General features: G+C 37.5%; 3 protein-coding genes across 4 annotated transcripts in view; 2 read left to right on the top strand and 1 right to left on the bottom strand.

Moving 5' to 3' along the window:
- fkbp5 (FKBP prolyl isomerase 5) overlaps positions 1–17,198 on the top strand; it is an 18,371-nt gene extending 1,173 nt beyond the window's left edge. Inside the window, exons 2-11 of one of the 2 annotated variants that reach the window (XM_084349802.1) lie at positions 4,224–4,356; positions 4,552–4,696; positions 6,303–6,445; positions 8,898–9,012; positions 9,102–9,258; positions 12,160–12,250; positions 12,663–12,746; positions 12,836–13,021; positions 13,132–13,371; positions 14,381–17,198. In XM_084349802.1, coding sequence (XP_084205928.1) covers positions 4,252–4,356; positions 4,552–4,696; positions 6,303–6,445; positions 8,898–9,012; positions 9,102–9,258; positions 12,160–12,250; positions 12,663–12,746; positions 12,836–13,021; positions 13,132–13,371; positions 14,381–14,482 — 1,368 coding nt within the window. In that variant the 5' untranslated portion in view covers positions 4,224–4,251 and the 3' untranslated portion in view covers positions 14,483–17,198. Of the gene's footprint in view, positions 1–4,223; positions 4,357–4,510; positions 4,697–6,302; positions 6,446–8,897; positions 9,013–9,101; positions 9,259–12,159; positions 12,251–12,662; positions 12,747–12,835; positions 13,022–13,131; positions 13,372–14,380 lie in introns of those variants that run through there. The other variant, XM_084349803.1, reaches the window with a different exon arrangement.
- A 1,890-nt stretch (positions 17,199–19,088) lies between these two features.
- LOC311255377 (sodium- and chloride-dependent GABA transporter 2-like) lies at positions 19,089–34,309 on the bottom strand. Its single transcript, XM_084349799.1, has 15 exons — positions 34,138–34,309; positions 28,602–28,792; positions 27,891–28,025; positions 25,895–26,035; positions 25,236–25,320; positions 25,019–25,151; positions 23,414–23,548; positions 23,133–23,236; positions 21,968–22,092; positions 21,580–21,692; positions 21,310–21,447; positions 21,099–21,201; positions 20,911–21,011; positions 20,633–20,803; positions 19,089–20,541 (listed from the first exon to the last, which is right to left on the bottom strand). The coding sequence occupies exons 2-15, from the start codon at positions 28,786–28,788 to the stop codon at positions 20,431–20,433; spliced, it is 1,782 nt and encodes a 593-aa protein (XP_084205925.1). The 5' UTR covers positions 28,789–28,792; positions 34,138–34,309; the 3' UTR covers positions 19,089–20,430.
- Positions 34,310–45,712: 11,403 nt separating this feature from the next.
- LOC311254670 (sodium- and chloride-dependent GABA transporter 2-like) lies at positions 45,713–53,055 on the top strand. Its single transcript, XM_084348550.1, has 15 exons — positions 45,713–45,728; positions 46,582–46,783; positions 47,100–47,234; positions 48,294–48,434; positions 48,533–48,617; positions 48,694–48,826; positions 49,269–49,403; positions 49,549–49,652; positions 49,767–49,891; positions 49,984–50,096; positions 50,199–50,336; positions 50,644–50,746; positions 50,986–51,086; positions 52,005–52,175; positions 52,848–53,055. The coding sequence occupies exons 2-15, from the start codon at positions 46,588–46,590 to the stop codon at positions 53,007–53,009; spliced, it is 1,842 nt and encodes a 613-aa protein (XP_084204676.1). The 5' UTR covers positions 45,713–45,728; positions 46,582–46,587; the 3' UTR covers positions 53,010–53,055.
- The last annotated feature ends 16,404 nt before the right edge of the window (positions 53,056–69,459 follow it).

The raw sequence follows: 69,459 nt of genomic DNA, 5'->3' as shown, positions 1-69,459 counted from the left end.
CTCAAGCAGCAAAGTGAGCACAAGCTTAATTTTCAACTCTTTGTCATGTATGTGTGAGGTATATAAAAAAAAGGGGCATATCAGACAAAGCCCTGCTTCAGGATGTCACCCTATGGGTCGGTCATGCACACTGAGTGCTCTCATGTTCATATATGAAGCAGCAGCAGCCGCAGCAGCAGCAGCAGCAGAGTACGGATGTGAGACAGAATGTACAGATACACCGTGTACGTCTGTGGATGTGGTCTTTGCCTCATTGTGTTCTGCTCCTGCATTCCTCCGCAGGGTATCTGAGTTTATGTACATGTAGCTCACATGCCATTTTATCAGTGTCCCAACTATCTGTAGTTCCCTGCTCAGAGTTTTCATCAAAAAACAACATTTTTCATACGAGAAAAGGACAAAGTGAAATGACAAAATTGAGGGAATGAATAACTTTTGATTATGTGAATGTGCTGATGATCACAACACGGTCACCATTAATTGGAAATTTAAATCTCGTTTGTTCAAATTTCAGATTCAAGGTACGCTCAATTTGAATAATTGAATCTGCTCATTTTTATTAAAAAAATGAAGCTGGCTTGTACGTGAGGGGGTATCAGATTGGTGAACACCATCAGGCTTTGCCAGCGGGGAACTGTGAATAGAAGGAACATTGTGTTCAGACACACACACACACACAAATGCACGCACACACACGCATGCACACACTCACGCGCGTACAACAAGTTACATCTAAAATGATATCCATGAAATGTTAAAAGACACAGGTGCTGCTCCTTGAAAAACAGACATTTTGTGTTCAACAAACGAACACTTGAGAGCGACACCAAACTGAAGAAGCAGAATAAATGGTGCGGATATCAGCGAGACACGTCTTTATGGTTTTTCACCCTGTGGGTTGAGGCACACAGCTGGTGCTCTAACTGGTCCTAAGATCTTTCTCACACACAGAAAATCAGAATTGGGATCTTGATCAATACCCAATCCAGTGAGCTTACTGCCAAGTCCTCTCCAGGGCCGAGCTCTGTTGCTTCATTTTTGTACAGGATCTCTAAGAACTTAGTCACCATAGCAGGATATCTAAATATTTGCACATGCTCATCAACAGCAACTGAAGAACAGGACAACTGGTGGAAAAATCTAGAGAGCTGATGCAGGGAAAACCCAGAGTTTGTAGCCGTGAAGCTGTGGAAATATCAAGTGGCCGCAAGAGTCCCGTCTGATCAGCAAACTGCAAAACCTATCACTCATAATAGTGTCTTGAGGCTTTGCAGTCAATCTGAACTTGACCTTAGCAGACTGATGAGTTACATCTAATTTATTGCCCTAACTCGTCCTAATGTTACATGACGGGGGAGCTCAGATGATGGGTGACAGTTGCAATAAGGTGTGATGTGATAAATACTTTCAGGCGAGAGTTTTGACTGCGACATTTCCTCTAATCGTTATTTATATAGTAACACAGACAACAAGAAACCACAACACAAGCCTTAATATAAACCAGCATACAGCTCACAGTTTAAGAAACAACTGACATCATTTGTCCTTGTGATATATTATTTTGAAATGGCAAGTACCTTGTTGTTAGTTTGCACACGTACACCTCATTTTGTCTAGGTGCAGAAATTCCAAATTTGTGCAATGATTTCTGTTTCCTAACACCTCACAACATTTAGAAGAAGTACAACATCTTCTATCTCAAATTGCCTTTATTCTTCTGATCGAGAGACAATTTGGGCTTGAAACTTTGTGCTTCATAATATAATAAAATGAAATGTTTTAACGGGAGTATTCAACAGTGTTGTAAGTCTTGCGATAAATGTCTATTTGATCTATTTTGTCATCGTAGATATAGAGCTGCAACAATTCATCGATTAGTTATCAACTATCAAATTAATCTCCCAACTATTTTGATAATCGATACATTGGTTTCTGTAATTTCTATAGCTTCTTAACTGTGAATATGTTCTGGTTTCTTTACTCCTCTTTGAACGTAAACTGAATATGTTTGGTTTGTGGACAAAACCCTCACACCCCTGGCCAGAAAGTCCTGACATTACTAACATCCCAAAGTCCCAGAACAGCTGTGAGCTGATGCTATTCCAGCAAGTGTTAACGTCTCAGCTGCCGCATGTGATGATAAGCGCCAGATAGTGTTTGCCAACATGCTTGACATAGCTAACTAACTTTTTCATTGTCTTCAAACAATGTCAAGACTATTCTGCTGGGGCAGACTGAAAAAATGCGGCCGTGTGTATTCATTGAGGTAGTGAAAATGCTTGCTGACAACGACAATCGCTGCTGTGATGAGAGAGGCAACACTTAGTAGCTGTAACACCAACAGGTCGTTACAGTTTTATTGCTCTGGCAAAGCTGCAGTTTTTTTCTATCTATCTATCTATCTATCTATCTATCTATCTATCTATCTATCTATCTAAATACAGCAGTGTTTAAAAGGATAAGTTTGCCCCAAAAAATGAAAATACAGTCATTTTCTACTCACCCTTGGGTCAATGGAAAGTCAGGTGAAGTTACGTAGTCCACAAAACATTTCTGGAACTTCACAGCAAAACAGTGTTGCATCATTCTCCTAAACAACTGAAGTAGATGGGGACTTGTTTTAAAGCATAAAAAGCACTCGAAAAGAGCGCCATAAAATGGCCCCTGGATCGGAAAATTGAGTTAAAAAGATGTCATTTACGCCCCTTTTAAAGTTGAAATCTTCACTGTAGCTGCTAAGCTAAAAGTGTGAGCGTGCACCCCATCTGAAGTGGGTGCACGAGCTCGACTGCATGTTGAGGGTGTAAATAACATCTTTTCAAATCAATTTGAGATCTCAGGGCTTCTGGAGAACTGGAATATGCCAGACGAGCTGTATGGAGCCATTGTTAGGATTATTTGCAGTCCCCATCTACTTTAGTTGTTTAGGAGAATGCTGCAACACTGTTTTGCTGTGAATGTCTCTTTTGTGGGCTACAAAACTTCACCTGACTTTCCCTCGACACAGGGGTGAGTAGGTGACTGAATTTTCATTTTTGGGTGAACTTATCCTTTAAGGTTGTTATATTATTTTGTTGTTTTGAAGGACCAGAAAAAAGAAAATATTTTCTTCTGATTAGTTGTATTATATTTATGTGAGAAAGCTAATTTGTTGCTAAAAAAAAGTGCAAGAAAACACTTTTGTGACAGAATACAGTGATATTGATATCATTATGCTGTATATGGGGTGAGAACTGGTGGTATCAAAATATGTGGATATGATGGCTGTGCAGGTAGTGGTCAAATACTGTTCAAAAAAATATATTTTAATGGTAATGCAGACTGAAAGACCTAAAAGGGACAGCATTTATATCACAACATCACCTGTCAAAACCAGACGATATGTAGCCTCAAATTCTGATAAAATATTATATCAGTGTGTCACCTATCCAACTCAAGATTTCTACCTGCCTCATCACAAACACTGACAGAGATTACATGACTGTATTTGTGATGGCGCAGCTTTACCAGCACAGAGTCTGCGAGCACAGTCGAGCCCACACTTTTCATGTGCATATGAGGAAGAAGACTGAAGCACTCATTACAAAATCAACAGTGAAAAACCCTGAATGAGGTTATGTGGTGCTGCAGATTTAATTCTGGTGTCCGTAAGATGTGTCACTGTTATTTATAGATTGACAAAGAGCACAAAGGGCCATAAACTAATAGCAGGGAACGTACTGTACTTTGGTGAGTACAGCGTGTGTTTCAAAATAAAATGACCGAAGTAGGCAACGCGGTGCTGCCTTTCACATATTTATAGTCGTGTTATTACTGTGGGGAATCAGACAAGGTGCCGTACAGTTGAGTGATATCTCAACTGTAGTGCAAAGTAATGTTCCTCACACAGCTGGGATCGATGTTAATGTGGCTTTTGCAGTAAAACTATAAAGATGTCTCCAGTACAGTACATGGAATTGGAACGTGTGTCCTTAAATAGCTGCAAGTTATATAATGTGGAGGAAAAAAGTCAAGTTTTACTGGGTGGATTATGGAGATCGTGTATTGATATTTTTGTCAGAGATCAGAATTTTCCAGTCCGGCTCCGCAAATTGGATTTATTTTCCGGTGCCATTTTCCTTGCTGCAAGTTTGTCCCAAAGTGAAAAGATGAGACACAAGGACATGTTATTTATGGTGCTCAGATTGCTAACACGTAGGCTTGTGTGTTCCTCGTTTCTACAGTGTTACTGTGTAATGCCCACACGCAGAAATGACCACTGATCAGGATCTGCCAATGGATGGCCATTCAGCCACAGCCGTGTTTGCTGCAAAGGGCATTGATGTAACACCTGACAAAGACCACGGAGTTATCAAGGTATTCATCATCAATGCTTTAAATTTGAACATTGCATTGTAGGCGTTCAGGCACGTTGAGGACTCATTGCTCCACCATACGGCACAGTCTCGATATTTGTCTGTTCTCTCTGGATCTCACACCTTCTGTCTTTTCTATATTCTCTGTTAAAAAGGTTTCTCAGTTGAACTGGAAACTTGTCTTTACCATCTGCAGGTTGTGAAGCATCAGGGCCAAGATGGAGACCGGCCAATGATAGGGGACAGAGTGACTGTCCACTACACGGGGAAGTTGCTAAACGGGAAGAAGTTTGACTGCAGTCGAGATCGCAAAGAACCTTTTTGCTTCAATGTGGGCAAGGGTAGGTGACTTATGTATTACTGTTGAAACCTGATGGTGCCTGACACCGACTAACATCTGTGTTATTGTCTTCAGTGGCAAAATTATACAATCAGCATTCATTCCCGGGTCAAATGACTCTGCAGTGGTCACAGGCTCCGTTATCGGCTCCAGCTTTAGTTAATACAATACTAAAGCTGACAAGTTTGCCTTTCTGTTTTTTTTCTTTGTGTGTCACAAATGTGTAAGAAAACCAGGAAACACTAAAAAGTATACTACAGAATATACCTCATCAGACTATATCCAGAACATGTTAAAACATGTTTTAAAAAGTCTTAATAGATAGCACTCTGAATCAGACACATTGTTTTCTCAGGAGCTGAGAATGGCCGTTGCTAAGGAATGACACATCACACTTCTTTTGTCATCTCTGTTTATTGTTGCACATGTCCAGTCCCGATCAGGCAGCTGACTCAGCTAGGACCGCTGGTTACTTTTTTCATATCTTTAATTTCAGTTTCTCTTTCAAACCAAGCACTGACTGAAAAATGTTGAAGTGCAGCTTGACAGTGATGGATGGAAAAGTATTATCAAGTCAGTGATCCTAACTTCAGCACGGGCCAGAGCATCGAGGCCAGTCACAAAAAACAGCCGGGTGTTGTGTTTCCATCACAGCCGTGAATCTATATCGGCACTGAGTTCGAAAGAGAGCCTGAATTAAAAGATATAAAAAAGTAACGGCCTTCATGCTTCTTTCTACTGATGCCTGTTTTCTGGCACATTCGTGATGTCAAATGTGACACACCAGAAATAAAAAACAGGCAAACTCGTCTACTATCAATGGGAAAGAAGTCCGTCGCCTATTTTTAGCGGGTGTACAACATAATGTGAATAAAACTTTAATAAGTTATCATCTGCCAGATCAGTTTAACAACAAAGACAGCAACTCCCATGATCCATGGTCTTTGTTTTGATTGCGAGACAATAGTTGGTACATACTGTGCATTTAAAGCAACAGAATTATGCTTAATTGTTTATTTACTGAGAGTTAGATGAGCCATCCTCTTTCATGTCAGTTAGATATGAAGTTACAGTCAGGCGACGGTTAGTTCAGCTGGGAATACGGGAAAAAAAAGCTAGCTTGGCTGTGTCCAACGACAACAAAACCCATTTACTCGCTCCTATAAAGCTCCCTAATTAACACATTATATCTTCATATATAAAACAAAGTGTAAAAACAACAAGTTGTGGTTTTACAGGGCGATTATGTAGTTATGTGCCCGACCATTTCTTGGCTGGGTGCAATAACTTCTGGAGTATCTGCTTGTTGCTCAAAACCTCTGGTATATAAGCTATCGCCCTTGTGAAACCACAGCTAGTCATTCTTGCATCTTTGCTTTAAATAAATAGATGTAAAGTGTTGATAAATGAGCTTTGGAGGTGCTGGTTGGCTGTTTTCTTCAATCTTTGGATGGAGCCAGACTAGCTCTTTCTCTCTGTCACTGTCTTCTCCTCTAACTCTGGAGAAGACAAAAACAGAAAGGTGTCAAATTTAACTTTAAATGATTGCATGATCTTTGAGGCTGTTTTACAAACCAGCAGCATCTCTTCTCATTCCCCTCTCACAGGACAAGTCCTCAAGGCTTGGGATATTGGTGTGTTGTCCATGCAGAGAGGCGAGGTGTGCACATTACTCTGTAAACCAGAGTACGCTTATGGACCTGCTGGTAATCCCGACAAAATACCTCCCAATACTTCAGTAGTGTTTGAGGTAGGTGTGCCGTGTCAGTGCTGCCTTTTGTGCTTTGCATTAACTGCATCACACCGAGGGACCCTGATAATTCAGGAGCATGTGTCAGCCTCTGCAGACGGCGCTCCATGCTCATAAAATTAACTGGTTTGTCTATTTTAATCCCTCTCAGTAACACTCAGAGCAGTTCAGATGTCTGTTCTGAGCTCAGTGGGGACACAGTTCAGGCTTTCTCTGTCCTCTATAATCAATGATAATTATAAGTCAGGTCTGGGAAGAATCAAAAGACATTTAGCCAAATGATCTGCTTCACAAGTCACCCCCTGTGGACACTTAAAAGTCATAAAAAATATCATTGACCACCCATCAATTGCTTTTTGTCTGTGTTCCCCCTGCATCGCAGCTAACAAAAAAGTAACTGTGTCAGATGCCACCAAGCATCATATCATCAGGCGTTCATAGTTATTTTCTCGTGTGATGGCTCAGTTTGTGCTGATACATTCAGATCGTTTATTTTTGTTTGGGTAATACTTAGCTTCAACTCTCCCCCATTTTAGTGTTTAGCATTTGAATGTAACTAAGTACATATACACAAGTACTGTACTTAAGAAACATTATGTAGAAATTGGCCTGTTGTGTGATTTGGCGCCCCCCACAGTTTCTGAGTGCAACACCACTGTCGTGAATACAAATCGCAGGTCTGTAACAATTTGTCAGACATAATGTACGTGCTGACTACAAACAAAACTCATTACATCATAAAAATGTTGTGTTGAAAACTTGTATGTTGAAGTAAACATGTATATAACGCTGTGATCCGACCCTCTCGCTGAAGTTACATAGAGCAGAAACAAGTGACAGAGACACCATTAACCCTGTTACAAGACACTGTACCATCAACATGATTTTGAAGCTGTTATTTTAAGGTCAAAAAGCTACATAATGTTGCCTTAAGTACAAATTTGAGGCACTTGTATTTTACTTGATTATTTCTATTTTCTGCCACTACATTCTAAAATAGTTTTATCAGGAATTAGATAAAAAGAAAAACTGATTCCAATAGTCACAAAAATGCAGAATATCCCATCTGAGAATCGGCCAGACTGATAATTGGTCGACCAATAGTATACGGTAAATACATATATGTAAATAAATGCAGAAAATTACTTTTCAGTACTTTCATTGTCAGAAAATTACTTGACATAAATAGATTTAATAGCAGATACTTTTGACTTTGACTTTTACTCAAGTACTATTTACAATTTATTTTATTTGTATGGGTGACTTTAATACGATATCTTTACTTTTTCATGCAAGTACAACCTTTTGGTACTTTTTACAACACTGGTGTTTATTAAAGTGGCAACAGACAACTTTCCCCGCTGGTGTTTCCAAGTGGTTTTATTGTTGGCGCCTCTGTGGCAAAGACAACTGGATTGTTTCCATTTTCTTCAGAGTCACAAATAACAACACAGCACAAAACACGAGCTTATTCAAATCATTTGGTCTGTAATAGAAATGGATCAAAAGTTCTATATCAACTACATTGTGCAATCAACATTTACTTCATAATGATATGCTGAAACAGAAAACTTGTCTATTGTCAGTTTGATGTATTTGTCAGCATTAACAACTCGTCCTGTGGGCACCCAAAGGTTCAGGCTGCTATTTAAATTGATAATGATGGAAAATATAATGACACACAGCTATAACATCAAATATATCTTCATAGGAGAAATTCTTAAGGTTGTCATATATTTTACCTTATTAAACGCTTAAAAATGTCTTCATATCGGTGTTACAGTGTGTTATACCCTGTTTATTGAATGTTTTTTATGCTGCTTATAAACGCCTTAAAGTAAACTAAATTTATAAATTCATTCTTTCAGTCATTACAAACTCGTGCTTTGCAGCTAAATGTTGTTCAAATGTTGTTATTTTAAATTAGAAGAGATCCTGAAGTTTTCAATTGTAGTAAATATATTGGGGGAAATGTGTGTAAAATAATGTGGAATTATAAAAATATTGCCGTTTAATTGAATTGTGCAGCCATGAAAAAAAAGAAGGTCTTGAGTTGTGCTATTTTACTCGACTTAAACATCAAAAAGTTTCAACAAAGGGTTGCAACAAACAGACACATAATAAGACAATCTTTCAAGTCTGAAGCTACCTCAGTGGGAGATGGATGTTAAAGTGATTTATGTAGCTTACAGGGATGCATTTATCTTAGCTGGCTGTTTGTATTTGTCTTAAAGTGATCCCATAGTTTACCTGCACTGTGTCTCTGATAGTCATTATTTCTCTTTCTTGTTTTATATGCCTGACTTATGTGTTCACTCCTACTTGTTTTTCGTTACGTATTCGTTTCTCCTCCCACACCTACACAGAGTTAAGCTGAGCTGTAATTTTGTGTTCTGCTGTATATCACTGTTTGTGTGGCGCAATGACTAAATAAACGTTTTCAACAAAACAGATGGAGCTGCTCAAGTTCGAAGGAGAGACGCTCACGGACGACGGCGGCATCTTAAGGAGAATAAAGGTCAAAGGGGACGGTTACAGTAATCCCAACGATGGAGCAACAGTTGACGGTAAAACCCCCATTTTTTTTCTTCACGGATATTTCTTTATTAAGCAATCGCATCTGAGGTTAAACTCTGGCATGATTAATGTCCCACAGTGCACCTGGAGGGAAGCTGTGGTGGCAGATTGTTTGACTGCAGGGACATCAGCTTCATTGTTGGCGAGGCTGAAGATAAAGGCGTCCCTTTCGGAGTCGACCGAGCCATGGACAAGATGCAGAAGGGAGAGTGCTGCGTACTTTACTTAAAGCCAAAGTAAGTTACTGAAACTTCAAGCTCAAAATGTGATCCTTGTCACTTCTTTTCCTCTCTCATTGCAATTACAGTGAGCCAGTATTTATGTGGGATTATGTCTGCTTTGGTCCTTCATTACGCCCGTTATGCCAAAATACAATTAAGATCACCAGGAACCTTTTATTTCATGGCACCAGATGCTGATTATATTCATTTTGCTATTTCGCAGTACAGCCTTTTTCAGTGTTTGTCTGATATGGACTTTTGAAGACCAAGACCATAGTCAGAAAAATCCCTCAATTTACAAACAGTCAGTATTTCAGCAGAATCAGCTTTATGGCCGAGGTATGTGTACAAATACAAGGAATTTGACTCCAGTCTCAAGTTGCTCTGTGTTACACACAGTTTTTCAGTTCAGTTTAGTTTTGTTAAGTTTCCAATGTTTGTTTGCTCATTCAGTTTTGTTTTTATTATTAGTTTTAGTTAGTTTGTAAATATGTTTGGGGTATTTGTCAGGGATGAGAGATTTAAGAAGTTCATAAAAGTTGTTAACATACACAGTTGTTAACTACACATCACTCAAAATCACATCCCAGTCTGAGTGCCTCCTCATGCTTGTGTTGAAATATTTGACAAAGACTAAAACCACAGACATTTTCTGTATATTTCTACATTATTTTAGTTTTTAGTTTACTTATTTGAATTTTGTGCAATATAACATAGCTTCAACACAAAGCATGAAACATGTGTACCACACAGAGTTTACAGCTATTGGTAATTCTCAGCTTTTGCCCATGGTGGGCTTTAACACGTAGACTGCATTTAAAAATATACAGCTTTCAGTGGTCAGTATCATGAAACAATCGTAGATAGTACGATAGTTATGGAAATACAATGAAATACACATATCACAGCACACATACCACAATACATCAATACAAAGTACAGTACAGTTAGCTAAATACGTGTACAGCTCTTATTTTCTTTTAGCCAGCACTTAACCTTTGTTCTGAATGACTTTATAGTTTAGTTTTAGTTAACTCTAATAACCATGATACATACAAGTAAGTGAAAAAATAGGTGTATATATAAATATGTATAAGAAGCAACAATAACTAACAACATACAAAGTTTACAAATCAGTAAATTGTAAAAAAACAAAACTACTACTATAAACAAATAAACTTCAAATGGGTAAAATAATAGATTGCTGCATATTGGTTATGTTCAGTATGTGCATAACACTCTGTTCTTGCATCAGTATTGTTACTGCTTCTATTTATAGTGTACAGTTTGTACTTAATGATTGGAGTCACAAGTCCTGCAGTCCTCAACAATTGAGTGAGTTCTCAGCAGTGGAAAACAATCACTGACAGTAATCTGCTGCTAACAAAAGGCTTACAATCGCCTGATATAATGTGAATATGGTACTGATATTGGTTTAGCAATGTACTATATTGTTTAAAAAAAACTTTTATGGACAGGACTTTTAAAGTCGTAACTGTCAGGATCGTGATTCATAGAGATTGAGGCGTAACGTGGGTTATTTTGATCTTCAGGACGTGACTGAGTTGTCAGTCATCCAAAAAACAAAAAGAACATTCTGATTATTATTAGAGTTGCTAGCTGTTAGCTGATTTATTAAAAATATTTTTGGATAATCAATTAAGAATTTTTATCATTTTTCTTTAAAAGCTTCTTTCCAGCTTCCTAAATATAAGAATTTGCTACTTTTTGTTGTAATGGTAAATGAAGATACTTTAGATCCTGTGAAATTTAGATGAGCATTTTTCAAATTTTTTGACATTTGATAAAGTACATGATTGCAACTATTGCAAATAGTATTTGACATACACTCATTTGATCATACAAAAGGCAGATTCCTGTTCCTGTGTTTTTTGTGAACCCCAGTTTTCTCTTTTCATAAACAACACAGACAAAAAACTTAGTAAAAACACACAAACACACAACACTGTACACTGTACAGCCCAAACCAAAACTTATCATTCCTCTAATTTTAAAAGAAATGCAACATAAATAAGGAGGAATTACAAAAATATATAGAAGACACTGTGCTCTCAATACCACATCATATCATTGCCTTAACCCTGCCCACACCAACCCTCCCCATGATCCCCTCAGGCAAAGGCAATACAAAGTGCTGGTGTTAAGTACCAGGAATTTATGACACACTAACATTCGAGAGTTCATGCCAGCAAGCAATCAACTAACACAGAAACAAATGTGAAGCAAGAGAGTGAAGACAAACAAACAAACAAACAAACAAACAAACAAAAAAGATAATACTGTATATACACAATTCTTCACAAAAAAATCCACCTTTTTTTGTACAAGAAAGGAACCATCTTACAATTTATTATGCTACATTACTCTTCTGAGGAATCTTTTCATTTCTGCTCATATGAGTCCGTTATCCGGTTAAGAGCTTGTAAAATGCACACTCTGTTTTATATTAAAATCTACAGGGTATGGATTCATAATGAATAGGTCGTAAAAGGGAGGTGTATTGAGACCAACTGTTGTAATGTATGTTGTGCTTCTTCCCTCACAGTCCTCACCAACATTTTCACAAGCCGTTTATAAGTTTTTCCTTTACATCATTGCATTTTGAGCAAGTTTCTGGAATATTGCAATAAAATAGAAAATACAAGTGTAACATCCAGGGATTTCTTTTTACCAGTGTCGGGTTTTGAATTTTATAACAGATGGTATTTCCCACGCTGCAGTTTAAATGTCAAATGGCTTGAGTTGACAGTTAATACTGTCATTGTACCCAGTTTGGCAGTTTGTCACATAGAAGTGGGTTGTTTCAGAATGAAGGTTTAACAGTTTGTTTATTGTTCTTCTGAACTGCATTATCATCAGGCTCATGCTCTGTCATGTCTTTCCTTGTTTTCACAGGTATGGCTTTGGAAGCGAAGGTAAACCAGAGTACAAAATTGGACCAGACAATGACATCATATACGAAGTTACCCTCAAAGACTTTCAAAGGGTGAGCCCTGCTTTCTACTTTTTAAATCCAAAGATATAACGTGGTTGTGAGCGTGGTTTGGGTTTGAACAAATTCAAACACACTTTTAAATCTCACCCCACCTGAACTCAAAATACACACCTCTTTTTCACATTAATATTGTTATCATATGATTTTTGAGTACATCTAGAAACTCATGTAAGGGGGGTTAAAGACTTGATCTCTAAACCCCTCACATAATCATTTAATCTGGGACGAACAATGGTACCACCCGACATCCCAGACCAGATTTCTCCTCCAATTAAAAGAATTAGGATTCAACTCGCCTTCAGCTCCTGTTCAGGTTATTCCTGATACAGTTATGTAGATACTTTCAGAAACGTAAAAAAACAGTGTTTACTCACTTTCTCTGACCTGACTATGTTTCCACAAGGCTAAAGAATCCTGGGAAATGGACTTGAAGCAAAAGCTGGATTTGGCTTCTGGAGTTAAGCATAAAGGGAATCAATATTTTAAGGTATTTTCCCCATGCTGATCTTTTATCTTCACAAATTCACATTCCTATTCTGCATATTGTCATAAAATGGTATTATCTTCCTGTCATAGGCAGGGCGGCACCACCAGGCAGTCATCCAGTACCAGCGCATCGTTTCCTGGCTAGAAATGGAGTGTGGTACTGGGATCGAGCAGCAGAAGAGGATACAGGACTTTATTTTGACGTCTCACCTCAATTTAGCGCTGTGTTTCCTGCGGTTAAAGGAGTACTCACAAGTAGTGGAGAACTGCAACAAGGTGAGCTGAAGTCCAAATTTACGACAATGTTTCTTTGCCGCCAAATGTTTTTGGATACATTATTTGGTAATTACTCTGTGTGTAATTGTGTGTGTGTGTGTGTGGATTAGGTGATAGAGCTTGATGAGAGCAATGAGAAGGCCTTGTATCGTCGTGGGGAAGCTCGTCTCCTTCGCAACGAGTTCAGCCTGGCCATGGCAGACTTTCAGCAAGTGCTTCAAGTCAACCCCTCGAATCGAGCAGCTCGTGCTCAGATTTCCATCTGCCAGAGCAAGATTAAGGAACATCATGAGCAGGACAAGAAGACTTATGCCAACATGTTCCAGAAATTTGCAGAACGGGATGCCAAGGTCTGTAAACTCACTGTTCTTGGCTAAATGTAGACAAACAGTCAGCCTGGCTCATTTGTGTTTTTCTTTTTCTTTTCTTTTCTTTTCTTTTCTTTTCTTTTCTTTTCTTTTCTTTTCTTTTCTTTTCTTTTCACTTTAAAAAAAATATTTTTCTTTTCTTTTTTTCTTTTCTTTTCTTTTCTTTTCAGCTAAATTAATTCAATATAAACAATTATTTGAAGTTTCAAGAAATAGGTCTAAAAACTGTATAATTTGTACTAACACTAGGCTCTCAACAAACACACACCATGGAATTATTTTCACCAGTTTTATGGCCTACCAAAGTATTTTTTTGTTGTTGTACAGGTAGAATTTAAACAACAAAGAGTTGAAGGGCTAGACTTCACAATTGTTGAATTTCAGCTCTGTAAATTACATTGGAGACATTAGACTCCCATACAACCTTACAAATTAATTTACTTGGTTGGGAGACTTTGTTATAATGTGATGGTAGGCCATTTTGTGTGTCATGGTGAGAAATATTGATACAATTGATGGACATTCATCCCAACAATACCAGCCAAGTGGCCTGTAAAATGTTTTAATGCTGATGGCAGGACCCCTTTATTAAAATATATATATATATATAATTCATATGGGTAATTCATTATTTGTCTAAAGGTTTCGGTAAGATTTTAATAGAAAATCATCCTCCTGTGTGTTATTGTTTCTTCTTCTGTCTTATGCTGCCCTCTAGTGTTCATTCAGGAATTTGTACATTTTCTCAGCTATTGATGTGGATTCTCTTCTTTGCTAAAAACATAAAAATGTTTTCTTCATATTAACAAAAAATACAAATGTGTATGTATTTTTAATTGTCAGTTGTTCACTAAGGAGGTGCATTCTCACAAAATGCTCAATTTAAAGGGACATGCAGAGATTATTTTCATCAGTCTAATGACTAATGCCTAATACAAAATAGTTTATTTTAGACTGTTGTAGTCACTTGTGCTCCATCTCTCCTCGACAGACTGGGAAGACGAAGAGGAGGCGGGACGAGAGCACGAGGAGCAGCATGAACGGTGAAGTGGGCATGAAACGACGGCGGAGGAGTCAGGACTGTCCATCGTAATACTGACATTTGAAAGGGAGAAAAAGAAAGACATGCCTCTCTTTGCTTTCCAAGCCGTGGGAGCAGAGGCAGGAACAAAGTCGTTTAAAGGCCTCTAATCCAAACCTCTTTATCCCAAAATCCAACGTTACCATTCCTGCATATAAAGCAGAGTGTTAACAGGGATGTTTGCAAGCCAAACAGCATTTCCCCTGTTGCACGGACTGTGCAACTGCCAGGACGCAGCTTCCAGTGGACTGCAGAATCAGTGAGTTCAGACTGGTGAATACTTTTAGCCCCCACTATATTTTGATAAAAATATAATTTATTTCTTCAAAAGCAGAGGAATTCCATGTTATTTGTCATTAGGCGACTATGTAGAGTTGAGATGTGCCTCCACAGTGTGTTTCTAAAAACTGTCCCCTGACCTGTATTTGGTATTAAGCCTTTTCTTGGGCAGCTGCATGCATGTATCATGAGGTGTTTGGGATTCAGACTTGAAACCTTGCTATTTTTTTAATGTGCAATATGTACTTTGAATAAGAAGTGTAACAAGCCCCGTTAGCGCAGTGGTATTTGAAACAAAAACAATGATTATTTCTACTTCTCTGTTCAAAGTGTCCCACTCTGCCTCTCTGTCCCTCCCTCCTCCAACCACTGCCACTCCCTTCCTGTCCGCATGATGCTCTCGGCCCTCTCCCCATCACCTCACACATTTCTTTTCACACATTGAGTCACATTGTTCATCCAATCATAGCGAACAAACATCGGTCACATCAAACCATAGACGATTCTGGTGCGTTTCAGACAACTAGGAACCCCTCCTAGAAAAAGTGGAATGGAACGACACTGAAAGTCAGAATTCCTACTTGTAAACTCGGGGCAAATCCATTTACCCCTAAATTAGACCAAAACATGAGTTCTGGCATTCTGGCAAATGCACTATGCACTGTATTTGGCTGCCAGTAACAGCTGAATTAATGTGATACTACCTATAAAGCCAATTTTTTTCTAAATGTCCAGACCAGAACCTAAACTGTGGTATAGAGATGTTGATGAAGGTCCTCAGTCGTCCAGGTCATGGTAATTGTAAGCGCTGACAACTGGACTTGTTTCAGTTTCTTGAAGACGACCCCTTGCGACTCTGAAACTCAGAGCCCACACGTGTCCTTAACAACTCTGTAAGGACACTCCCACACAGGGTTTAAAATCCTCCAACGATACAGCACCTAAGATGTTGTGTAGAGAGATTATTTCCAGAAATACAATTCAAGATTAGACATTTGCTTTACGCAAAGTTGAAGAATTGTTTTGCGGCCATGCACTAAAATAATTTATTCATGAGTACATGCATGATAAGTCATTACTTATTTGTTGAAATCTTGTCTTTCGTTCATTAAAGCCAGGGTAGTATAGTGAGTTGATCAAACTCATGATAGGCGTCTGTGGGTATGATAACAGACGGTAATAACATTTTTATAAACTGCTACCAATTTTATTGGATCAAAGCTTCAAAAGCTTCAGTTTAAAAAAGCAAAAGTTAAAACGTATATTAAATGAAATGTTTCTGTGTCTGAGTTTGACTCGAAGTTTCTCTGTTGCACTCATTGTGCGTTTGTCAATCAGCTTACTGCATTTAAGCAACATGGCACAATCTTCAACGCAGCATTACATCTGATGACTGTCAGAAATGACTGCCACAAAAGGAGGCATTTGATCATAAAATCAGCCCTTTCTCGCCTTCGTATTCGACAGAGCTGATGCACTCGTGTTGACTCGTGTTGAGAGGCAATCTGCAATGAAGCTTTAAAATCGTCAGAACAGTTTTTTTTTTTCACTCTTTCACAAATTTCATTAATTTTTCAACTCTGGTAACGTGCTCAGCTACATAATTTTATACCTGTATAGTTCTTTTTGCCTCAGTCCGGAAACAGTTGTCTTTTTATTTCACTGCATCTATTTTTCTTTTGTTATTCTTAAATGTGTGAATGTTAGTAGATAGTGGACAATGATGCACTTTGGTGACTGTCAAGCCAACACTGTTATCTTTTCATGGAGCGTTAAAATCTTGACAATAATTGTGATGTTTTATAAACATTGGCTGGTTCAGAATGAAAACCTTAGCTGTCTTAAATATTTTGTGTAAAAAAAGAAAAAAAAATCAACAGTATGTTTGTGTGTGCGTGTGTGTGAGTGTGTTTGTATGAGTGTGTGTAAATATATATTGTTGTATGTTAGCAAGGTTTTTAAACAGCTTATTGCTTAATGTTTTCAAGTACCGCTGGCTCTTAACATTCAAACATTTTGTACAGTGGAAACGAGCATGAAGTACTTTTTCTAGCAGTTATAAATTGTGTTTAACAATATACTGAATATTTATCCCCCATTGTCAATTACAAAAATATTTCGAGTGCTACATTTGTCATTGATAACCGCAAATTACTGGAGTAATTTGGACAATTATGACATAAACAAAAAGGATAAAATGCAGATTAAACTGCGGCATGGTTGACGTGTGATACGTCATGCAAAAATGTTTACATGTATTCAAAAGATTTTCACCTTGTAATGGAAAATGTGATCAATGTTTTCAACTGGCATTTATGCGAAAGAAATATTTTCAGACAAAAAAAAACTCTGCAAGGTACCTTTGTTCATGTCTTCTTTATATATATTTTTTATTTTTTTGCACTTTACAAGCATTAAATAAATCCAAGAGTTGCATTTAAAGAAAGACGCCATTCTTCAAGTTATAGGTCAATACTTTACAGTGTAATTATTTCTCTAATGTATGCTTTTGACATTAGCATAGCGGTATTGTCATAAAAAATGTTTGAATCTATCTTATGTAACACCGAAACAGCTGAAGGGAATTTCAACACTGTCTTTAAGGAGACACATACAGATACAGGAATAATTTGACTGTTTGTCTTTGCAGAACATGAATGTGAATCAAAGCATCTCATTTATGCCGATAGATATTGTTCACACTCAGGTTAAGCCAGGTAATTCACTACTAACAGATCTAATGTCATGGCAGCTATACATTTTAAACCTGCAGCAGGAACAAGCCGTGAGCACAACATTGACATATCATTACCTCCTAAGTTCATATGGTGGATATTATGATCAGGGGTGGAAGTAGCTAATTACAGCTACTCAAATTACTGTAATTAAGTTATTTTTTGGGGGGTACACATACTTTTCTTTTTTACCTTTCATTTGCATTATTGTAGCCAATGAGACTATCTGATCACAAACACGGGCCAATGATAACCCTGACATACAGACAAAGAAGACAAAACTCTGCAGCCTGGTGACCACGACCACTGAGCAGAACAGCGCAGGAGATAGGAGTAATTTAGACTGAAGATTTGGACGAAAAGCAACCCCTTTGATTAAATGCCTGCTATTGATAATGCATTAAACATCACCACTGATTATTATCAATCATTTCACTCATGTTTGTGTCCACATGATGAATCTTAGTCCAATATTCACTCTTTTTGCTCCACAGTGTTCACTAGCTAGTCTAGTCAAGTCAGTTTTTAGAGTTTTTTTTTTTCCTGAAAACAGCTGCCAGCTGCATCCAAAAACAAGAGTGGTGAGAGTGAGCCAGAACAGCAATAAAGCTGTGGTTTGTACAGTTAATTGAACACTGAGCTCCTCTCATGTTGTCATTTGATACAGTGTTATTATAAAAACATCAATTACAGCCACTTTAATATTTATACCCTATCCAGCTAAGATTCAAAGTTAAGTCCTGATCTTGGAAACACCAGTGAAGAAAACAATCTCACAAAATATGGTAGCTATTCTTGCTATTATTTTCAATGGCAGTTTGCTTAATTGTCACAGAATTGTAGATATTTTTTTTTCCAGAACATTTTTTGTCAAGATTATCTTAAAATCTAAGAAAGGAGATCAAGTGATGTGACTGAGCTCTGAACAGCTGCTAAATTTTCTCAACTGCTGTGCCCAAGATCAGGAATTGAATTTGAACCAGAGCTTTGAAGATGGTCCTTTTCAAGGTATATTTCTATGGCAACCACACAAAGTCCATCTACTGAGGAAAATTTGAATCAAAAGCGCCTGAATTACTAAATGCATTTTGTTTTCTGAACTAAGTTACTGACGTGTGGTATTGCAGCTTTGTCACTCCAAACATTCTTGTGTTGGTGCATTCAAGGACACAACAATTTATGCTTCATGACTCCTTTAATGGGCTGTAGCGTTCAAGTGTTCAGAAAACAAATAATATTTCAATTATTTACAAACTACTATTAGCATTTGATAAACAATTTTATTTTTTTGAAATCGTTGACTTTCATGGTTTTCATGGTCTTTAAAAATACAAATTATCATGAACAACAACAAACTAGTAACTGATCATTACTGAAAGTTTTCAAATGATCAATAGTTTACAGTGCTGATTCTTTCTCATCATTCAAGTTAAGTAATAATAATAATCACATTAATACCTAAATTGTGTCATTCATGAAGATAACAATCAAGGTATCACAGTGTTGAACAGAATTTATATGATGAAATTGACTTATTATGAACCAGTCCTGTGATTCATTCAATCAATCACACAAACATTTTGATTTATAAAACATGAACTAACTGGTTGTTCAGGATTTATTTACTGTTGACAAAAAGGTAATATAAAATGTGACATTGTCCATTTAAACATGAATTTACACAACTTCTGCCACAGATGTCTTTTGAAAACAGACATTTAAGAAAATATAAATTTTGAATGATCCTTCCAGCATTTACACAGATCCCAATGATATATGATGTAAAAAAGGATACAAAAGCATATAAACATTAACTGGCAAAGTTGAGAAATGTCTACAAAAACTATAATTAAACAAGCTTAATATTGAGACTACAGTAAAAAAATACTGTTAGAAAAATAGCATTATCTGATTCTGACTATAACAGCCAATAGGTCTGCATGTGTTTCTCTTTTCATTGTACAGTTGGTGCTTACTTCATCACAATACAACTTAAAATGACATTAACCTTTAACACCAAACACAATCTTGTCAGTGCTGAATTATTCCCTCCCTGTGTCGGCAGAACATGCACATATTTACAGTAGCTGAGCTCAGCGTAGGTCAGAAGTGTAGGGACAACTACAGTGCACAGGACCGCATACTGCTGGATTCTTCATCTCAACATTGACAATTTGAATTTTTAAGCTATTTTATTTCACAGTGATCTAAAAGTGACTCGAGTGTTCAATCTGTATGGCTTATTTGGCAATAGTTTATCAGTGTTACTTAACTACAAATAGTTAACAACCTGGTTACAACTAAAAAGCAGAACAAACAAACAAACAAAAAACACTTATATTCTAATAACACTTTTTCCTTAGATGAATTACAATATAAAATATCAGATATGAGTTTGAATTTGGTCCTGGATGTTCATTAATGAGCTTTGACAAAGACAGCCCAGTCACCAGGATATTACTGTATGTTGGCTGTTGCAGCAGGGGGTGGAGGATAAGGTGGTTTGAGAACAATGAGATGGTTTGAGCATCTAAAGGATGTCACCTCTGGCTCTGGGAAACTTTAAGTACCACTATTTTCTGAAATTTAAAGAAATACAGTTCATCAGAAAGAAAATCAATAGATCAGTTGATGAATTAAGGACATGATGGCACATGATAACCGTGAAACCAAGGAAAAACAAATGTTTACTGTACAGTTAGTGGATCTCTGAGTTTAGATTTTCATTAGCTCTTCATATTTGATGATATTTCTGTTGAGTCAGCGACCAAACTTTGTAGTGCTGAAGGAACTACAATCATGATACATTTTAAGGCATTCCTTATGGACATTGGGACTGCCACAAGGTGTCAGAAGCGTTTGGGAAGCACTGCTTTAAAGGGAAGTTGAGAGTAAGACCGCTGGATTGAGGGAAAGCTTTTCCTGATGCCTCACGCTGTTTAGTAACTAGGACACCATGCTGTCAGGAGACGAGGTCAGGTCGTATACTTCAAGAGTTTTCTTCTCTGATTTGTTCAAAGTAATGTCGTTAGCTGGAGTACACAAGATGGCGATCCTCTGACAAAGAAGAATATAGGTTTTAATAAAAAAACAACAACAAAACATAGCTTTTTTTAGACATGTTGACCTATACATACAAAGAGCTCACCTGTCGTAGTGTACCGGGGGTGACGCTTACATTGTATAGCAAAAAGAGAGGAACAAGGAGTGTAGAGGAGAGAGTGAACCACCACCCGAGAACATAACCCCACCATGGATACTCAATTGTGTTGTTGAACTTCAGAGGAGTGTATTTGACCAAGGAGAAAACAAACGTTCCCTGAAAAAAGTCACAGAGGAAGCTGTTCAAATCTTTAGAAGTAAACTGATGTCCTAAATGACCCAAAATCAATCAAGCAGTTTACAATGATGTTATCATAAACTCACCATGCATACGACTGGAGTGACGTACTTCAAACAAAGCTTAATCAGAGGTAAAGGCTTGTATCCAATCATGTCCTCTATGTTTGCATAAAACCGGTCTGCACCTGTGAGTAGATGGAAAAGCTGTGATGAGGGAATTTACCATCACAGTAAAAAGAAAACATGGACATCCCTCTTATTTATTAACTCACCGTAAATCCATCCAATACACACAGACTGCAGAAGGGCAAAGAGAAGTAGAGTCATCCCACTGCAGGCGTAGTAGTCAAACAACTGGAAAATGTACAGTCCACCCTGTGTGTGAAACGGGACCTCAGTCAGCTGTTGTCATTATCTTTTACCACAAGAGGAAAAAAACGTTTGTTGTGAAATAAGTGACATGACATTAAAATCTGAACGTACTTCTGTAACCATCGAAAGGCCAATGAGGAAACAAATAATGCTGATGCCAAGCAGGAGAAATTTACGTCGATGGCCGACGTGGAAGAAGGAAGGATTCATGTCACAAATGGATGTTGCGATAGCCTCCAGTCCTACAAACTGAAACACAAACCTCCAAGTTACACAGTAACTCCACACATGCTGCATACATACATTCAGACTTTTATAGATCAGCATTTTATTATTTTATTTAATGTTAATTCACTGAGCTCTAAAGAAGAGCCAGCTAACCTGACTGTCCAGTCCCAGTAGGATGATCATAATGAAAAAGAATACCGCCCAGATCTGAGGAAAAGGCATCATTGCGACTGCTCGAGGGTAAGCAATGAACGCCAAGCCAGGACCTGCGGTGAGAACGAGATGGTCAAAAGAAAAGATGGACCCCTGGGTGTTTTACTACAATATATATATATATATATATATATATATATATATATATACAATTATTACTCTATGTAGTTTCAGTGAAATATTATATATATGTATATATATATATATATATATATATATATATATATATATATATATATACACTATTTCACTGAAACTACATAGAGTAATAATTGTTCATTATTTTTTGGATTTATTCTTTGATTGATATCATTTGCTTTAGTCTCACCTGACTCTGCCACTTTTGATATGTGCATGTTCTGCTCATGTGCCATGAATCCAAGTGCAGAGAAGATTGCAAAGCCAGCTACAAAACTGGTCCCACTGTTCAGTAGGCACAAGTACACACAGTCCCTACAAACAAAAAAGACAAAAATACATTTAATTAGTTAGTTAGTTTGTATTCAAATCATAAAATGTTCACATTTTTCTTTTAGTAGATGTGACTCATAAACTTGCCTGACAAGAGTCTTTTTGGCCTGATGCCTGAATCACTATATCTTTGGAGGAAACAAATACCTGATGTTATCCCTTTGTATAAACTACTCTGAAATATCTTGCCCAATATGGGTATAGACCATATTAGCAGGGCAGTCATTATCCCCTGACATCATGCTCAAGGTGGAAAGCTCAAATATTGTACTGCTGTGTGCCAGATTGCAAGTCCAATAAATGTAGGGAATCTGACAAATCATTTTTTTCACTGCGTCCTGATTGATCAGCAACTAAAAAAGGAAATCTGGAGGGACTTTAGGCCATATTTTAAGGTAAAACAACAGCAAACGTTAGCATTCAACCACTTCCAAGCGAACATCGCTGTTTGATAGTGTCGGACAGAAGGATTGGAAAGGTGTAAATGAATTTGATAACACCAATGCACATCTTAGACACATTTTAAGCCTGGACGTGAAATGCCCTGGATGTAATTAAACTACAATGTTAGCTTGGAAGTGGTTAAACGCAAACGTTAGCTAACGAGTTATTAAATATGTTGTTTTACTTTGAAATATGACCCAGTGTCTGTCCAGATTTTCGCTATCCATCATCTTTTTAGTTGCTGATCAAGCCAGAAAGCGGTGAAATGATAACTATTTGTCAGACTCATTACATTTATATGAAGTGCAACCTGGAACATAGCAGCATAACATTATCCTGGCAGTCGAGCAGCTACATTCTAATATGAGGCTCTCAGATGTATTGTAACTTCATTATGTATCATATGTAATGAAAATATTATTCATCTTTTTGTATAATTCTTGTGTTTTCACTGGCAGACTGAAGCTGCTAACATTGTAGGGAAAGTGTTCGTTCTTTATGTGTGTTTTGTGTGTATCCTATCAACAGTATCCAAACTTTTAAAAAAGCAAACATAATAGATATTATATCAGACTTACTTATAACAGTCATTGTTGTATTTATTATAACTGCCAAGTGCAATTAGACACCCAATGCAAATAGCATAGGAATAAAAGATTTGTGTGCCAGCGTCCATCCACACCTGCAAGACAAATAAAGACATGTGATCACTTGCATATGGAAGTCCTTTACCTTGTGTTGAAACTCTGTCGGGCATCGCTACAGAACCACCTCATGGATATTTGCTGATGTTTTACATAGCTATTGACTTCAGGGACATCATTTAAAACCATCTGTAAGCAGAGAAATCTGCTCATACCTGTGGGTCAGTGAGGCGGGATGGATCTGGGTAGAGGTAAAACTTGATCCCATCTATGGCCCCAGGTAACGTGAGTCCACGAACAAGCAGCACCACCAGCATCACATATGGAAATGTGGCAGTAAAGTAAACAACCTGTGGAAGAGCCATGGTGGGGTTGATTTGTGGAAAAATTGTGGACATTGATAGCTGTGTTACAAGAATGGATGTTGTGTGATCACAGTCCTACAAAGCTGCACAACTGATGTTTGAAACAGCTTTTTTTAAAGTTGCAATTTGTAAGAATTTTAGTCTGAAAAATTCAAATATTAAATTAAATTATCAAAAGAATGTGAAGAAATAACAGTTTTTTATGTTAACCAGCTCATAATACCACTTTCTACCTCAAAAGGGGATAATTTGATAGTATAGCTGAGGCCTCAGAGGTGGACTTCACAGCCAACCAAGCTAACAAGCTAACAGCAGCTACATTTAGCAGCAGTTAGTAGCAAAATTTGACTTCGGCCAACTCTTATGTATTGCACGTTTAACTTTGGCATCTTCACATTCTTAGTTTAGCATGTTAGCATGGTAATATTTGCTAATTAGCACAATTATATATACATATTTTATGTGTATGTGTATATATTTGTTTTTAGCATACTACTAGATACCATGTGTGTATTATCTGCTGAAATGATTCATCTTGGTCATATCTGTATATGTGAAAGGTGAATAGAGTGGATTTTTTAGAATTTTATTTTTGCCTCAGCCATGGAGGTTATGTCTTGACCCTTGTTCGTTTGTTTGTTGGTTGATTTGTCAGCAGGATTACACACACACACACAAAAAAAATATATATATATGGTTAAACTGTTATGGGTGGTTTAAAATCTAGAGTGATACAGGGCCATAGAGGATGATGCTGGTTTGGGCTTGAGTAAATTAAAAGGGGACTGTTGGGCCGTGGCAGAGGTATGCGCTCTACTGAGTGCCACTCTAGTTCTATTACTCTATTTTTGTCTTGTTACATTTTATCTATGACTGAGACACTTCTAATTCCCCCTGTGAGGGATCAATAGTCTTGTCTTGTCTAGCTAAGGTAGATGGGAATGTAGGTAGCATTGCATTTATTTGGTCATCAACCAAAGAATTGGACACAATTAAAATTTGGCAAGGCAACAATTTAAAGGATCAACAAGTGATCCCACTTTCTCTTCAGTGTGCACCAGTTTCTACAGAAATACAGCCAAGAGTTGCTGAGATGTTTAACTGAAACCACAAATGTGATCACCAAAGTTATTAGGATTTATCCTCTGGCTTCCACCAATTATCTGCAGATCAGACTGATAATGCCGTTCCTGGAGCCATGCATTATGTTTGTGCAATTGTAAAAATGAGCTCTCGTGCCGTGGCCTCACTTTAACATTAACTTCCAGTGATTATTCATTTCCTCTTGAACCTTGAACTTTGTGCAAAGACATCTTGTTGTATACCTGTCGAACAAGATGTTACGTAAGTTGTTGTGATAGAGGCAATGAGGAGAATGTTGTCCGCCAATGTGTTAACCTTTAACAGTTTAGGAGTTGTTTGATACTTTACACACAACATAAAACATGATCCTACCTTTCCGGTAGACTTTACTCCTTTCCAGACACAGAAGTAACAGATGATCCAGGACAACAGAAGACACAGAGCCAACTCCCATCGCACGCTGCCCATCTCGTGGATACTTCCTGTGATATTTAAAACTCGTATCCTGCAAAGAACATTCTCAGGTATAATTCACAAATGGCACTCTCAGAGCTTACTGTCGTATTTGATTTTTTTTACTCATACTTACTCCCAAAACTCTCTCACAGGTGATGTTGCGTTTGCAGGTACAGTCCAGTTCGAATCACCTCTTCGATCAAACTCCACACAGGTCTCTGTTGCAAAGGTCACAGGCATTAAGGGTGCATACACACATTATCAAATTCCTCCTTTTTTATTCTTGCCTGTAAAATTATCCTTACCTTATTTCCCCTTGGGGATTAATAAAGTTATCTGTCTATCTATCTATCTATCTATCTATCTATCTATCTATCTATCTATCTATCTATCTATCTATAAAATGTGCTAGTATTTAATTTAATGTATTCATTTTTGACATTTTCTTATATCTATGAATATGTCTATTAATGTAATTACACTAGCTTGTGGCATATGATGGAGGACAGTTTCTCTGTGACCTTAAGTCTCAGTAGAAGACGTCAAATATGTTATTGATCTTTTTTGGGGAAAAAAAGTGTCTATTCATATTCTGTATGTCACAAGATGTGTCTGGAAAGATTTTTTAAGTATGTTACATAACAAGCCAGGCAGAGCAAACCTATCACCTCAAGACTTAAATGTTTCCAGCAGCTGGACTTTGCATTCCAGATCCAAAACCAGACTTGAAAATGAGCCAAAAAACTTGTTTCCACATGTGTTTACTCAGACAGATCACATACTGGAACCTACCCGTGTTCCAGCTGTTTCTGCAACTCGCCCAGGGAAGTTCAGTTCGGAAAGAGAAGAACAGATACATGAAAGCCCAGGCCAATATGATGATGTAATAGATGCTGGAGTATAAAACGACCACCTGACTGCCGTACCCCATCCCTGAAATAAACAAACAAAAAGTCTTTAAATCACAAGCTGAATACATTGAAATAAGCAACAAATACTTCTGGATTAAATTCTTGTCAGAATCTGTGTTCAGCTTGTGATTAACTTGTGTTACTTTGAGCCAAACACTAGTTTAATTAAAGGTGCTATATGCAACTTTACTCGCCAAGCAGTAAAAACAGCTAACGGTGGCTAACTATTGTTTTGCCTCTACTACTGTCCTTTGTTGCTAAAAGTTGGTTTATTCCCCCAGAGGGGGGGGGGGTGCTACTTCTTCATCCACTCACGTTGTACTGATGGCAGACTAGACAGTACAGCAACTCATCATCACCTCTTGAGGTGCAAAGTGGTATTACGAGACACAACAGGCAGTGGCTAGCTGGTTAGCGCGCTATCTTCAGCACACATCTCTGTAACACAAGACTGACATACTTGACATGAGGTCAAAACTGTATATCTTCTAACTGTTGATAATTTTAGTACATTTTTAACTGAAATGCTTACATATAGCTCCTTTAATTATACATATATAGAAAACATGTGGAGCAGATTAAAAAAATAATAATGAAAAAGTAAATTATTGCAGTAAATACAGTGATAAAATATACAAGAACAAACAATCTTTAAAGTGGCTACATTACCTCACATTAAGATACTATATGAACAAATAAAGTGGTAGAAATAAAACGAATCAAACAATAACAATATATTATAACAAAATACTACAATAATTTGAAAATCTTTATGAAAAAGGACATATACTGTTATTAAATAATATATTTCTATATACTTTTTCAGTATATAGACATATATTATACAGGCAGCTAGGTGAAGAAAACTGTTTCTACTGTTGTTAATTTACAATAGAAATGTGTGCTTGAAGCCACGTGAACATGAGAAGGACACTACAGTAAATCATCCGGTCACATGTGATTGCTCACTGGAGGTAACATTTAACCACTGTGCGTCATGTCAGCCTGAGGAAATCAAGGTACCCTATGTACTAGATGGTATGTTACCAAAACCATCTGGAAAGGCGCCACTGAAAACTGGCAAAGTGGACGGCAATTTTAAAAAGTACTTGGCAGGTGATTGGACACACCATCTGTTGATCATGGGCTACTTTTAACCAATCACATCATCGCACCGCTTGAAGCCTGGCAAGATGAATTTGCGTGTTCGCGTGATCTCGCAAATCCATCTGCCTAAATGTCAAAAGACAGAATATCTGTTTTTAAATGAGCACACAAACTCAGAAAGACATCCTTATTTAGAAAAACTTCTATTTTTGTGACAATATATTACAGTATCAATGCTCTCATTACATAATTCATATACAGATTTGTGTACATACAAATGTTGTCACAGGTCTTGATGTGTGTGTCTGCTGTTTTGTCCTACATTCACCCCAGCAACTGTAGAAACATGTGATGTGAAGGATTTGAGGTTGTAATTGAAAAAAATGTTTTTACCAAGTTTAGGACTCATTTTTACAGTTTTCCAATAAGCCCTGATTTTTTGACCATGTCGGACATATACCGATACTCACATGTTGTGTGTCTTTGAGATTTAATTTATCTGCGTTTTCTCAACAGACAACATGTTTTATTTCTGTCTGCAAACATTACTGAACAAAACCTTCATAACATCAGAAAACTCAAATAAAATAATGAAGCTCCATTGAATCAATATAAGATTACTAGGACTTTAGTGACATAATACCATTTTGTAAATTATTGGATCACAATTTTGTAATAATTTAATGTCACACGTCTTAACCACGACATTCTTAATGTTTAATTACACAGATTTATTTGATTTCACATGGACAGTTATTTCAGATCCTTACCTTCAAAAAGGGGACAAACTTTTTTCCAGCAGGTTATACTCCCCTGTTTGGTGTACTGGCCGAGGGATGTCTCCATGAGAAACACGGGGATGCCGCAGGTAAAGAGGAAGAGCACGTATGGGATGAAAAACACACCTTGGGAAAACAGAAAAAAAACACCAGATGAGTTGTCAAATGCTATCCAACGTCCAATCTCAAATTATACTAGATATATATAGTTAGATCATTTTTCAACCATCAGTTTAGTAGTCTGGGTGTGTTTCATTTGACACTTGTGTTGTTGTGTTGTGTCTGGATATGCTTGTGTTTCTGCATTTGAAGTGTTTCTTTACGACACCTATGAAATTGGTTTCTCAGTTTGTATTTAGCTACTCGCAGTGTTTGTTTCCAAATGCAGCGTATGTGCTATCACAGCTGTAGAAATGTTTTCTTCGTTGCTCGTGTTTTGTCTGTTTGCTCGTGGTTTCTTATGTTGCACACAGCTGGGTGTGGCAGATGTTGGGTACCTCAAATGAAGGTAATATTTACATAGTAGTTCTGAATTGAGATTTTTGCTGATAACACATAGACAAACATTGTTATGATAGAAATTCTTGCTGTTGCAGCTCTCAATCTATTCTCATTGCCATCAAGTTTGAGGTTTTTCAAACATTCTGCATGTTTACTCATGAAGACAGAGGCTACTTATCACTTTCATTGAATGAAACTCACCTCCTCCATTTTTGTAGCACAGGTAAGGGAACCTCCACACATTTCCCAGGCCTATGATTTGTCCTGCGACAGCCAAGAGGAACTCCATTTTGCTCGACCACTGTCCTCTGGCCTTGGTACTGGGTGCAGGATGAGTCGTGGCATCATTCAACGTGAACTTGACATCTGGTCCGAAAGGCTTGTCCATCGCACTGTAACAAGAAAAGGGTAGGGTAGGATTTCTGATCAGTGTAGATTCATTCAGAGGTGAATACTGCAGTCCTGTGTTTCCAAAAAACATGTTTTTGATTGGGTATTAATTATAATTATTGATGTTGTTTGTGGATTTTATTTTTCAGTAGCAAATAGTGGCTCAATAACACAATATTTCCCTCTTCAGTAACAAGTAAACAGTTTAACAACATAATCACTCACCACAGCAGGAATATTTACATGATTTAATCTGTATATTAATGTTCAAAACCTGCACAATGCCAGCAGTCTTGCTGTATTAGGTCAACAGAGGGTCAGTGCTGCTTGGCATGAGGATAATTCCCCCATCAATGTTGCTTTTGTGCTGCTGCCTTGAATGAGATGTGGGAGTGAAGCAAATAGACTGGAAAATTTGTTGTTAAATATACGTCCTGAGATGCTCAAAACAACTTTCCTAAAGTGCTTTAGTGATCTTTTGGTAGATACACTGAGAGGACAAAGCAGAGGCCTGCAATTATGTGTTAAATACGTGTGGTATTTAAGAAGCACAAGTATGAGAACAAAAATAACATGAAGGGAAAAAGTACACTGTGCTCAAAGCTTATAATAAAGGTGACATGCAGCAGACAGTAAGTGTAGAGGGAGTCCATATACAAAGTTTACAGGACACGAAAAGGCTGCGTCAAATGGAAAAACTTCACAAGAGGTCAAAAATGTGTTTCTAACCCAAACATTCATGCTTTACACCTGTTTCAGGCACAGACTGAAGGGCATATTACCACTGGCGGTAAAGCTGGTCTGTCACATGTTGGAAGTCTGCCATTACTTCAGTGTTTTTAACTTTTTTTGGCAGTTGCTTAAGCAAGTCACATAAATGGAAGTCCTATTTGCCTTATCCTATAAATTCTCTGTGGGCACAGAGTATTTCCTGGTACACAGGGACTTTCATAGAGACAAATTATCTTCAGGAACGAGGTCTGCCTAGTGACCCCAAAAAGCTTGGTGTGGACGGGGCACACGAGGTGAGCGCTCCAATATACTTATGTTCTTCAGAGAATTTAAAGACATCAGTATGCTGCTTCCAAAGTGCATGTCAGATGGTTAACCAGCATTTTCACACAATTACTTAGAGGGCTACAACTAATGATTTCTACAACTGCCAAGGAGATTATGTTTCGCCCGTGTCCATTTGTTGGTTTGTCAGCAGGATCACACAAAAACTCCAGATCCAGATAAATGGACGCACTCTATCGAATGGCATTCTAGTTGTCATTATAGCGCAATCGGCTGGTTATTTTCCTGAATAATCAATTAAAGGTGTAGTTTTGTGAATCAGAAGAGAATGACTGAATAAACTGAATAATCAAACTGACCTTGAAGGACAACACAATTTCATACTGTTTTACTTTGTTTATATTTGGCCGACCCTGCCACCTTTCTAGCTTCAAACAGTGTTCTGAGACCTTATTTTCCTCTGAGTACAGCTTGTTTATTCAGTAATGAAAACAATAAATATTTCTGAGTTTGTATTATTACCTCATTAATATTGTAAATATAAATTTCTGAATTAGAATTTCTTCTCCAAAACTACACAGTGCCCCTTTAAAATAAAATTAATATAAAATATTGAAGACATTGATAGTTTAATATCATAAATGACAAAGAAAAGCAACAAATCCAACATTTAAGAAACTGGAACCAGCAAATGTTTGATGTATTTGCTTGAAAAATTACTTAAACGAAAAGTTTTTAACAAAAAGTGGCAACTTATTTTCTTTTGATTGACCTCTTCATTAATCGACTAATCATTGCAGCTCTAATCTTTGCTGTCACTTTTTGTATGAACAAGGAGCACAACGGGATTATGGAGATTAAAAAAAGAACAATTGTCTGAAAGTGTGCCCCATATTTGAACGATAATCACGTCTTTTCCTCTCTATGATGGCAAGCTTTTCACCCCACTTTTTACAGTTTGAACGTTGTGAAAACATGTCGGCTGGAAGACACTTTGTAGTTTGCTTTGATCATATCCCGACATCAACTGTGTAGTGTTTCTGCGTCTCTGTCTTTCTGATAGTCCACTGTCATAGTGAGGCGAGAGGTGGACCAGTGCCCGTAGAGTTGAAGGGGTTCAGTGTCGTCCTCAAAGACATTTCAGTGGGATTTTCCTCGACTACTGCTATCAAGGGTGGTGTCGCTCCTACTGCTCACTCGAGAAATTCCTCCCCTTGGTGTAAGGTTCAAGCCAGGGAATCAACTGAGCCACAGCTCATGGCCTTACTGTCTTGTTTTTCATCTCCTGAGTTCATATCCTATAAATGGTGTCATTGTTGTCCTGGTAGACACCACACTCCATGGGGACACAGCTGCTCAACATAGGAAGAGCACATTCACTCACAATGGGTCTTATTCATTAATCTGTGTGGAAAATGTTTTATTTTGTCCACAAATAACAAAATATAAACAGGTGACCACATTAACAATAAATAATTGTTTTACACCAGATTTAATTTGTTTTTTCACACATGATTACAACTAAACCCTCAGTCCTCGTTAAACCGGACATGTTGTGAAAGAGCACATTCCTGTTTACACAAACAGTCTACTGGAGTAATTGTAAGGACGCACAAATCTAAGCAGCATTAACTGATTAAATTGAAGTGCTGCAAAAATTTGACTTACCTAAACTTTACCCTACTTATAAATCCAGCTTTACAAACTTTATTTTGGGTTATCATAATATGATTATAGAGCCTTAATATCCGCTCCTTAAACGGGAGCTTTGCAAATTTTCAACCTGTGTTGTATCGCTACACTGCTGGTAGCTCAAACAAATGAACTGTGACAAACCTCTCTATTTTGCCTGCACCCAGCACCCCGCCACTCTTTTGCAGACATTAATCAAATGATGCAAAACGTATCATCTGGAGGACTTAAGGGCTGTTGTATCAACTACAGATCGTTGTTCTTCATTTTTGTACGCCTGCATCCCCGTACATAAAGAGTATAGTCGGATGGAGAGAGTGAGTCTAAACTAGGCAGAGCTGGTAGAAACCGAGGTTCTGTTCCTACTCTGCCTACTTCTCAAAACATTTTAGTGTACTGTTCGGCTGCAGTACCGGAAGCGGCCACAATATTGTTCCTCTGTTTTGAAAACAAATGCCAAAAAAACCTCAATATGTAAAACTGGGAACTGCCAATCAAATATAAACCGAGGTTCCTCTAAATTTTCTATTTCTCATCTAAAACGCTTTCATAGACATATTTTAGTTACTATTGTAACAATATTATTTGTTACTAACTGGCTGTTTTACTGTTTCCTGTTTCAAAACTGTATCCGAGCTGGAACCGCAGTCGCAGTTCGGTACTCATCAGTGGAAGTTTTCATTGGTCTGAGAAGGCACGGTGCATTCTAGCTGTTGTAGATTTTCTAGCTTTTGATCAAAAGCGAACACCACAGGCCTTTTTCCCTGTTTTCTCTGGTCATGTAGCACGAATTTCAAAAATATTTGCATCTTTCTACTAGGAGTCGATGGCAATTATCGGCCCTAGGCGATTGTCGATCAGATATTAAGCATTTTTCTGATTATTGATATCAGTGATTGATAGTCAGATTGCCGAAAAAATAAACTAATTTAAAAATGTACTACTTTGGCTGCGATGCAACATCCTCTTGCACAATGTCCTGCACACAACACTATCAGATTGGTAACACATCAAAAGTAATAGCCTATAAACACTGATTGATCAGAACTGCAAAGTCACTAATAACTAAATCAAATAAATGTAGTGGAGAGGAAGTATAAAGTAGCAGAAAAACAAAGTACTCGTGTAATGTTCTTGAGTAAATTGTACTTAAGTTCATTCCATCACTGGTTGTTTGAAATTTGACACAAAGAGTTTAATTTTTACTACAAATGAATATCAGTTTTCAGTCTCCCTAGTAATCGATATCAGCCCTGAAAAAATCATATTGGTCGACCCCTACAGGGACCAGTTTTATGCAGGGGCTGTCTGTCCAGGGGTTTGGGACGTCCACCAAGAGTCTGCAGCTCTGTGAGGCAGCTATGTTTTGAGCTAAATACTAACATCAGCATGGTTCACAGTGACAATGCTAACATGCTGATGTTTAGCAGATATTATGATGTTTACCATGTACACCACCGTGATTTACCATGTTAGCATAGTATTTCTAACATGTGTAACAAGGTCCGGCTTTGCTGATGGGAATGTCATTACTAAAATTGTTATGATAATTAAAAATTTTGACAACAGTCAGCAGGATTTCTGCTGGGAAACGGAAATTTCTGTACAGCATTTCATAGCAAATCAACAGTTTTCATGCTACTCTGTCTGGACCACAGCGCTGGACTGACTGATGCTGCCATCCCTACGCTCTACAGTGGCTGACAAGTAGTGTACTATTGATGAGCACCAGACAGACAACCCCAGTATTCTGTTTGGAGCAGATATGGTAAAATTAGTCACAGTGCAAAGAAAAAAAGTGCTTTACTATACCTCTCAGGTAAGTGCCATCTGAACAGATCATTAAAGCTCCTTTAGGAGAATTTGTGATGTGTGATATAAATAAATCTGACTCATCACAAACCTTGAAGAGCCTGATGGAAAGTGCGTCAAGAACTTATGGTGGTTAATCAAAAATAACTCTCAATGTGACCAAACCTTGTGAAACAGGCAGTGTTAGGCAAAGTTTCCGGTTTCTTTTTTTGGCTGTCACTGAGATTAACAGTTTAATGTATGTATCTATATAACCTAAATCTATATATAGGCCTACATAATATTCATGAACTCAATTCTGTTGTTCTGCTGTGTATTAACAGCTGCTTTGCTTTTAGGATTAAGATGCTGACAAACTTTTTTTAAATATAAATATATATATGCATGCAGTTTGTATTTTCTCAACACAACCACAGCAAGAAATTGATTTATTAACATTAATCAAACGTTGTCAAACAAGTGTTTTCTGAGGTTTTACCATTATGCAGCCTGTCCAAATATTTGCACAGGAGAACTGTATTGTTTGAAACAGTGTGAGCTTGCAGCAGTAATGATCACAGAGCAGCCTGAGGTGTTCACTAAACAAGGGAAATAGCTGCTCTCTCTGCAGCAGAGCCGGTAACCTTTGGCCTACATATTAGAGCTCCAAGCGCCAAGCAGAAGTTCAACCACAAAAGCCCAGCTGTCACTGCACTGCGAGGATACCCTTTATTTCCTGTTGGTGAAATGACACCACAAGAGTGTAAACTAATAATTCGCACAAAGGACAAAAGATAAAAACAGAAAACAAACCCGGCATGTGACCTGAAGGTAAAGAGATTGGTACCTGAGAAAAGATCGCGTCACGTCAGTAGACTTATGCTTCCATGTATCGCTTGTTGGCGGGATTCATCTGGTGCCTTTAAGGGGCAAATTAAAGTCTAGTCTTCCCCTGGACAAGTGCTCTTATCGGCTCTGACCATGAGTGAGCCCATGAGGGGAGGCTTGAGAGAGCGATGTGTGACAATGGGGGCGAGAGAAAGAGCAGGAGGGAGAGAGAGAGTGAGAGGCAGCCGGGGGGCGGGCCGGGATGAGTGTTTCTGAATGAGCAACTCAAGGCGGAGACTGTTGAACGCACCACATGGCTGCTCAGTACAGAGGGGGGGAGTTTACAGTAGCGGTAACAGCAGCAGTGTACTGTACGGCTCTGTGGGTGGTGATGAAGGCTTACACACATACGTATCTGAACAGGATAATGCAGGCTATGTTATTTATGTTGATACCTATGTCTTTTGTTTTGTACAGGGAGTAAGGAATACATGTAACTTGATTACGTAATAAGTATACTTAAAAAGTTAACTGTCAGGGCTGTTTCTAGCTTTTTGGGGGCCCTGTGCCAAAAGTTTTTTGAGGGCCCCTATTTTGTGAAACTATAGTCCAAACCCTCCAAGGCCGTGCTTCTTATACGTTTTATGCCGTGCACTGCCTCTACGTTTTATAACAGTAGTATAGTACTTTTAACATCTGTTTTGTTCATCTCAAATTTAAGTCGGACATTTCCGGTTGACCCCTGCAAATGAAACCTAGCTGACAGAAAATGACAATAAATGGGAGAAGTTGGTAATTCCCTACATCAAGAAATCCCTGAGAACCTACAGAAGAACATTTGTTAAAGAATGCAAAAATAGCGACTTAAAATACAAAATATATCTTTCCCCTCTAAGAAAACAGTACATAAAATAATTTGGGTCATCACTACAGTACACTGTGTTGGGGCCTCTGGGGGCTTCAGGGGCCACATTTAGCAAGAAACAGGCCTGGTAACTGTATTCCGGTAAAGTTACAGAAAAAACATGTAGGCTACTTAGATTACAGATACATTCAGTAAAAAAGGGGGATTACTAACGATTACAATTTTAAAATAAAGAATGATAAACTAGTCTGTAAACATGAAAGAGTCTCACACATTATCACTCTGGTCTTGAGTCAAACTGAATGCACAATACTTGTTATTAAGAGTAAATAAAAGTTATCTTATTGATATTTGGTTTCTATGGTATGTATTTGCATATGTTTGATATTAAGGTAATCCAAATGTAACAGTAAGTAATCAAGTTACATGACTTTGATATTGTGATACTTGGATTACGTGACTGACTACATTTTCTAACTAGGTAATAAGTAACTGTGTCAGAATACATTTTTAAAGTAACCCTTCAAACCCTGTTCTTGTTTTGTTACCTTGTAATTGAAGGATGATAAATAAAGCTTTGGAAAAAAATATCTGAACAAGTTTGATAATCTACAGAGGATGAAAGCATTGTTTTCTGGCCTCCTCTTTCTAGTGCAATATCTCAATAATGAATTTAAAGGTGCAATATGTAAGAATTGGCCACATGTAGAATTAATATTCAAAAGAGTGAGGAGGCTAACTTCTGCTAACTGCAGCTGCTGTTATCTAGTTAACTCAGTTAGCCATTCATCGAGCGATCTGGACTGGGAGCACAGGGCACCAGGGCAGTGTTGGTGTTTACACTGCTAGCACAGAAGCCTGGGACCAAGACAGAATGAAGCTAACTAGCATGCTAACTTCAGTAGATATAGACATCAATCATTACTTCTACTTTATTTCCTCACAGTCAGTTGAGAATTTTTCACTTTTGAATGTGTTCAACTAAACTTCTTACACATTGCACCTTTGAAGATGTGTCCAGTTCTTTGCAAAGTTAATGAGATTTTTCTTTTGCTAACTTTAAATCAACTGAAACAGGAGCAGTTAAGGTCTTGGGGGTTTCATTTTTTTAAAGGGGTGCACGATATTGGACTTTTGCAGGTGTCTGATATGCTGATATTCTCCAACTCATTTTGGCAAATGCTGATGCCGACTCTGATATATGCATAATGTTAACATATCACCAGAGCTGTCTTGAAAGATAAAAATGACAATTTGGCATTTCAGGGGGCGTTTGATGATGGAGCTACATATTTCTTGATGAACAAGAGTTTATACTGTTCTGCAGATAACTTCTGTGGAGGATTTATGGCTACAGTACAGATCACCACATTTGGGGGATTTTTTTGGACACACTGCGTCCACCAAGAATTGGTCAGCCACCAAGAATTGGTTCCAGCATGTAACTCCCCCTCATAAAACACAAATCTGGTTTGCATCTGGTTATGTTTTGGTCAAACATACTCTTTGGGGATTTTTATGAGGCAAGAAATTAATCACTTTATTTTATTGTGAGGTCAATTTATCAAAATAAAAGAGGCTTGGAAGGAAATGAAGGTGCACAACCCAGCACACAGGCCAGACAAAGTTCCTCTCCTCTTCTTGTTTGACCCACTTTTCCATGGGATGACATAATACACAAAAAAAGTTTTTCAAGGGTCTGGGAAAATTTTAAAGGTCCCCTATTATACTGTTTTTCATCAATTTCACACAGCTGTCAGAGGTCCAACAACACTGTATTCTAAATGTGTTGCCCCATACCCATCCGTGGTCCTGAATTTCAGCTGTCTAAAAGTCGCTCAAGTGAGCTCTACTGAGAGCAGCTGTTTCTGTGCCTGCACCTTTAATGCTAATGAGCTCCGTCTGTCAGCGCGTGCCTTGCCTGCTACACGCCCCTCTCAGGGAGAGGATACCGCTGATGCTAGCGGTAGCATGCGCTAATGTTTACGGTACGTTTCCAGACTTTTTCCTGTGACAACCAAGCTCCCTCGTAATATTATTAACATTAAACTCGCTTCAAATGCCGTTGCATAGCGGACCTAAGCGGAGCTAACTAGTTAGCCAATTTCAAGCTGACTTCTCCATACTCGTAGGCAACTGTAAATATTATCAAAACGTGGCGACACTTACCTGTGGCTCGGGTGCAATTACTGGGTCCCGTATGGTTGGGACTGATCCTTTTACGAGGGTCAGTGTCGAGGCAAAGCCAGCTTTGTACTGACCCTCGTTACTGAAGCAGTCCAATGTGAAGTGGTTAGCACACACAAACAAACTTACAGGAACCGTAGCCGGCACGTTGTCGTTAAAAATGAAATGCAACCACTGTCTCTTCTGTTCTTCTGTAGCTGGGACAGAGTATAGGCACTTATGTTGATGTTTAACGTGTCTAGCTCTGAGCGACGACATTGTGAAACACTGCTAGCTTACCGCTCGACACACCGAACTTCACCTCGGGGATGAACGCCCCCTCTCGGGTATCTCCGGGGAGAGGGGGGAGTGTTTTCGCGCAGAGGAGCCCGGCCTATGCAAATCACTCCTGTCGTTACGTAACGACAGGCGCTGAATCTGAACAGCCTGTAGGAGCCCCGTTTTACCAGTGGGTGGGCTGCAGAGACGATGCAGGACTCGTTTGCTTTCCTCATTCTGGGAGTTGGTAGGCTCAGGGTGGACCAGTTATATATGTAGAGACCAGAGAAAACGTGTTTTTCATAATATGGGACTCAATAGTTTAAAAAAAAAATCACAGTTTTTGAGTAAACATAGTTGTTGCTGTTCTTCTGGTGGGGGTTGGTGGAGGGTAGAGCCATGGATTTCTGTCTGCAGCAGCAGTATTTTTTTCTACCACTGTGAATTACCAAAGGCTTATAAAAATGTTCAAATCCTACACACAAGATTGTGAAGTGTTGAGTGGTGCACCTTAACAAAATAAATAAAAATAAATAAAAAATAGGCCTGCGTTGACTGCACACCAGTCTGAACAGCTGACAGCTGGGGAACTGAAGAGTTGGCACGGTCTTCGTTGTTTATGATTTTCTCTGGTTAGCTGAGGACAGAGCAAGTTATTAATAATTGAGACTTGCTGTTTTCCTTTGCTTTTATTTGCCCAAAATGTTGGAGCAAGTGATCCCGATTTCATGATAATTCATAGAGGAACATCAGATCATCTAATATGAGACTGAGTCATTAACAACGATGCTGCAAGCAACTGACAATGTGAGCCACAAAATATGGAGTGTCATGTTATAAAACCACAGTACTAGAAATGACAAAGTGAGTGACTGAAGATACAGTTTGACTCCAGCTATACACAATTATAATAAACCTGAAAGATTTGAGGAGAAGAAAACGGAAAGGTATTAGAGTCACTTAGGCTAATACTAGAGAGGGTAAACATTTCCTCACAGCGACAAAATAATCTTTCCTGACACAGCTGGTGACCCAAGATGATCCTGTCTCTCCCTCCCTCTGCGTCAGTCTCTGTCCCACACAGGCACCCTGAGGTCCAACATCCACAGTCCCCCACCATGGTATTTTGCTATTTTCAACACAGTTGATTTCACAAATGTATGTGGTTTGTGAAGACGACGCAATCTCTCTCAAAGTCTGGTGCTCTGATAAGTGCATTCAGTTTAACATAATGTTTTTGCTTACTTATTTTATTTTCTGAGAGCATTGGTATACTGTAGTAATAGCTTTATTGGTAGTAGAAACAAGTTGTGAACAGAATATTTATATATCGTCACATTATAAGCTGATTTGACAAACTAGCTAGACCTTCCCTGTCTCTCTCGGTTGCCTGTATAAACTTGTGGATGATTTGTTTAAGTATTTAACGCTGCAGGACTGTGAATTTCTTTGTGAAGGACTATTAGGCTATACTGTGCTTCTCAGAGGAGAGAGTCTACTGATGAGTTTAATTCTCTGAAATTGAGTCATTGAACATCAATGCTGCGTTCGATTGCAAGTCAGAAGTTGGTATTTCCGAGTCGGCATTCACAACTTCCAATCTAAATGCAACAAAGGGATGTTTGTATGGAAAGTCTGTGAACTTCACATGCAACGACAGCATAAAATGAACAGAGTGGAGGGGAAGATGACAGCAACAAATAGTAAACAAATAGTTTGTTTCACAAAATAAACACTATATGAAGTGAAAAATGATGAAAAGGTAAAAAGTAATTGCTCACTATGTGCACCATTGTTCTTGTGTGTTTATGTTGGTAAAGTCACGCTTGGTGGATCTTGCCTGAGTTTCCGACTCGAGATTCCGACTTGGATGACTGCTCCATTGCACTTCTGAGGTACTTTTACTTTACTTTAGTATTTTCAATTTTCTGCTGCTTTATACTTCACCTCCACAGCATTTGGAGGCAAATATTGTACTTTATACTCCAGTACATTTATTTGATAACTTTAGTTACTAGTTACTTAATTTGATCAACAATCAGATAAAAAAAAAAAGAAAGAAAATGAGTCTGATAATCAGAAAATGCTGAATATTGGATCCAATAATTGTCCAGGCCAATTATCGGTCGACCCACACAGTCTATACATACATGGAAATATATGTAAAAACTGATTTTACTTGTACTTTTGATACTTACGTACATATTCTATAGATAGATATATTTGATATTGGATACTTTACAGTACAATTTGTATGGACCTTCACTCAAAGTAATCTCAGTCTTCATCCGTGGATGGAGTTTGCCCAGTTGTCATTGTGTGTTCTTGAACTTCCATGCTCAATCGTTCAACTTGACTTGGCACTACTGTATTTATTATGTTCATACTGATAAAGCAAATTTGAGTACGAGTTTAAAAATAGCCTTGCACAGTTGTTCATTCATGCAGTATTTGAGACATAAACTTAAGTATGTAAGTTAGCTTTTTTATTGAATTTAATGAAATAAATCACAAGTGTAAGCTGTTACTTACTGATAGATAAAGGAATCATATCTTATACTCACCAGCTGTCATCACCTAGAGCAAGGTCATATCCCTGTGGATGTTTGGGTTTTTTTTCAGTGTTCTTCATCTCAAAATACTCTTCTGTAGTTCAGTGCTGATGTCTGTATGTTGATGTCTCTCTGGCAGAGGAGCTTGCAACAAGTGTGTAGGGTGTTGTAGGTACAAGATGTTGGACAAAATATTCTACTGGTGGTTAATGAATTATCTTCGGCAACATCTTCTGATGTGAGGCTGCTCGGGGGTACTGGAGTTCAAAGAAACACAGCTGTCTCCTGATTTAACAAGAGAAGTCTGACTTCTTTCCAAACTATGTCACATTTGTAATCTTTAACTTCAGACTTGTAGGGTGTTATTTTTATTATAAGCTTTGGGGTTGTTACAGTTCAACTACAAACCTAACAGTGAGGGATAATGTAGCCCCAAAATCTGAACAACTGAAGTCTGTTATCAGGGTATTTATTTTTACCTCAAAACCTCAAAAAGTTAAACTTTAAAATCAATGTTGTAAATAAAAAAAAGAACTGTATGTACATATTTGGGGCGACTGTAGCTCAGGAGAGGTTCGAATCCCGGCTCCCCCCAGCTACATGTTGAAGTGTCCTTGAGCAAGATACTGTACCCCAAATTGCTCCTGATGAGCAGTTGGCGCCTTGCATGGCATGGTATGAATGTGTGTGTGTGTGTGAATGGGTGAATGTGGCAAGTATTGTAAAGTGCTTTGAGCTGTCAGAAGACTGGAAAAGCGCTATAGAAATGCAAGACCATTTACTACATATTAACCTGTACATATTGTAACTAACTCAGCTGGCCTAGATACTGTTTCATTGTTATTCCACTCTTCAGCCCAATTCCTCAAAACTCTAATAGCAAAACTGAAACAGTTAACATTTAACCATTTTGCCAAAACTCCACACACTGTATCTCTTATATAATATACAAACTGGTGTGATGAATTTAAAACAATACCACAAAAGTACTTCTGGCTCACTGTATTTTAGATATCATTGCCTGGATGTCACAGTACTTTTTAAACTCAACAAGAAAAGAAACAGGAGCACTTATCATTGATTCAAAGGCTGAGAGAGAGAAACTGGACTCATAAATGCACTAGGACTCAACCCAAGCCAAGAAGCAAAAAATCTAGTAGTGGTTTTTGACACATTTCTCTCTCTGACTAACAAAGCGAGACTGATGCACACATTAACAAGCGCGCTAGACCACTGTGAGGCTGTCCTTTCTGGTCTACCAACGGATATAATGAATCAGCTGCAGTTAAGTCAAAAATCTGCTCTACGAGTGCCAGAAGGAGAGCACACATCACGCCTGTTTTAAAGTCTTTACACTGGTTTCCTCTTAGGTTTTGTATTGATTTTAAAGACACTACATTGCCTTGCACCAGACTACAGCTCACAAATCCTTTTGGTCTCTGAGCCAAGGAGACCCCTCAGACCCTTAGGCTCTGCTCTTTTAGCTGTTCAACTAAGCAGAACTAAAAAACATTTGGTGACGCTTTCAGCTTTTACGCTCCGAGCTACCGGAGGATCTGAGAGAAACTGGAAATATTGACACTTTTAAATGTTAACTAAAGATTTATCTATTCAGTCTTTATGTAGCGCCCTTTTTTAACACCTTTTTTTTGATAAATGATAAATGACGACAACAGGTGTGAATAAAAGAAGGACACTATGTAAAAGGTAAAACACATGATATTTGTGTGTATGTTTGTGACTGGACAAGATGAGGGTCAGTTTGAGAGAAAAGCTACTTTGCAGATCATTGTCACCCTCTAGTGTCTACAGACATGCAGTATTTGTTTGGAAATGCAGCTGGGAGTGGAGGGAATGATCACTCAGCTGCAGTATTCTGTAGCCGTTAACATTTTAATGTCTTTAACCATGCTTCACAGTATCATTTGGTACCATCATATAGAATATTTTCTATCAAACCTAGAAAGGCCACATGACACTTAGAGTTTGGTCAGATTGCTTTGAAATGTAGTCAGTTAATTAACAACTTCATCCATTGAAAGAAATAGATTTTAAAAATAACAAACAAAACATCAATTTAAAGTTTTCCTAAAACCACCTCCATTATAGCAGGGTCAACACTGCCTGACAGCTGAACATGTGACTGTCAGATACTGTTCCCGCTGTGTTCAATATGAAAGGAAGCTCACGTCTGTCAAATCTATACTGCTCTCTAAAGTCATCGCAACGGGTAACTCCTGGGATTTTCCGTCAGCTATGCCTAAATTTGTCCATTAAAGCACATATGAAAGTGCAACTTTTTCTTCCCTCTCTTCTTCTTGGTGGTCTTAACTGTTGAAAAGGAAAGCAAATTCTTCTTTGTTGTGTTCAGCTCCCCTAAAAAATATATTTTTCTGTTTCAATCTCAAAACATATTTCAGTTTTGAAAAGGAAAACTCAAAAACAGCGAACAGTACATGGATTTATTTTGTATCTTTTGTCTCTATCAGCGGTGTGTTCCCAATTTGCTTTCAAAGGTTGTCATGGTGATGCTAAGTGCTATGTGTGCTCATTGCTCAGAGAGTGGGAACAGCCTAAACTCTCATGCTCCTACTTCTACCTCAAAGGCAGTCATTTCTATCTCCTCATTTTCTGTCACACACTCACACAAAAGTAAAATTTTGAGATGGTCTGAAAAAAAGGGCATGCGATTTAAAATTGTGATTGTGTAATAAGTGTGAAATATATTGAAAAGTTGAATTGACGTGAGAAGGTCCCAATTGTTTTAGATGTGTGAATGGGTGAGAGAAGGTTTAGTTTTTTGCTCTCACTCTTCCTCTCTGTTCTCCATCCTGCTCCACCCCCAACAAACAAACAAGGTCATCTGATGCCTCTTTTATACTCTGAGAGGTGATGAAGTGTTTTACCAGTTGAGTTTGAACAGGCGAGAAGTGGATGAAACCATTTGGTAATTAGAGTGTGGCATTTTGAAGGCAGGTTTTTTTTCTCCAGATGAACAAAGTGTACTAAAAGATGAGATTTGTGTTTGGGATTTAAAAAAAATTGTGGCTTATTTTCTATTTGACTGAAAACAAACCCAAACACAGGCAAGCAACAGAATTGACAACAGGCAGATGCAAATCCATAAGATCCATAAAAACCATAAATCCAGAAGAAGTACAAACCAGATTCTCGGGGAGAGCTTCTGGTTCGGGGGCAGGGCAGGGGCAGAAAACATGAGATGCCACCAGGAACAAAACAGTTTACCTGACAGAGAGAGAGGGAAGCGGACCTTAATTCAACGGAGACTAATCAGAGACAGGTGAAACTAACTAATCACAAGGGAGAGAAAACAAGAGATAGACAGGAAGTAACATGAGGATGAACCTTACAAAATAAAACTGCAAACATTAACTAAACCAAAAACCCAAACAATGGCATGTAAAGGGTTTTCTAATTGACTTGCATTGTAACTAAGCTTCAAAGGAAGTTGAATTCTTTGGAATGTTTTAATGTGATTTGGATGTTGAAAAGGGTGATACCCAAAAATGAATTAAAGATGTAAAACATTTGAATTGAGTTTATAGCTTCCAGCAATACCACCAATAACAAAGGAACACAATCTCTGAGGAAATTGTGGAGTGAATTATGGATGTTGAGCACTGATGCTAAATGAAATTGCTGTCTTTAAAAGTTGAATACTATCAGTGGTGTATGAAAGGAAAGGAACATTTTACTGTGATTTGAGAATCTGATTCTAAACTGAGTAGCTGGCTTTAATTTACACGGGAAAGCCGGTGAAGGATAATGAAGAATTGGATAAAAGGGGGAAAGGGTCTAGTTATGAATAGGATTTAAAAGATGAATAAATGTTTGTGGCGTTTCTAGCTGAGAGTATTAATGAGAAGATTAAAGTTAGAGGAGTATGAACAGCTGGAATAGTTGGATAGGAATGAAGAATGCAAAACAGTGAAAGCTGGTAGAAGAGATGCTTTGCTTCACTAACGACTGGGAGCTAAACTGAATTGCTGTAGTGTGTCTGTATTATGGTGGTAAAATAAAGAAAAAATCTAGTACTAAATTAATTTATCCTCTATTATTTAAAATGAGGAAAAGTTTCAGTAAAATGTTAAAAACATTTCACGGAAAGTGTGAACATGTGTTGTGAATGCAGCACACACCCATGACTCCTTCTTGGCTTGAACTCTCATGGGAACAATGAGAACAAGAAAGGTGAGAAATCTAATCCTCATGACTAGATGCTTTCGTAGGGATGTGTTCACTTAAGGAGTTACTCCACCAATTAGAAAAAAGTAATATAAAGCTTTTGTGGCTCCAGAGGAAGCTGCATGTAATCTAATAAATTTCCTCCAGTGATGTCACTCAGTGGCTATGTTGCATTGTGGGTAATGTGGGTGCCAGCTAGGTTTTGGTCTCATTATGGACAGCTTAAAAGCAAAAATGAAAAATGATACAACAGAACCAAATACATCACCATTTTTTATTCCATGCACTCTTCTTTCTTTTCAAAACCTGGCGCCTACATTACCCACAATGCAACTAAGTCACTGAGTGACATCACTGGAGGAAATGTGTCAAATTACATGCAGCTTCCTCTGGAGCCACAAAAGACAAGGTACACGATAAACCTATTTATTATTTTTACAACACTGAGGGTTAAAAAAATGAAACTACGTTTGAGTCCTTTTGTGCTACATTTACAGGAAAAAAACAATCTGTTTTATAAAATGGAGTGTTGATGATGAGTTAAGGAGTCTCACGGCCTGAGGAATGAAGCTGCTCTGTAGTCTGGTGGAACGGCAGCAGATGCGCCTGTATCTTTCTCCAGATGGCAGCAGAGTGAACAGACTGTGGCTGGGGTGGGTGTCATCTTTTGGGCTCTGTGCAGACATCTCACTTTACAGATGTCACTGATGCTCTATAGATGGGTACCAGTGATGTTCTGGTTTAATCACCAGCTATAGAGCATTTCCAGTCAGGATGTTTTCTATTGCTCCTATGTAAAATGTAACCAGAATTTGGCTCTGGAATTAGCCTTCTTAAGTTTTCTCAGAAAGTACAACTGTTTCTGTGCTCTTTTGCCCAGGGTGGTGATGTGTGATGACCCTGATAGGTTCACTGTGATGGTAATTCCAAGGAACCTAACACTGCTCAGCTCCTCCACCTCAGCTCCACTTATGTAGACTAGGGGGCGTGTGTCTTTGCCTTCTTCTTGTCTAGAAGGGAAAGAAAAGATAAAAGAGGAATAATAGCCCCCAATGAATCCTAGCAATAACAGAAAGTAGCACTGCTAAGCAATTCAGTCCAAAAAGAAAACTGATATTACTGATGTAATTATGAAAAATAATGAAGCAGCTTTTTGATATGACCCAGCTCCTTCATATGTATGCATATGTATTCAAAATGCAAATATGCTGCATGTCAGTGTGTAGTCCCAAGATAAAGGAGAAGCCCACTCCCCTCTTTATTATCTGTCTTATCTTGGCAAACAGACAAAACAGACAGTGACACTGTGTGTGTGTGTGTGTGTGTGTGTGTGTGTGTGTGTGTGTGTGTGTGTGTGTGTGTGTGTGTGTGTGCCAAGTGCCCTGTGTGCCCTGTCTGGTTGGTTTCTACAGAAAAAAACTGGTTAGGTCAGTCTCAGTGGCCACTCCTCCGAGAAGCCCCATTCTCTCAACTTAATCTTGGACAGTGGCTTGTTTTTTTTCATTGAACAAGTGTCAGGAGGAAAGACCTCACCTGCTCAAGGTAATGTGTGCATCTTTTAAATCTGACTTCATGGTGTACAGCAATACGTTAAAGTTTAGCTCATTTGCATTAATGCGGATAATTGAATCGGTTATTTATGCCATGTTAAATCTGTTTTTTCGTATATTGCGTTTATATAACATTACAGGCAAAAACTATGAAAATGACTTATTAAACCCTAAATGTGTTTTTACCCCATACATTGATTAGTTTTGCTAAAAGAAATGTTTTTGATCCTGAACAATACTTGATTTTATTTTATGTTTAGCTATCTAGCTGACTCAACTTAATCACAAGATAAGATACTGTTAATAAGAAAAGTAGACTAAAGTTAGAAACAAACTCTGTTCACATTTTCTGGAGAATCTTTGTGTGAAACCTGTAAGCTTCTGTTGCTGGTCTGATATGCACAGTATGTATGTATCTATAGTTGTAAGATGTATATCTGTACAGTATCCACAGTATGTATGCATGTATCTTGTATGTACACAAGCCTTACACAAGATACAGTTACTCGGTGGGGCTTTTATTTTGAAAAAATAACTTCATCCTCAGAAAATACAATTAGTGTCTGGGGAAAGAAAAAAGAAAGAAGAGCGACGAGGATAGTCTCGAGGCTGATAGCATTGCTGACTCCTATTCTTGTTTCAAAATATTTTACTTTCTGATTTTGAAGGTGGAAAGTTGCATCGCCTGTCTTTTGCCTTGTTCAGGGCTTGTATCTAGCATGGTGTACATGTGTTATGCCATTTGGGAAATAATTCAGGCTGAGTGAAACCTGATAATAACGAAGAGTAACTGGGGAACTCATTCATACTCTCTAAGAATGCTGAATGGAATCTTTCTATTAAAGGTTGAAATGGACCAAAAACAAAACTCACAGGTGAAAATGAATCTGATGAACCTTGGGACAGCACCAGGACGTACTCAGCCCGAACCTCAGGAGAGGGAGCAGTGGGGCAGTAAGATTGAGTTCATCCTCGCTGTGGCCGGACACATTGTTGGTCTGGGAAATGTCTGGAGGTTTCCATACCTCTGCTACAAAAATGGAGGAGGTAAATCTTATCCAGACACATCATGTACAAAATGCTGTGTTGTATCGCAGGGAAAACAACCAGAAGATTGTGAGCAGTTAATAGTCGGCTTGTAGGGCAACATTTTTCTCATGCCAGTGGTGGAATAAAAACCCAGCCAACTCCAGCAGTATTGTTATAAACTGATTATGGTTTCTTAAAGTTCTTTAGCAGCTGTATAACCTTAAAAAAACAAGCTCAATACCTCCTGACATATTTTTGCAAGTCATTATTTGTGTGCACACATGTATGCAATCTAATCAACATTTTAACAAGATATTCTATTTTTATTTTAAAGGGGCTTTCTTCATACCATATGTTTTGTTTTTGTTCACCTGTGGCATCCCACTCTTCTTCCTGGAGACATCTTTGGGCCAGTACACCAGTCAGGGTGGAATAACATGTTGGAGAAAAATCTGCCCTCTTTTTGAAGGTAAATTTTTTTTCCTGTTATGATCAGCTACAAAAATAAGAAAATATGTTAAATTATTCTGTGTGATGTTAAAAAAACAAAAAATGCTGCCATACATAAGTGCTAATGAATAAGTGCTAGGAAACTGGGTTGTTATAATCAGTGTAAGACTGGATAAAGTTAATTTATTAAAAACTGCTGTGTTGGTGGTTGCTTATTTACCTCATTGTTTTGTGTACTAAAAGCTGCACTGCTTAATATTATTATATAAACAATGCCTCAACTGACTATGTGTACGTGAAAGGGGTCACCATAATCGCAAATTCACTGAGAAACTTTAGTTGCCCTCAGCTCTATGCAGTGTTTAAGCATCCTCCAATTTTTTAAGAGTAATTTTTACGTGTCACAACTTTCATGTTTTGGTTTCCAGCTGAAAAAAAGCCTTGATAGACTTGTTATACAGCACTGGCCAAGCACCAAACAGCAGATAGACAATGTTAGAGAATACTTTGTGCACAAGGTGGAGCATTTAGCTGCTAAAGAGCCAGATTTTCCCCTCAGGAGTCTGTGAATACCAAAACAAAGCCCAAAACTTTGGGTATGGTAGTAATCCATAGACAGAAGGGAAATGACAGGATCATGGAAGGAGAGTTGAAGAGAGAGAGAGAGAAAGAAAGAGAGAGATTTTGAGTGGTTATTGCGAATGCTTTGATTAAAAAATTTAATGTGACGACAGTTCAGTTGAACAGTGAACATCACAGTATAACGTTGCTGTTTAATGTGGACGTTAAAACAAGATCATTGGTCAAATATTAGCCTTCCCTATCATCAGCCTCACCTGCCACCTATGCCCAGTCAGACCTTTTTCACAGCAGTTGTTCTTACATGTCATAGCAGGAAAAGTACAGGTGTATTTCATACCCTTAAAGATGGCTGCAACCCACTTGCAGTGGAGGTTGTGGTATTGTGCACCATGGCTCACTGGAATAGCTTGATGGGACACTTAACTGAGCCATTGTTGTGTTATGTTATAAGGGTTTATTCATAGTAATACAACACGGTATCTCTATCTGTCTACAGGCTTAGGTTACGGAAGCCAAGTGGTTGTTTTGTACACTGGGGTGTACTACATTATCATACTGGCTTGGACGTTTCTCTACCTGTTTTCATCCTTCAGGTCTGAGCTTCCATGGGCAAGCTGTGGCAACAGCTGGAACACAGGTACAGGGACTTTATTTTCCAGTTTTGGCAAATACAACTGTGCAATGTGTTCACTTTGTTCATCAGTATTCACAAGCTCTCTTTCTCTTTCATGCAAGATGGCTGTTTTGAGAATGGTCCCAATCAAACATCCACTTTGCTCCTGTATGGAAACAGCACATCTTCAGTCATAGAATTTTGGGAGTAAGTAGCATGAATAACGTATCATATAAAAGCTGTTGTTTTTTGTTGTATTGTTCCTTAATAAACTTTGTTGCAGGAGGAGAATCTTGGGCCTGTCCAGTGGGATTGAGAGAATTGGTAATATTCGTTGGGACCTGGCCCTTTGTCTACTTCTTGCCTGGACGTTGTGCTACTTCTGTGTCTGGAATGGAGTCAAGACAACAGGAAAGGTACGGTACAATCTTAATGTTAAAGGGGCTCTGTGTAACAATTTGTAGCATGTCACGTGTATTAATCACTTTTTTATTGGCCATATGTGAGCGGATTGTAACATGACCTGAAAAATGAGACCTTCCCCCTCTCTCTCGGGTGCCTATACAAGCCTGGATGATTTGTTTTTGTTTAACACTGCTTGACTGTGGATTTCTTTGTGAAAGGATAAGGCTTTATGCACGTTCTCGCCTCAGTGCCTCTCTGCTCCGCTAACAGGAGCAACAGCAGCTAACGTTACTTTAGAAATGGAGTCCGCTAAGATAAACTAACAACTGGCTTCTAGCACAACACAGAAGTTCCACATCGCTCCTTTAACTTGTTATTTACTTCTTTTTTCATGTAAATCTCTGGTCTTAAATATTTAAATGCCACAAAACTTAGCTGTTGTTTCTGTCATAGGTGGTCTACTTCACTGCCACGTTTCCATATTTAATGCTGGTGGTGCTGCTTGTTCGTGGTCTTACATTACCGGGGGCCAAAGAAGGAATCATGTTCTACCTCTACCCAGACCCATCCCGCCTCACTGATCCAGAGGTACGATATTTTTAAAGTATTACCAAGTGCTTTGAGTGCCTGAATATACTGAATATACAAGACTCAAGATAGTCTATAGTTAGGCTAGCGACAGACAGCACCTTTACAAACCTAAACTAATCATAAATTCATCCAAATTTCTCAGGTATGGATGGACGCTGGCAGCCAAATTTTCTACTCCTATGGAGTTTGCACCGGTGTTCTTACTTCTTTAGGAAGTTACAACAAGTACAGCAACAACTGCTACAGGTTTATATTTTTCCTCATCCAAATTGACTGAACTCAATTCAGTTTTGTTCCAGTTAGTTACTGTAATTGGAATTAGAGCACAGGTTCACCATTTGTTTGATTTATCACCAACAGGGACTGTGTTTACCTGTGCCTGTTAAACAGTTTAACCAGCTTTGTAGCTGGTTTCGCCATCTTTTCTGTGCTCGGGTTTATGGCAAAGGAGCAAGGTGTGGATATAGCGATGGTGGCTGAATCAGGTATGAAGGGTTAATAATGTGTGTCAGAAACCCAGAATGAAACTGTTTGAGTTGTTTAAGAATATGACAGTCCTTTACATGTGCCTTTTCAGGTCCAGGGTTGGCATTCATTGCTTATCCTCGTGCTGTGGCTATGATGCCACTTCCTCAGCTCTGGGCCATTTCCTTCTTCATAATGATCATCTTCTTAGGATTAGATAGTGAGGTAGGACTATGTATCAAGGTTATTTGGAATGTAGTAATTACACTGAGAAACCATAATACAATCGTTTTGTTTCAATTAAAAACAAATCTCTCATCACCGTAGTTTGTCTATCAAGAGGCATTGGTCACAACCATCTCCGACATGTATCCTGACTTCTTTCGAAGCGGCTGTCGTCGTAAACTCCTTCTTCTTGCAATTTCTGTGGGGAGCTTCTTTCTTGGCCTTCTGATGGTCACTGAGGTGAGTACGGAAACATAAGCCTTTATTTTCACTATATGTCAATGTAATAAAGGAAGCCAGCTTAATTTGCATTATAGGGTTGAGCGAGTTCTTGGCTGAGTATCTGGTGCAGGTAAAATGTGCCAATGTCAATTTAAGCTTAACTATTCCCCCTTTTGAGTTTCACATTTCATGTTTCCCATGTCTTATTTCCATAAAAGCATTTACAATTTCATCTTCACAGATGCATTCATTTTGAGCATTTCCATTTCAGTTGACAACCTTGTTTGGACTTTTGCTGAACGACTCTATTTCTTCGTATTTGCAGGGTGGCCTTTATATTTTCCAGCTGTTTGACTACTATGCCTGCAGCGGGATGACACTCCTGCTTTTTGCTATTCTTCAGTCTGTCTGTATTGGATGGATCTATGGTAAGGAAAACTTTTAACTTTAACTTTTCAATCCAGTGGTTCCCACCTTGAGGGGTGACAGGTGGCAGGATAGGAAAGCAGATAAATAAACGTATGCAAAATTCTGTTTATGTTTTCACACATTGATCTAATCTTTGCCTCTTTCCTGTGAATTACTATAAAAATATTCGAATTAAACAGGAAGAAATCACAGGTGTGTTTACCCCGATGCTGATGTATTTAATATCTATTTTCTTCAGGTGCAGATCGTCAGTATGATAATATACAGGACATGATTGGATATCGACCATGGCCGTTCATGAAATATTGTTGGCAGTATTTCACACCAGCTGTCTGTACCGTAAGTACTGGAAATGTGAGCAAGCCTGCCCTTTAACTTTGTTCATGCTTTACTAACAGGCGAGTGTACCTGACAGCTGCCAGAGGCTTCTGTCCTGAAGGTAGTCAATGTCTCAACCAGATGGAAACCAGTACCAGTAATGCAGTGCTGTATTGCAACAGAAGGCTGTTCAGTGTCATTTTAAATGGATTGTTTAAGGAATGTGTGTAAGTCATTAAGATAAGATAAGATAAGAAAAGATAAGAGGTAACTTAACTCATCACTGGCTCCAATATTATTTAAAGATATAAGATGTATTAATTCTGCATTAGACTGTCTAAAAATGCTTTGAGCCTTTGTTATATATTTTGTTGAGTTGTGTACTTACATTGTCCCACATGTTTTCAGCAATGTTCAAACCCAGTTTACGCAAGGTAACATTGCATTTCATTAGGTTGCTGCTGCTACTTCCAGGATAGGGAAGTTGGTGAATGAGACCACATTTGATGTGAATAAAACCCTAACACATCTGTGAACATTTGTGCCTGAATCACATCAGATAGATTTTCATCAGCAGTGGTGGATATTTTTTGGTGTATACATCAACAGTGAAGCGAGTCTGGCAGGAGGAACATTTGTGTTTATTTGCGTTACTCATGCAGTGTTTATCTGCACTAAACAGCCAGTTTACTTTACTGTGCACTAGCCGTAAGCTAACATTGGATGTGTGTGTCAGTGTCTTTAAATTGAGGGCAACTCTCTGTGAATTCAGTGGCCTGCTCACCAGAGACTCCAGCTCTCACTCCTATGTTTCCCCTCTCCTCTCTGTGATGTATTCTTAAATTAAATTAAAAGCAGAAAAGCCCATTGTGAACTTGCATCATCTTGAGTATGTTTTTATGCCTTATCTTCTTTTCTCTTTGCTTGTGTGTTTTCTAGTTCACATTTCTCTTCTCCCTGGTCAAATATACCCCGCTCAAATTCAACAACACTTATGAATACCCCTGGTGGGGTTACGCCATTGGAGGATTCTTCACACTCTCTTCAACACTCATGGTTCCTCTGTGGATGTTGTATGCTGTGAGTGTAACTCCGGGAACACTGAGACAGGTACAGTAACACGTTTTCACTGTTACAAACAAAAGTAAATCAGACAATAGAGTTAGATTAGTTGCAAACTAAAAAATAATTAATAATCAGAGCAGAATTTTATTTGGACCTCCAACAATAAAAAGAAAAACTACAAAAATGTAGTGTTTAGGCATAAAACAACTTGGTAAGGGCAAGAGAAGGAATTCAGGGCTGCAATTTATGATTATTTACATTGTTGATTAATCTGTCTATTTATTGATTAGTTGTTGGGTCACAAAAAGTCAGAAAATGTTGAAAAAATGTTTCGCAAAGCTGGAGTCGACACTGTCGAATGTCTTTTTTCGTCCATAGGACGATCATTTTTACTTTTTTTCTTTAAAAAAAATATAAAATGTATTAATTGATTTTCAATATTGTTTACAATTAACATAATAGTTGACAACTAATCGATTAATCAAATAATTGTTCTTGTTAAAATAATGTCATGGTTATAGTTAAACGATCAGTGTCTACATATGCTAAAGTCTGATGTTTAGTGGCCCATACAATCACCCACAACCTCCATCCTCCATCCTTCTGCTGACTTCGTGGCTCTATAACAACCTCACATTATTTCCTCTTGATTAAAGATGATTATAGTTCAGAATATTTGTTGTTTCATCACCACTAACCATCTCTTTCTCCACACAGAGACTGAAAATACTGTGCACTCCAGCAAAGGACTTATCTAATCGAACATTAAAGAAGGCAACAAATGAAGAAGCATTTCTGACTTTCACAAGCTTGCACACACTACGCACGGCAAGTCCTGATGACACAAGTGACAGAGTTCAGAGATCATTTATTATTTAAAATTAAAGAAAAATAAAGGAGAGAAATACTGAGCAGTTTTACCAACTGAAAATAACCGCCAAAAACAATATACAGGAAACTCGAACAAATCCCAATATGTTACAGTGTTTGCAGCATCTGTTAGCAATAAGAAGATCTGATCTTCCAGGTTGTACAGTTTACATACATTCTTATTTCTCTTGTATTTTCCAGCTGGCTGTATACTTCTTATAATGATATAGATTACAGTGTGATTTTCAAAATCACACTGTTAGATTTTTAAAAAAGTTTTAAAGTCTTATTAGATAACATCATTGTGCATTATTATTGTTATTTATTTTTTTTACGAGTAATAAACAACCCAATTGCAGGAAGAAATGATGGCAATATAGATTTCTGCAAACCATGACGTTAACGTTTCTTTAGCTTCAATTGTCAAATGTATGTTGTGACAGAGCTGTGCTTATGGTCTGGTTAGGTTAAAGCACAAAAAAAGCTTAAAGCAACACTTACAAATGTTGGAATGCTGTCTCAAACTGTGGTCTCTGGCCTGGCAGCTGTCTAGCTCAGAATCATACCTTCTACCTCTTGACATAAAAGTCAACTCTTATACATAATGTGAAAGTCATATGGCACGTACTGGAGAAATGTTGATATGATATGTATGACATGTCAAAATTTGTACCTTTGCTGAAACATCATTATATTCTGGTGACTGAGCTGGAATAAAACTACAAAATAGTTGTGAGATTTATAATTTAGGAAGGAAAAAAATATATTTTCTCTGATTTAAAATCTGTGTTGTATACAGTTTCTGAGTCATAATGACGGCGTATGATAACATCAGATTCTAACATGAGGTGTTGAGTAGTGTGGTTAACAAGACTAAGAATATTGACGATAAAAGCAATATTCTAAAGAAGTTTTGTTTACTTTTAAATTACGCTTAGCCTAAAAAGTTAAATACAAAGTTTAAAAAAAAGAGTGTTTAGTACTAAGTATAGTGTACATTATTATTGTTATTCGGCAACAAACAAAAAACCTGACAAAAAGGGAACATTGACTCAAAGCTAATACATTTAGAAAGTCCCTATGACTAATATATATAAATACTTAAATACTAACTAAAGATATGGGAAATTTAGGTATATAAAGTAGTGAATGAGGAATAGAGATAAAGAAGCTCTTTAGGTAAGTAAAGCACTTTACAATGCAACTGTGCAATGTAGTGGGTGTCTCAAGCATAACAGACAACACCTCACACCTGTCCGTTTAACACCTGAAACTGAGAGAAACCTTAGTATTCAGGCTGTAATTCAACACATTACAGGTTCAGAGCCTTATTCATTTGAATTACAGAGTAATATAACACGCCATTGTTCTACCATTTTACACTTTGATTACAGTAAGTACACATTATGAGAGCTGCAATATAAAACTACTGTATTCCTTCTGTAATTTTCCTGTAATTACTCAAAGTATAAGCTTTCATCAAAGAATTCAGTTACACACAGATGTACTAAATTAACAAAGTGTCAGGTGCCAGCTTAATTTCTTCCTGTGACCACTTCTGACAAACTCTATAGGGCTTTACGCACTGCATATTAAAGGGTGAATCCACCAATTTCACATTAAAGTGTGTTTACAGGTCTTGGGGAGTACTACAAATGATCAAATTAATACAGTAGAACCAGAGATATTGTCTACATTACCCACAATGCAACTTAGCCATTGAGTGACATCTCTGGAGGCAATTTAGATGATTAACATGCAGCTTCCTCTGGAGCCACAAAAGGCCTTATACTACCTTTTAGACATATGCAGCAGTATTCCTAAAGATTTGTAAACAAAACTTATTGTGCAAAATTGGTGGAGTTACACTTTAAGATTTTGAATTTTTGAAAGATTGAATTTGAGCCTTTTCACGCACACACAGTGTTAACCCAGGGATAACTTAACTAATGTAGTGGTGTGAATGCACCCTAAGGTATTAGTAATTTGTTGGATTTGTACTACATAAAATGTGGGTCTGCCAACTATTTACAGTACTGTTTCTTTTGTAATAGTTTTATAATAGTAATAGTTTGTAATAGTGGCAAAGGGATGAAATTGTCTCTAATATCAAAGCAACATTATGTACATTTTCCCCCTTAAAACAACAGCTTCGAAATCATGTCGATGGTACAGTGTCTTGTAATAGGGTGAATGGTGTCTCTGTCTCAGCCACTCCGCTCCCCATCACTTGTTTCTGCACTAAGTAACTTCCGTCTGGGTAGGATCACAGCGTTACATACATGTTTACTTCAACATACAAGTTTTCAACACATAATGTTATGATGTAATGAGTTTTGTTATTTATGACAGTGGTGTTGCACTGAACAAAATCCAACAAAATGCCCATTTCTACATAATGTTGCTTTAAGCTGTGTTGACCTGTGGTTAGAAATTACCATGTGTTGTTATAGCATAGTTTTGATTTACAGTTGAATCTTTTATTGTGCTGCAGCTGGTGTTGGTCTCCAGCCACCAGAGCAGCTGGTGCATTGTGAGTTCAAAACTTGATTTGTTCTGATATTTCTGTTGAAAAACGGGTTATTTCTTGTGTATAGTTTTGGTTATCCACTGATGGCATACTTCCAGTGCATTGGCCTGCCGATTGGTGTGCCACACCCCTACATTATGATGTCTCAGCTTTTTTGTAGAATTGATGTTGGTGATCCTGATTGTAATAAACCACACTGACTTTTGACTCACCTGTATTTATATCAAAGTTTAGTTGTCATAATAAAACTGTTATTATAGTGATGATAATAACTTGAATATATTAATAATAGTTAAGTGAAAATATAAAGAATAAAAGGAATAAAAAGACGAAGACAAATTAACGTAGGTCTTTATGGCAGAACCACCACTATTAGATGACAGCTCATTTCTGGAGGAAATTTACCCAGTTTCAAGTATTAACACTGAGAAAGTCCAACTTGTCATATGTCACATTATATATGCAGAAGTTAGACTCTGAGCAAAGACTAAGAGAACAGAAGAAATGACTCCCTTTTTAATGTCCTGGTGTGTTTTAGAACTGATTTCTGTTCAGCTGTTTCTTTAAATAACTGCTTCTTCCCCCCTGCTATGTTCCTATACCAAAACAACAATATAATACCCCAGTATGTTTAGTAACTGTGTTTTTTCAATAAAAAGACAGAACATTACATGAGTACGTCACAACTACAGCATTTTTCTTAGAATCACTGCTTTCCCAAGACTTCTTTCACCCAGTAATTATTTTTCTTCTGAAGTTTTTTTAAAGTACACTGCAAGATTAATTCTATCACAACCACTATATGAGTTTATAAGCCCTTTTGACTTTCTTATTCTGTAAAAAATATTACTATACCTTGTAACACATCACTCATCTGAGGCTGTTCATACTGGACATCAGCTCTTCCAAGGTTTGGCCCCTGGGAGGCGCTGCAGGATTATAGTTAAAACCTCAAAGACAATATATTTCCTGATGTCTCTGACATCTCCTTTGTAGCTTTGATGAGGTTCTGAAAATCCTGTACATGTTAAGGTGTGAATGAAATTCATTGTACTGACAGGAAATTCTTGTTGTAAGTTAATAAATAGGAATCATTTTATGCAAATATTTATAAACAGATTTTTTTTTTACCTCACATACAGTTAGGTCTCTAAAATAACATGTTTTAACATATTTTCAGAGGACACTATTATTGCTCTGCTGCTATTTTTTAAAAGAAAACAATACAAAAATCATACTGAATCATCTAAAAACAAGACCAATAATACAGAAAGTGAAACCTTACATATTATGTCAAAAATACATCCACTATCACAGAAAGTAGTATGGTTTTAACACCAATAATAGAACCAGCATAAATAAACATATTAATGTATTTTTATTTTTGGCAGTAATGCTGTATAAAGGAACGACCAGCCTCCATCTGCTGAGATTGAACTCTGCTGAGCAGAACAAAATAGACCACCAGAGGGTGCTTCAGTAGCAAATCATATGGACATTTCACAATTTTCATTTTATTAAAGTGATTATCTTGTTTGTTCACTGCAGGTATACAATTTTTTGTCCAGGAGGTAGCCACGTACTCAAGCCATTAAAGGCCACTCTTTAGTCATAAAGTGGTGTTCTTCTTCTTGTTCCTTCTTCCTCTTGTTCTTTCAGTTTCTATATTACATCATTTTTGATTTACATAGTTTATTGTCAGGGCAAAAAGATCAAAAGGGGGAGGAAAACATGCAACACATCATATGTAAATATGACCTAGTTCCCACATAAATAAAACAAATAAAAAATGTATTCAGCCAAATGGAACAGTCAAAACTTCTTCTAAATGATAACCAGTATCATCTTTATCATATTGTCCGACCTTACGATACGAGAACTTCATATTCAATGTGCAGTATATTGGCAGCTGCTGATATGGGTGCTAATGTGCTAAAGCTGGAGATAAAGGAAGTGATGCATCATCAGTCCAGTAGAGGGGGATATCTGTTGGCTACACTGTCACAAAACAAAGAGGTTTGGAAGCTTGTGAGTTAAGTTTTTCCACCCACATTGATATAATTTGGGAGGACAAATAGAAGAAACACCTTTCTCTATTATGTTACACAAAAAAATTCAACAGCACCACAATCTGCAGTCTCCAATTGACCAGTAAAGTTCAAACCAACACCTCTCTAAAACAGTTTAGATAATAACTGAATCATGACCTTAATGAAGGTAAAATTACTTGCAGGAATCTTGTTATAGATTGCATTTGGCTGTTCCTAATGACCTGGCATGTGAATGTATAGCCTACCACTGTTTTCTGAGAGGTAACTGTGCTGAGCAGTATCAAAGAGACCACCAGAGGGTGCTCCACAACCAAATGTTATTCATACATTTGATCCACCTGTTATGACACCTTTGATACCAAAGAATATGGTAAATACATGATTATTAACAAGTTAGTTAATAATCAGATACACATTGTCTCAATGTAATGATGAAAATATTTTATTCTAAATACATTTAGTCACAGTCACAAATCACTTGTGTTCTTGGCATTATAATATCTATGAATTCCAGGAGATTTCCCTGTAACAATATCAGAACTTTATGACTTGGGGGATTTAATGAGAATTTGTTGGATGCAGTATGAATGGATTGTAAAATCGATGCATATGTAAGTTGGAGAGGTGAGCATTAGATCTTAATCCTTTAGTGTACATGAGTGTCTAGGTGTCTGGGCACTGTGGAAGCAGAGATTAGACAGAGCACAGATCTCATCAGGCATTACGTCATGTCTGTTACAGCAGAGCCTGAGAGAAAGTGTTCACATATGCAATGATAATCCCACGGCAACACAGTGACCTACTAGGATACCTCAGCACATAGTTCATTATATTTTTTTAGATTCAAACATAGGATTCCCATCTTCATCTTTTATTAACTGAATCACCTGGCAGGATCAACTCACAACCAACTTCCAACATACCAACCAACCAACCAACCAACCAACCAACCAATTTTATGCTCGAAAGATTAATAGAACACTGATCAAGCCTACTTGTCTATGTGTGGTAATGTCTCAATATTGTCCACTATATTCTAGATCAGACATATAATGTGTCTTAATATGGTACAATATGTTCTAGATCAGACATATAATGTGTTTTAACATGGTACAATATGTTCTAGATCAGACATATAATGTGTTTTAACATGGCACATTATGTTCTAGATCAGACATATATGTGTCTTAATGTGGTACAATATGTTCTACATTAGTCATATAATGTCTTAATGTTGTAAAATATGTTCTAGATCAGACATAATGTGTCTTATCATGGTACAATATGTTCTAGATCAGACATATAATGTGTTTTAACATGGTACAATATGTTCTAGATCAGACATATAATGTGTTTTAACATGGTACATTATGTTCTAGATCAGACATATATGTGTCTTAATGTGGTACAATATGTTCTACATCAGTCATATAATGTGTCTTAATGTAGTAAAATATGTTCTACATCAGTCATATAATGTGTCTTAATGTAGTAAAATAAGTTCTACATCAGTCATATAATGTGTCTTAACATGGTACATTATGTCCTTTATCAGTCATGTAATGTGTCTTCCTGACTTACTAGCAGATTAGCTTTAGTTCCTGTACGTCACTTGTGCCGCACTTCCTGTTACACTTTCATCACACTTAAGTGTGTTAAGCAGAGGGTTAATGCCAATTAGCTGTTGTTTACGTGTGACTTTAGGCACGAGGCAGGCACTCTTTTGATCTAAGCTTTTTGGACTTCTCACCTGCCCTAGGCTTATGGGTATCTTCAAGCTTCTATATCAATCTCATTTAGAGCTCAGCTTTCACATCCTCGCTGTACCAGATGCCCCACATACGCAAATCACCCCTCTGACCAATCAGCTACACCCACCAGGATTTAATGCATCATTGTCTGAATATTTGTAGGCATTCAAATCTATCTATCTATCTATCTATCTATCTATCTATCTATCTATCTATCTATCACCCACCAGGATTTAATGCATCGTTGTCTGAATATTTGCAGGCATTCAAATCTATCTATCTATCTGTCTATCACCCACCAGGATTTAATGCATCGTTGTCTGAATATTTGTAGGCATTCAAATCTATCTATCTATCTATCTATCTATCTATCTATCTATCTATCTCTCTCTCTCTCTCTCTCTCTATCTATCTATCTGTCTGTCTATCTATCTATCTATCTATCTATCTATCTATCTATCTATCTATCTATCTATCTATCCCTCTCTCTCTCTCTCTCTCTCTCTCTCTATCTATCTATCTATCTATCTATCTATCTATCTATCCCTCTCTCTCTCTCTCTATATATATATCTATCTATCTATCTATCTATCTATCTATCTAAATACACAATCTAAACAATTACATTACAGTGTAACTCAAAGACAGGCACAATTCAGTTTGTGTCAGTATGGGCCGTTACATCTACTGTAAAATATTTCAACGAACGTGCTTGGACGAAGCAGCGATGTACATTAAATGTCATTGTATTGTAATTAATTGATGGCCGAACTGGCCTCTGTAGTTTCCCCAAAATATAAAGATCTCATCATAAATAAAAGTTAAAATTATTGGAGAGGAAGAACATGATAGAAAATGACCTTCAGTGCCTGCCTTCAGAGTAAACCTGAGGTCCTTTGGCCTCTAGAGTCACTATGTCACTGCTGTAATCACTTTTGAAGACGACGTGAATTGAGGGAGACAGGTGTCACCTCTAATGCGTGCCCTGACTCCCAGACAACCTGCTCAACAACTCTGACTTGCGCACAAGGTGTGAATCCAATTTGTGAGGATTGAAGATTAGAAAGCGCCAAACCCCTCCGGTTTAACAGCTTGCTGGTGACAATTTTTGGATGCTAAGCAGATGAACACAAGCTCCTTGGTGTGGAAATCCCACTTGTGGGAATTGGCATACTTACGTGTGACAGATGGTTTCCTGTTTGTACATCCAGGGCATGACCATATAGGGTTGTATTATCATTAAACATTACTTTCTCATCTAAAAGAATCACAATTTGGTCGATATGTAAATCAATATAAAACTCATATTATATTTGTATTACTTTGAACTAACCACCACCCCAAACCAGCAAAAATTGGGTCGAAGTGGATACTATTTTTTCTATTTATGTAAGTCCTATATGTTGTACACAGATCATTTGTCAAAATGTGTAAGATTGTTTTTATTGAATTTTATTTTACACGTTATAATAACCATCAAATTTATATAAACTTTAGTAAATAGTTACTGCACTGTTAACAAAAAATGAATTGGTTCTAAAACCTTTTATTAAAGGTCCTATTAGTAAGAAAAGCTGATGAGTCTCATTTCCACATCCGCAAATACCGAGGCTTTGGGATTGTAGGACAGGTCAACTGGGCTTGAACTCAAAAATCTACTTTTCTTACAAATAGGGCCTTTTAGTAATTCAAATTATTCATAGACATCAACTACAAACTTTACAAAAAACAACTGCGTATTTTATTTTTGTTGAAATACATTTTAAGTTGAGATACATGATTAATATTAATGAATAGTAAACAAAAAATTACCATTGACTAAGGATGGGTTATTTTTAAAGTGTTACATTTTACATTTGAATCTTATTCTCTTCTTTTATTTAGTTTTTAAACGTATAAATAAAGTATATAGATCTTTTTTCATTTAGTCATAGTCTCAAAGGGTCATATGATATCAGAGAGTCAGAAAAACACAGTAAATACCACTAAGAGGAAAGATGCACGACTGCAAAGTCATTCAATTGAATTGATTAAATATTTTCTAAACCATCATATCTTTTTGAATCAAAATGGGATTTAAATCCACTCCTGAACTCACTCCATGTTGAATGTTATATATATATATATATAACATATACTTACTTACAAATGTTATTACTTATAATTTATGTAGTTCAAATAACTTGTATCATATATTGCCACAATGTTAACAGGAGTTCATAATACATTAATAAAAGGTTCTCACAATACATTTGAAATAAATGTTATGTGTAGCTTCTAAAGCAACCAATCAGCTTCTGACCTGCTGCAGCCTTTCTCTACGGTGCAGGATTGAAAAAAATCCATTGACATCTATTAATCTATAACTCAACCACTATTGGCTGTACAAACGCCATTCAATATTAAATACTATACTATAATATAATATAAGTAATTGCATTCTGATGTTTCAAGTCAGGGGTGGTTCCTCATATGGGCAATATTGGCAGCCGCCCAGGGTAGCATTTGTGGAGGGGCGTCATGAGCGAGAGTGGACAGTTGCCCACAGTAACCAGCTCTGTAGCAGCCGCCTCTGGGCTTGTCTCATCTTGGCGGATCGCCCCTGGTGCCGACCCGTACCGGCCGCCTTAAAGTGAAACTCCTGCCAAAATGCAACCTAGGCTTTTTTTGTGAAGGAACCCGAGTCAAACCTTTGTGTAAAAGCATAATTACGACGAAAAAGCCACTTTTAAGATTTACCGTATTACACTAAGAACACTAAGAAGACTCGACACAACATGAAACTTTGCTTGTAGTATGACCAGGGTCTCTACACACGAACACGAGCATTGAGAACATTGTTTGTGTACACAGAGTTTACTAAAAAGGTTTTTGAAAAACTCATGCTAGCAGTAGCTTGTTCCGCTCACCACCATCCTGCCAGTCGAGAAGCGTTGATCCCCTAAAGCTCCAAAAGCTTTGTTCTAGTTTAATTTAATTTAATTTAATTTAATTTAATTTAATTTAAATGAAGGTGAGGTTCGCGCAGGGCGTCATGCAAGCTAGGACTGCCACTGTTTCAAGTGCATGGAAGCTCATTACAATACCATTTAAGTTAAGAGCTACATGGTATAATGAAGGCCATTTAACTCCAATTGATCTATTCACATTATATAATACACAGTATGAAAACCAAACAAATAAACACAAATTTATGAGGGTAACATACAGTTTCTAAAATGTAAAATCCATTGATCTCCATGGAGCACCATTTGATCCCACTGTACTGATATCATATCAGCACAAACTCAATCTTAATTTCACAATGCTCAGAATTGATTGCACGCACTTGCATGCTTACAATGATGACGTGTAATTTAAAAAGCGTTACCATCTGTAAATGATCAAAAGTAGTTGTAATTCAGTTAACTCAAATTAATTTAATAATTGAGCCAATATGTACTTTGTACAAAATGGTATACATTAGCTTTATGAATTCAAATTAAGAATATAATACAAGAATATACATAATTCATGAGGGTAAGTGAGGCCACCTTCAACAAATAAATAAACAAATACATCTTCATATATTTAATTAGTTAACATTTAAATGTTAAGTGATTAACATTTACCCTCCATAAACACAACTGTTCTGTGAGAAATCTGCTAACTTCAATATTAAATCATGATAAACTCACAACATTTTTCATAAGTGGTGTCAATATTATCAATATGTATGAGATATTCTTTGTTACATGAAACTATTATGTCGTCAAACATTTCAATCAGGAGTGTTTTCAATGGTATTGGGAAATTAAAATTGTCGGTGTTTAGCGTACAGTCAGTAATTGTAATAACATGACATCACCCACACAGAGTGTAAAAGCCTGCCAACTCCCCTCCGGTTAGTTCGAACTGAGGAAACCTCTTGGATGAGAGGTGAAATGTCTTCAAGAAACTGAAACAAGTCCAGTTGCCTACGATACAGCACTTAGATTTACCATGACCTGGATGACTGAGAACCTTCATCAACATGACATGAATTGCCGCACATTACCGTATGGCAAGGGGCCTAAATTGAGGTAATAGATTTAAGGTCAAGTGGTTCAATCAGTATTAGGTATTTATCCTTATTCAGGTAGTACATGTTTGACTCTGTAATGAAGTAAGCTCAATTTCCTCATCAAAGACTGGACCATCCTGTAAAGGGATTACCTCAGGTGATCATTAATTATAAGGCGCGTCGATTTAAGGTTGTAATCTAACCATTTAATTGGTATTAGGGCACCTTCAGTGTGAGGCAGCCAAAAGTTTCTGCTGTTTAACAGACGACTCCACTCACAGGGGGAATGGACAGAACATGTTATGCTTATCCAAGTAAAACTTTTGTAAAGGTAAAAGTTTGAACAACCTGCTTAAATCTCAAATGGACAGGTAAATGTTAAAGTACTTGGAGGATTTGATGCTGAAAAGAAAATCTGTAAACAGTAATCCATCAATCAATTGGTAGCAAAACACTTTTTTCTCTTCTTTATGAAGGCAATAATGCAGGCCAGGGGCAACTGCTTTTTTTAAATACAGTTTTACATGTCTGTTAAAGGACATTGAATCAAACCTGTGGCCCTTTGCTGCACGTCATCAATCCAACCTCCATCCCCTTTCCTGTCACTCTTAAAGCTGTCCTGTCAAATAAAGCCATGAAAGACAAAAATAATAATAATATTTTAAAAACACTCTCATGAAGTTGTTCGTCACATAACAAATGATCTCTTTATCTTAAGAAATTGGCCCTTTATTTTCTCATGATAACAAGACAAATAAAAAAATTATTGCAAGCACGTCTGTTCTTGGTTTCTGTATATCGGTCATTTGGTAGCATAAAACTATATATTCTTTATCAGGGCAATAATGCAGGCTATAAGCAAGTGCTGTACATTACACAGTTTGAGACAACATTTGGAAAGTACAACCCCCAAAACACTGAAGTACATCTCAGAAGCATTCAAGATTTGAGTCTGGAAACAAGCACTTAAGAATAGGGTCAGACCTAGGGCTGGGCGATATGGCCTCAAATCAATATCACGATATATTGAGCAACTCACCTCGATAACGATAAATGAACGATAAGTACAAAATCCCCCCCCCCCCCCCGACGCCTAAAAAAAAAAAGGTAGTGTCACTTGTAAACAAATAATAAATAATGTAATGAACAAAAATGTCAATAAAACACTGAAAAAACTATTGCAAATAACACTGCCATGTGACAGGTGACAACTTTAAACTCTTTTAAACAAATAAGAGCACTGATGATTAAGAATAAGAGGGGCTTGAACAGGGCACTTCAGAAAGGAGCAGCAGACTTGGTATCCTGACCTGTTTACTCAAACTAGTGTTGTAGATGTGAATCTGACTCATGGTTGCATGTGATCACTCTACTCTACACACTAGTGTTTACTCCAGGTTCTTGCTAAGAAACACTAGCATGTTTACCATTTCAGGTTTCAGGCAGGATCTGAGGCATGTAACAATGTTTCCTCCAGAACTGAAAAAGCCACTTTTAAGATTCACCGTAGTTTCGTTTCCAGGTCAAACTCATTTACAATGAGTGGGCACGGGTCAACTTTTCTGTAGCATCAAAATCGCTATTTTTAAAACACTAAGAAGACTCGACACAACATGAAACTTTGCTCGTAGTATCACCAGGGTCCCTACACCTGAACACGAGCATTGAGAACATCGTTTGTGGACACAAAGTTTGCTAAAAAGAAGGTTTTTGAACAACTCACGTTAGCATTAGCAGTAGCAGTCCTGCCAGTCGCGATGCGTCGATCCCCGAGTGCGGCGTAACATGAAGGAGAAAGCTCCATGTTACATCGGGGATCGGGGATCGACGCATCTCGACTGGCAGGACGGCTAAGCTAACGTGAGTTGTTCAAAAACCTTCTTTTTAGCAAATTTTGTGTCCACAAACGATGTTCTCAATGCTCGTGTTCATGTGTAGAGACCCTGGTGATGCTACGAGCAAAGTTTCATGTTGTGTCGAGTCTTCTTAGTGTTTTAAAAATAGCGATTTTGATGCAAAGAAAAGTTGACCCGTGCACCTCCATTGTAAATGAGTTTGACCTGGAAACGAAACTACGGTGAATCTTAAAAGTGGCTTTTTCGTCGTAATTATGCTTTTACACAAATGTTTGACTCGTGTTCATTCACAAAATAAGCAGAGGTTGCATTTTGGCAACAGTTACACATGAATATACCGGTAGCCTACCTACACACACACAGCCAAACAAGACAAAAACGACTTTTTTTTTTTTTTTTTTACACACCGAATATACCGACATGGGCAAAATGACGTCGGTTATCGTCGTAAATTTCGGTATTGGTAAATTTTCGGTTTATCGCCCAGGCCTAGACCTGTACCCATCAGTTTGCAAACATTTGACAGACTATGCTGACAAACATGACCAACCAATAATCTTCTTAATGGATGAACCTGAGTCTTCAGTGTGAACTTTTGACTCATACAGTCTGTGCACATCTACAACATACTTGTTGAACAGTCATGTTGCTTTTGCAGTGTATTTAGATATTTACAATATTTAACTTTTTAATTTTTTTTCCTAAAAGTTCAGTTTGTGTTATTGTGTTTATCCATCCATCCATCGATGCATCTGCTTTTATTTATTTTTTAAATGTTTAAATACAGTATATAGATCTTTTTTCATTTAGTCTCAAAGGGTCACATATCAGAGAGTCAGAAAAACACAGTAAATACCACTAAGAGAAAAGATGTATGACTGCAAAGTCATTCAATTGAATTGATTAAATATTTTCTAAACCATCATATCTTTTTAAATCAAAATGGGATTTAAATCCACTCCTGAACTCACTCCAGTTTGCACCTGTGAAGTTACATTATTGCTTTACCTTGTGGATGAGGATAATTTCATCTACCTATGTGTCTGTAAACCAGAATTATGCTTGAATATTGCTTAAGAAAGGCATAGAACATGTTTTTTTTTATTTTGTTGTATACATATATAGTTAAAAATGTTATTACTTATCATTAATGTATTTCAAATAACTTGTATTATATATTAACACAACGCTAAATGGAGTTCAACACAAATTGATAAAAGGACCTCAAAATTAATTTGAAATGAAAGTTATCTGTAGCTTCTAAATTGACCAAACAGCTATTCAGCTGCTGCAGGTCAAGGAGCCTTTCTCTATGGTGCAGGATTGAAAAAATCCATTGACATCCATTGACTCAACCACTATTGGCCTTTACAAACAGTATTCAATATTAAATACTTATAATTGCATTCTGATGTTTCAAGTGCATGGAAGCTCATACAATACCATATAAGTTAAGAGCTACATGGTATAATGAAGGTCATTTAACTCTAAATGTATCTATCACTCAGCCATGGTATGTACACACTACAGTATATTCACATTATATAATACACAGCAAGAAAAACCAAACAAACACACCAAATTATGAGGGTAACATACAATTTCTATAACGTAAAATCCATTGATCTCCATGGAGCACCATTTGATCCCACTGTACTACAATATGGTATCATATCAGCACAAACTCAATCTCAATTTCACAATGCTCAGAATTGATTGCACGCACTTGCATGCTTGCAATTATGACGTGTAATTTAAAAAGCGTTACCATCTGTAGCTGATCAAAAGTACTTGTAATTCAGTTGACTCAAATTAATTTAATAATTGAGCCAATATGTCCTTTGTACAAAATGGTATACATTAGCTTTATAAATTCATATAAAGAATACAAGAATATATATAATTCATGAGGGTAAGTGAGGCCACCTTCAACAAATAAACAAACAAATACATCTTCATATATTTAATTAACATTTAAATGTTAACTGATTAACATTTACACTCCATAAACACAACTGTTCTGTGAGAAATTTGCTAACTTCAATATTAAATCATGATAAACTCACAACATTTTTCATAGGTGGTGTCCATATTATCAATATATACGAGATATTCTTTGTTTCATGAAACTATTATGTCGTCAAACATTTCAATCAGGACTGTTTTCAATGGTATTGGGAAATTAAAATTGACTGTGTTTAGCGTACAGTCAGTAGTTGTAATAACATGATGGCATCACGCACACAGAGTGTAAAAGCCTGCCAACTCCCCTCCAGTTAGTTCGAACTGAGGAAACCTCTTGGATGAGAGGTGAAATGTCTTCAAGAAACTGAAACAAGTCCAGTTGCCTATGATACAGCAATTAGATTTACCATGACCTGGATGACTGAGAACCTTCATCAACATGACATGAATTGCCACACATTACCGTATGGCAAGGGGCCTAAATTGAGGTAATAGATTTAAGGTCAAGCAGAGCGGTTCAATCAGTTTTAGGTATTTACCCTTATTCAGGTAGTACATGTTTGACTCTGTAATGAAGTAAGCTCAATTTCCTCATCAAAGACTGGAACATCCTGTAAAGGGATTACCTCAGGTGATCATTAATTATAAGGCGCGTCGACTTAAGGTTGTAATCTAATCATTTAATTGGTATTAGGGCACCTTCAGTGTGAGGCAGCCAAAAGTTTCTGCTGTTTAACAGACGACTCCACTCACAGGGGGAATGGACAGAACATGTTATGCTTATCCAAGTAAAACTTTTGTAAAGGTAAAAGTTTGAACAACCTGCTTAAATCTCAAATGGACAGGTAAATGTTAAAGTACTTGGAGGATTTGATGCTGAAAAGAAAAGCTGTAAACAGTAATCCATCAATCAATTGGTAGCAAAACACTTGTGTCTCTTCTTTATGAAGGCAATAATGCAGGCCAGGGGCAACTGCTTTTTTTAAATACAGTTTTACATGTCTGTTAAAGGACATTGAATCAAACCTGTGGCCCTTTGCTGCATGTCATCAATCCAACCTCCATCCCCTTTCCTGTCACTCTTAAAGCTGTCCTGTCAAATAAAGCCATGAAAGACAAAAATAATAATAATATTTTAAAAACACTCTCATGAAGTTGTTCGTCACATAACAAATGATCTCTTTATCTTAAGAAATTGGCCCTTTATTTTCTCATGATAACAAGACAATTAAAAAAATAATTGCAAGCATGTCTGTTCTTGGTTTCTGTATATCGGTCATTTGGTAGCATAAAACTATATATTCATTATCAGGGCAATAATGCAGGCTATAAGCAAGTGCTGTACATTACACAGTTTGAGACAACATTTGGAAAGTACAACCCCCAAAACACTGAAGTACATCTCAGAAGCATTCAAGATTTGAGTCTGGAAACAAGCACTTAAGAATAGGGTCAGACCTGTATCCAACATTTGACAAACCATGCTGACAAACATGAGCAACCAGTAATCTTCTTAATGGATGAACCTGAGTCTTCAGTGTGAACCTTTGACCCATACAGTCTGTGCACATCTACAACGTACTTGTTGAACAGTCATGTTGTTTTTGCAGTGCATTGAGATATTTACAATTTTAACATTTTTGATTTCATTCTAAAAGTTCAGTTTGTGTTTATAGTTATGCAATAAAGGTAAGAGTTAATGGTGGTAATAAATGGTGAACCATTCAGTTTTGTCTTCACTCCCAATGGTTTCTACAGCATTTTTCTGTGATAGAATGAGTAGAACACAAATCAAATCAAATCAATCAATCTTATTTATATAGCCCAAAATCACAATCACATTGCCTCAGTGGGCTTTACAATCTGTACAGTGAACGAAACCCTCTGTTCTTAGACCCTTGATTCGAGTGAGGAAAAACTTACCATATTGAGAAAAAAAAACTTTTAACAGGAGGAAAAAAAGATGGAAGAAACCTCAGGAAGAGCCACAGAGGAGGGATCCCTCTCCCAGGACGGACAGACATGCAATAGATGTTGCATGTACAGAAGAGAACAGCAAAATCACAATTTACAATTTGCATTGACAGAATATCTGATACAAATGATATAATATATGTAAAGTGTGTGGATGCAGGAGGACAACTGAGCAGGCCAAGCATCACCAAGTGGTGCCCGAGCCACACGGCCTACTCTCCACCATGGTGACCTGGAAGAGGGCAGGCCACACAAGATAATTAGCAGTAAACAAAGAAAACATTAGAATA

This window comes from Pagrus pagrus (assembly GCF_965226575.1).
Source record: "Pagrus pagrus genome assembly, chromosome: 3".
Lineage (NCBI taxonomy): Eukaryota > Metazoa > Chordata > Actinopteri > Spariformes > Sparidae > Pagrus > Pagrus pagrus.
This window is presented reverse-complemented; position numbering and strand designations above follow the sequence as displayed.

Bases quoted from the DNA above. Each gene is read 5' to 3' on its own strand.
- LOC311254670 (XM_084348550.1), top strand. From the start codon at position 46,588: ATGGACCAAAAACAAAACTCACAGGTGAAAATGAATCTGATGAACCTT. The intron at 48,618-48,693 runs GTAAGTAGCATG...ACTTTGTTGCAG, and splicing joins TCAGTCATAGAATTTTGGGA to GAGGAGAATCTTGGGCCTGT. The intron at 52,176-52,847 runs GTACAGTAACAC...TTCTCCACACAG, and splicing joins CTCCGGGAACACTGAGACAG to AGACTGAAAATACTGTGCAC.
- LOC311255377 (XM_084349799.1), bottom strand. From the start codon at position 28,788: ATGGACAAGCCTTTCGGACCAGATGTCAAGTTCACGTTGAATGATGCC. The intron at 21,693-21,967 runs GTGAGACTAAAG...TTCTCACCGCAG, and splicing joins ATCAAAAGTGGCAGAGTCAG to GTCCTGGCTTGGCGTTCATT. The intron at 21,202-21,309 runs GTACGTTCAGAT...TTTCACACACAG, and splicing joins GCCTTTCGATGGTTACAGAA to GGTGGACTGTACATTTTCCA.